Source organism: Symphalangus syndactylus, chromosome 14, assembly GCF_028878055.3.
Source record: "Symphalangus syndactylus isolate Jambi chromosome 14, NHGRI_mSymSyn1-v2.1_pri, whole genome shotgun sequence".
NCBI classification, from domain to species: Eukaryota; Metazoa; Chordata; class Mammalia; order Primates; family Hylobatidae; genus Symphalangus; species Symphalangus syndactylus.
This window is the reverse complement of record NC_072436.2, coordinates 42,102,168-42,166,988: the sequence shown is the minus strand read 5'-3', so window position 1 is coordinate 42,166,988 and position 64,821 is coordinate 42,102,168. Positions and strand designations below refer to the sequence as shown.

The following is a 64,821-nucleotide window of genomic DNA, read 5'->3' as shown; positions in this document are numbered from 1 at the left end:
AACTGAAAGACTAGATAAGTAGTTTCTTTTTCTAGAATAACTTCTTTCCTTAGAAGTACACGTCTTAAAAGGATTTATTAACCAGTTCACTTAAAGATATTTTTGAAATTTTCCTAGTAAAGATTATTTTTATTTTGCTAAGTAAATAGCATTATTTGGAGTTTCTTACATTAGTAATTCCAGGATTAAATACTTGGAATTTGCTGTAAATGAGTATTCCTTCAATGATGACCCAAGTCTTCATAAATCACTGAATATTGGAGGGTTGGAAGGTGACTCTACAGGAACTTGTTTCTCAAGATACAGAAGTCATGTGGTTCACATAACTACCTGCTTTTTCCCTGAAGAACACTATACTTTTTTTCTCAATCTTCTCTTTAAATGTCAGTTTCATCTCAGTAAGTAGCTTTCCTATTCTGTTAACTAATAGCCTATTTTTCCACATTGATGCATTGGTAAGGAATATGTGACAAATGTTCTACCCTTGCACAGTGCCTGGCATGTTGAAGGTACTCAGTAAGGGTCTTTTAATGGAAAACATTAAATATTTTATAATGTTACATAATATGGATAATTCAATAACATGCATTCATGCTATGTGAATAAAGTTATTTTTTATATAACATGGGTCTTAAATGCCAGCCTACTAGTTCATCTGCAGCTCAGCCAAAAGAACAGCAAGTTATTCCAATCCTGAAGATAAAATCAGCTTTATTAGAACTGTACTTCGTGAGCGATTTAAGAGATTTTCAAGAGTAAATTTGATTATAAGAAAGTTTTGCTGGGCGTGGTGGCTCACGCATGTAATCCCAGCACTTTGGGAGGCCGAGGCGGGAGCATTGCCTGAGGTCAGGAGTTCAAGACCAGCCTGGCCAACATGGTGAAACCCCGTCTCTACAAAAAATACACAAATTAGCTGAGCATGGTGGTGCATGCCTGTAATCCCAGCTACTTGGGAGGCTAAGGCAGGACAATCACTTGAACCCGGGAGGCAGAGGTTGCAGTGAGCTGAGATTGTGCCACTGCACTCCAGCCTGGGCATCACAGTGACTCTGTCTCAAAAAAAAAAAAAAAAAAAAAAAAAAAGTTTCCTTACAAGATGCCTCAAGTCCAAGACCTGTAGGAGAAATTATTCTAACTGGCCTTAAATAGTCTAAGTACTGTCAGGTGTACAAATGACTACTTATTCTGTGAAATCCCAAAGAGCAAATGAATAGGGAAATGAAGTTTAGTTTAGCATAGAGAACTTTCTAATAATCATTTTAAACATACCATAGACTGCCTGGTGAGACAGAACATTCAGCCTTTGGAAATAATGTGTCAGAGATTGCATGAGCACCTGGAAATTTAAAACAGATCATTTTAAAGCACACTTGTGAGCAGTTCTGTCTCAAGAAACACTGCTCTAAACCATATTCATTCTGACCAAAGCTTTGGCCAAAAGCAGCCTGACTTAGGATAAAGTTAACCAGTCCTTTGCCAGTGGTATAAAGTAGAATTATGTAAGTTGTTGGTTTGTTGTTGTTGTTTTCTTTTTGAGATGGAGTCTTGCTCTGTGGCCAGGCTGGAGTGCAGTGGCGTGATCTTGGCTCACCGCAACCTCTGCCTCCCCAATTTAAGTGATTCCCCTGCCTCAGCCTCCCAAGTAGCTGGGACTACAGTCATGCGCCACTACGCCCAGATAATTTTTTGAATTTTAATAGAGAGGGGGGTTTCACCATGTTGGCCAGGATGGTCTCGATCTCCCGACCTCGTGATCCGCCCGCCTCGGCTTCCTAAAAGTGCTGGGATTACATGTGTGAGCCACTTTTTTTTTTAACCCAACTTTATGCTATTCTGATCAAAGAACCTGGGAGCCCTCCATTAGAATAGTCTGGGTCTCTAAGAAACTTTTTTGTTTTGTTTTATTTTATTTTATTTTATTTTGCACACAAAACAATAAACATTTTCTAAAAATACATACAAACAAAAAGATGCGTATCAAACAAATTAGGAAGGTTGCACATGGGAAGTCGGGGAATAGAAATGGGGGGTGGGAACCAAAATAAATGAGAGAGGGACTTTATATGGATCAGTGATAACAGCTCAATCCTCCATTTGACAAAGAAGAAGGAGAAGGAAGAGGAAGAAAAAGAAAGTGGGATAAAGGATCAGAAAGGGAGGAAAATAGAAAAAATTAGAGTATGACTCCAGGGTAGACCTGTTGTGTTGTCACTGGGTTGGTTGGTTGGTTTGTCTGTTGTATTTTTCATATGTTTCGCCATGTTGGTCAGACTGGTCTCGAACTCCCAGCCTGAAGTGATCAACCCGCCTCGGCCCGCCAGAGTGCCGGGACCACAGGCGTGAGTCACCACGTCCAGCCCCCACATTGCTTCTGGCCTCTGTGGTAGACCTCCCAGACAGGGCGGTCGGGCAGAGGCACTCCCCACATCCCAGACGGGGCGGCCAGGCAGAGGCGCTCCTCACTTCCCAGACGGGGCGGCCAGGCAGAGACGCTCCCCACTTCTTCCTAGATGGGGCGGCTGGGCAGAGGTGCTCCTCACTTCTTCCCAGATGGGGCGGCCGGGCAGAGGTGCTCCTCATTTCTTCCCAGACGGGGCGGACGGGCAGAGGCGCTCCTCACTTCCCAGACGGGGCAACCAGATAGACTCGTTGCTCATTTCTTCCCAGACGGGGCGGCCGGGCAGAGACGCTCCTCACTTCTTCCCAGACGGGGCGGCCGGGCAGAGGCACTCCTAACCTCTTCCCAGACGGGGCGGCCGGGCAGAGGCACTCCTAACCTCTTCCCAGACGGGGCGGCCGGGCAGAGGCACTCCTAACCTCTTCCCAGACGGGGCGGCCGGGCAGAGGCGCTCCTCACTTCCCAGACGATGGGTGGCCGGGCAGAGGCGCTCCTCACTTCCCAGACGATGGGTGGCCGGGCAGAGGCGCTCCTCACTTCCCAGACGGGGCGGCCGGGCAGAGGCGCTCCTCACTTCTTCCCGGACGGGGCGGCCGGGCAGAGGCGCTCCTCACTTCTTCCCGGACGGGGCGGCTGGGCGAAACTTTGAATATAATAGTTTAGAAATATAATTGAGCATTCTTGAGATTTGTCCAGAAATTTCTGATATTGACGTTGGATCTTTGAATTTGCATTTAAGAGACAATTATGGACGGGTGCGGTGGCCCACACCTGTAATCCCAGCACTTTGGGAGGCCAAGGCAGGCGAATCATGAGGTTAGGAGTTCGAGACCAGCCTGGCCAACATGATGAACCCCATCTCTGCTAAAAATACAACATATTAGCTAGGCATAGTGGTGGGCACATGTAATCCCGGCTGCTTGGGAGACTGAGGCAGGATAATCGCTTGAACCCAGGAGGCGGAGGTTGCAGTGAGCTGAGATCGCGCCACTGTACTCCAGCCCGGTCGACAGAGTGAGACTCCGTCTCAAATAAATAAATAAATAAATAAATAAATAAATAAAGAGGGAATTATTTGGTTGTGGTCAGTTCAGTACTATTGAGCAAAGAATCATCTTTGGCTTAGCCAGGTTTAGAATCACCTAGGTGCTGACGTGGCAGCAAGACTAAGGTTAAGACTTAAGAACGGCTAAGACTTTGAGGAAGCTTACTATATATCCCCGATGAGGTTTCAAGTACTTTGTAAAAAGCAAGCTGTTTAACTCTCATAATACCCTTTCCCTGATTCTAGTACCTCACTTCTATTGATGGAGAACTGAACCACAAAAACCCAAGTAGCTCCTACTTGCCCAAGGTCACAAAGCTAGTTCTTAGCAGTTCAGCTTTGCGCTTAGGCAGATTGGCTCTAAGATCTGTGGCAAGCACTAGTGGTACAGGAAATACCACTTCTTTGGGAACATAAGAGACAGTCAACTGGCCTGAAGTTTATGGGGCTAGCACCTAATGAAGTACAAATGATACAGGAAATTCATACTATTGCAGAAGAGAGCAAACTAAGAACCAAAAACAAGCATTAGTGATTGAGACAGATAATGACTTTAACACTCTGTTGTTACTGCACAGCAGTAGGGTTAGAACTGGATTTTTAGGGGTTTGCATTTTCCAGTGTCACCTAGGATCAAATTAATTTGGGTCAGGAAAGAATATTTCTTTAGCTCAGAATGGTGGAGCTGCTAAAATATTTGAGGTGTAGTTATATTTCTTTGTTTAGGCTCACCTCCCCTCTGTCCAGTCCCCCTTCACTTGTCTGAGCACTTAAGCATTAACGGAAGGGCTTAGCCCACTTCCACGTAATCATGAGATTAAAGGCCAGCGTAGAAGAAAACCAGCAACACGGCATCTGGTTTTCATACTATACATTTATAAATTTGCAACCCAGTAAAAGAATTTTGATAGTTCATTTTGAGGCCGGGCACAGTGGCTCATGCCTGTAATCCTGGCACTTTGGGAGGCTGAGGCAGGTGGATCACCTGAGGTCAGCAGTTCAAGACCAGCTGGCCAACATGGTGAAACCCTGTCTCTACTAAAACCACAAAAATTAGCCGAGTGTGGTGGTGCATGCCTGTAATCCCAGCTACTCAGGAGGCTGAGGCAGGGAATCACTTGAACCCGGGAGGCAGAGCTTGCAGTGAGCCAAGATTGTGCCATTGCACTCCAGCCTGGGCAACAGAGTGAAACTCTGTCTCAAAAAAGAAAACAACAACAACAAAAACAACAAAAAGATAGTTCATTTTGGCATAGGCAAGAGTGTTATGTTTGTTCTATCAGAATCTATTACAAAGGGTGCTATTTTCCCTGCCTGCAAATCCCTAGTGGCCTCTTCCTTGAGCCCATACCCACCCCCAGCCACTTGTCAGTGTCCTCCTCTGTGCCCCTGCATGTGCCTCTCTGGTTCACCACCAGTTTTCTTGCCCACTGTCCAACTGCTCTCCAGAGTGGATGTCTCAGCCACACAACTGTCCTGAGCAGGCTTGTACCCGGGGGCTGTTTATGGGTTAACAGAATGAACGGCTCTTCTTGCCAGCTGGCCTCCTGCGGTCCGGACTCTGCCCCACAATTCTTGGATCTCTAAGAGGGTGACCTATCTGGAGCTTCCCCTAACTAAAAGCCGGAGTGACTCTGATGGATAGCTTTTGGCAGGCGACTCCAGTTTCTGTGTGGTCAGATGGAATTTGCCTGAAAGCTATCCCACTCTGATTATTCTTCTTAATGTCTGACCTTGAAATGGCGGTGGCTCACGCTTGTAATCCCAGCACTTTGGGAGGCCGAGGCGGGCGGATCACGAGGTCAGGAGATCGAGACCACGGTGAAACCCCGTCTCTACTAAAAATACAAAAAAAAATTAGCCGGGCGTGGTGGCGGGCGCCTGTAGTCCCAGCTACTCGGAGAGGCTGAGGCAGGAGAATGGCGTGAACCCGGGAGGCGGAGCTTGCAGTGAGCCGAGATCGCGCCACTGCACTCCAGCCTGGGTGACAGAGCGAGACTCCGTCTCCAAAAAAAAAAAAAAAAAAGAAATGGCTCATGGCTTAAGGTGTGCACCCAGGTGGGTGCTGTGAGAGAATTCTGTCCAGGAAAGAGAATGCTTTGGTCCATAATCAACCTCTAGAAAACCATGATGCCTTTATCAAGAAGGTGGATACCACCATGGAAGCCAAAATCAGTCTCCTAAAAGAACTCCAAAAACAAGGTTGGTAGGTTTGGGGTGGGGAGAGGAAAGGAGAAGGGAGAGGACCCAGGAGAGCCCAGGATGGGGTCTGGACAGCCAAGAGGTGCTCAAGAGAGTCTTTGGCAAAACACAGGGGTCTTCCTCTATGTCATCTTTGTGCCATTTAATTTTACAACAACGTGATAGGTGCCTTCTTGCACTGCACAGCTTGGGAAGGAGCTGGGTCTGCTGTTGACTCAGAGCTTTGCAAGCTCACTTCTTTAAAAGCAGCCAAGGGAGCAAGGAGGGTGGCCTGAGGCTAAGACAAAAATAAACACCAAAGTTCAGCCCATCTTACAAAATTGTTTTGAGATAACCTTCACTCAGGTGGTGCTCCAGGGAGCGGTAGCAGGAGGCAAGCACAACGGAGCGGGTAGAGGCCATCTGGCAGAACGCTTTGAAAGCTAGCCTGAGAAATGCTTCAGAAAGAGGCTCTGGGAAGCTTTTTGAGCAGGAAGGTAACATGATGCATATTATATTTTAAGAAATTAATCTGGAAGAATCAACCGCTTTTACTATTCTGACCATTATTCTGAACCATGACACATGCTTTCAACTGAACTTGCCCATCTCACAAACATGATTTCACTCCTAGACTGTTCTTCAGGTTTCCATCTACAGCCATCTGTGAGTTGTCTGGTGAATCTTGCTTGAGGCCTGCTCCTCTTTTTCTTCCTTTGTAGGGAGGTAATGAATAGTCTAGGTATCTGAGATTGTGATCTGATCATACCAAGTGCTGCTAAAGATGTGGTGCAAAGAGAACTCTCATACGCAGAAAGGGTGTAATTAGTGCCACCCTGGAGAGTAATGTGGAAAAACTACTTGGAAACACAGTTGAAGACACATACACCCTTTTAACTCAACTATTTCACTTCTCATCACATATGCTGCACCAATGGTGGCCTTGGAACCAGCAGCATCCTCTTCTTAGAAATGCAGAATCTAGCTGGGCACGGTGGCTCACGCCTGTAATCCCAGCACTTTCGAAGCCAAGACGGGCAGATCACCTGAGGTCAGGAGTTCAAGACCAGCCTGGCCAACATGGCAAAACCCCGTCTCTACTAAAAATACAAAAATTAGCCTGGAGTGGTGGTGGGTGCCTGTAATCCCAGCTACTTGGGAGGCTGAGGCTGGAGAATTGCTTGAACCCAGGAGGTGGAGCTTTTAGTGAGTGGAGATGGGACCACTGCACTCCAACCCTGGTGACACATCTCAACAAAAAAAAAAAAAAAAAAAAAAAAAGAAAAGAAAGAAAAGAAAAAGAAATGCAGAATCTCAGGCCCCTCCCAGTCCTGCTAAATTGGAATCTGCATTTTAGCCCCTGGGAGCTCCCAGCACTGGCCTGGAGATCTCAAACATATGTGCATAGGTATTTGTTGCAGCACTGTTTGTAATAACAGCAGAAAAGGGAACAACCCGAATAGCCAACATATGGAGAACAGATAAATTGTGATGCTGTCATACAATGACATGTATAAAGCAGTTAGAAATAAATGAAGTAGGCCAGGTGCAATGGCTCACGCCTGTAATCCCAGCACTTTGGGAGGCCAAGGCAGGCGGATCACAAGGTCAGGAGATCGAGACCACCCTGGCTAAGATGGTGAAACCCCGTCTCTACTAAAAAAAAAAAAAAAAAAAAAAAGTAGCTGGGCATGGTGGCAGGTGCCTGTAGTCCCAGCTACTCGGAAGGCTGAGGAAGGAGAATCGCTTGAACTCGGGAGGTGGAGGTTGCAGTGAGCCGAGATCACGCCACTGCACTCCAGCCTTGGTGACAGAGCAAGACTCCGTCTCAAATAAAATAAAATAAAATAAAAATAAAAATAAATGAAGTAGAGCCATATATGCCAGTATGGGTTGCATCCAAAATCAACATGAAGGGAAAGAAAAGCAAATTGCAGACTGAAGTGTAGAGTAGGATACACTGTATACAAAATGTAAAAACAAAACAATATTCTGTTTCATTTGGGGATACAAGCATGCTTAGTCAGAGTATTGACCATAAAGACCAAATTAAAGACATGGTTACCTCCGGGAGAAGGGGAGTGAAGCGGAGAAACTGAACTAGATCTGTGGTGTTCCCTTTCTTTAAGAAAAAAATTAGAATGAAACATAGCAAGATGTTTAAATATGATAAAGCTAGGGTATATATTTGTTTACCACATTTTTCCGTGTTAGAAATATGGTATAAGGGGAAAAAAGAATTAAAATGACAGGCGGACCTTGGTCTCCCTTGCTATAACCTTCCTGTTCTTCCTTATTTTGTTGTTTCTTGAACTCATTGACAATAACATCTAGATGATAACATCCAAATGCCCCTGAGAAGGGCCAGGCGCAGTGGTTCACACCTGTAATCCCTGCACTTTGAGAGGCCGAGGTGGGTGGATCATTTGAGGTCTGGAGTTTGAGACCAGCCTGACCAATATGGTGAAACCCATCTCTACTAAAAATACAAAAAATTAGCCATGTGCCTGTAGTCCCAGCTACTTGGGAGGATGAGGCAGGAGAATCACTTAAACCCAGGAGGTGGAGGTTACAGTGAGCTGAGATTGTGCCACTGCACTGCAGCCTGGGCAAAAGAGTGAGACTCCATCTCAAAACAAAAACCAAAACAAACAAACAAACAAATGCCCCTGAGAAGGCTGTCTTTCCATTCTTAACACACCAGACAGAACTGAACTGAAGAAAGGTGGACATCAGCAACATCAGCCAGTCGGCAGGGAGGTGAGTTAATGGGGGAGGTAAGGCTGCTGTGCAGACTGGCCACTCGACTCTATTCCAGCCCTTGCCCAGGGCCCCCTTCCAGAAGCTGGTACGTTTCTTAGGCTCTAAAGGATGCTGCTCAGACCTGCACTTCTGAGGATTTTCAGTAGACTGGCTTCTGCCAAGCTGACTTGCAGATGAGGAAGGTAAAAGTAAAGTGCAGGCTGTTTTTCTGCCATTGTCACCCTGCTGGCAAGCTGGCAATAGGGCCTTTCCTGGGCAGGGGAGCCCTTGTTGGGTCTTTAGCTTTGTGGGTGTCCAGAACGGTGTGCAGGTGTCCAGTCTGCTGGAGTGGGCTGTGGCTGGTTGGTGTGTGCTCAGACTCATGGTGGAGGCAGTAGTCAAGGAGTAGTTGTGACTTAAAAACACACAAACGAACAGGGCTGGGTGTAGTGGCACACACCTGTAATCCAAGCTACTTGGGAGGCTGAGCCCAGGATTCCAGGAGTTCCAAGCTGTAGTGTGCAGTGTTCACACATCTGTGAATACCCACTGCACTCCAGCCTGGGCAATATAGCAAGACTTCAGATTACAAAAACAAAAACCAAACAATTATTTGTGTATTTATTTATTTTGAGATGGGGTCTTGCTCTGTCACCCAGGGTAGAGTGCAGTGGCGCTATCTCAGCTCACTGCAACCTCTGCCTCCCGGGTTCAAGTGATTCTCCTGCCTCAGCCTCCCAAGTAGCTGGGATTACAGGCATGTGCCACCACACCTGGCTGATTTTTGTATTTTTAGTAGAGTGGGGTTTCACCATGTTGGCCAGGATGGTTTTGAACCTCTGACCTCAGGTAATCCACTCACCTTGGCCTCCCGAAGTGCTAGGATTACAGGCGTGATCCACCATGCCCTGCAAAAACCAATTTTTAATGGAAGAATATAAAAGGCCTGAGGAGAGCACATACATTCTGTATATATAATGATGATTTTTCATAAACTAAACACATCTGTGTAACCAGCACCCAGAACAAGACAGGAAACATCAGCTCCCCAGAAGCCCCTCTTGTATCCCTGCAAGGCATGATCTTCTTCACAAGGGTGACACCATCCTGACTTCTAACACCTTAGGTGATCTTCCACACTTTCTGTATATCTACACAAATGGAATTATGAAGTACATATTTTATGTCTGACTTTACTCAGCAATGTTTGTAAGATTTATCCATATTGTTGCTTATAGTTGTAAATAGACAGTCTATTCTCATTGCTATATAGTTGTATGACTATAATACAATTTATCCCTTCAACAGTTGATAATCAATTGAGGAGGGCTATCATTTGGGGGTGTCACTGTGAACATTCCAATGAAAGATTTGTGGTGAACATATGTACAATTTGTGCATTGCTGGGCTTGAGAGGGTGCGTATGTGTATCTTTGATGTACATGGGGCAGTCACTTCTTGATTCTCTGTCTTCTGGATGGTAACAGTGGTGGCTGCTCCTGTGGCCCATCTCATGGACATCTTCTGGGACGATCCTGAGAGCTGGGCCTGCAGCCACCCTCCATCATGCAGAGATGCTCCAGGCTACTAAACCACTGCAGAAAATCACATTTAAAAAGATAAATTCCAGCTGGGTGCGGTGGCCCACGCCTGTAATGCCAGCACTTTGGGAGGCTAAAGTGGCTGGATCACTTGATGTCAGGAGTTCCAAACCAGCCTGACCAACATAGCAAAACCTCATCTCTACTAAAAATACAAAAATTAACTGGGTGTGGTGGCTTGCACCTGTAATCCTAGCTACTCTGGAGGCTGAGGCATGAGAATCGCTTGAACCCAGGTGGCGGAGGTTGTAGTGAGCAGAGATCGCGCCACTGCACCCCAGCTTGGATGACAAAGTGAGACTCTGTGTCAAAAAATAGTAATAAATAAATAAACAGATAGATAGATTCCCACTATTCCCAGTATGGCCACATTTCGTTTATACTAATTTAAGCCTCCATCGTTTATATCCTCATTTATATTCTAATACTTTCCCAGGTGGATACATTTTTTCTGCTAACCTCCTCCTCTTTTTCTCAAAGCTCTCTGCTTGCATATATATATATATTCCAACCTATCCACATTGTGCTTTAAGGCACTTCGCCAATAAGATGACATGGTACTTTTTCAAAGCACATCCCAGGTAGCATGTTTATCTACTTTTATACAGTAGATTTTTTTTAACCTTACCAAAAAATACTTAAGTGAGTGAGAGTTATTTTTCTCTTCCCTTTTGAGGGAGTTCGTGTTCTTGGCAGGCAGGTTGGCAATCATTTAAAATGTCTAACTAGGCTGGGTGCAGTGGCTCACGCCTGTAATCCCAGCATTTTGGGAGGCTGAAGTGGGTGGATCACCTGAGGTCAGGAGTTTGAGACCAGCTGACCAACCTGGTGAAACCTCGTCTCTACTAAAATTACAAAATTTGCTGGGTCTAGTGATGGATGCCTGTAATCCCAGCTACTCGGTAAGCTGAGACAGGAGAATCACTTGAACCCGAGAGACGGAGGTTGTAGTGAGCTGAGATCCTGCCACTGCACTCCAGCCTGGGTGACAGAGCAAGACTCCGTCTCAAAAATAAATAAATAAATAAATAAATAAATAGATAAATAAATAGATTAATAAATAAATAAAATGTTTAACATTTAAATACCGAAGAGCTGCCAGCAAGTACAAATGTCACTTGGCCTAAAGATATATATATATCTTTTTTTTTTTTCATTTTCCTGGGCCTCATTTTCACAAGCTTGAAAAATTGTAAATCTTCACCTTAATATAACAATTAACTTATAAGTATTTACTAAGTTGAGAATTGATTTTTAAATCTCACCACCATGCTGTACAAATTTGAATAGTAATTATGAAAATGTGTGTATGAGGCCAGGTGCAGTGGCTCACACCCGTAAACCTAGCACTTTGGGAGGCCGAGGCAGGTGGATCACTAGGTCAGGAGTTTGAGACCAGCCGGGCTAATATGGTGAAACCCCATCTCTACTAAAAATGCAAAAATTAGCCAGGCATGGTGGCGCATGCCTGTAGTCCCAGCTACTCGGGAGGCTGAGGAAGAAGAATCGCTTGAACCCAGGAGGCAGAGGTTGCAGTCAGCTGTGATCACACCACTGCACTCCAGCCTGGGCAATAGAGCAAGACTCTGTTTTAAAAAAAAAAAAAAAGAAAAGAAAATATGTGTATGTGTATGGTTTGGTAAATACCATATACGTTATGTACCCTGCTAATATTTATTCATTAAAAAGCAATTCTAGAGCTCATACTGGGAGCAGCAGTGCCTCCCCCATGGAGAACACAGTGAGCTAGATGTCCCAAGCTCTGCCCTGAAGGGACTCACAGTCAGAAGTAAAACACAACACGCCCACACATAACTACAGTGCAAGAAAGAATGAAAAGAAAATCCATGTGGGCTAGACAGACAAAGTGACACTAAGGTTTAGGAGGCAGGAGAAATTCCATCTGGAGGATTGCATATATTATGTGTGTACATGTGTGTATAATTATAATCCTATAGCTGGAATACATATATGTGCGCATATATATATATATATATTTATGCATATTATGATGTTTTGACATCTTTAAAAAAAAAAACCCTCCCTGGGGCAGCCAATTCTTGGAGATAAGAAATAACAGGCTCAGGTTAGAGCATGCCTTTGACAGGCAAACAAACCAACCAGAGCCAGCACTCCTCTATCTGGCCTGCAAACCTTAGCAGACGGCTCCTCTACCTCAATCATCCCAAGGCCAGGTAGTACCCCGGGCAACCAGGGACCATCCCTAGAGTCTAGAGCCCACCAGAATTATCTGCTCTAGCCAATCCTATACTGTCCACTCTGCCCTGCCTTGCCGTTCCTGTGGAAACCACCATAAAGGCCATGGCCTGACCCTTCCCTGACTCCTGTCTTCCGCCTCCTGACCACCCTGGTGTCTGCTGTGTGGCCTGTGTAGCGCGGCATGCCTCCTTTCTCTAGGACCAATGAGCATACTGCACTTTGCTCTCCCCAGTCTCTCCTTTGTTGCCCCTCGTAGCCACACCTGACTGATGATTTCCTAAAAGAGTACAAAACAAGGATCAGGAAAGACTTTGTGGAGGTAATGTTGAGGGATGTATAGTATGAGTATAGAAAGTTTTCAAGATTGAGGCTGGGCGTGGTGGCTCATGCCTGTAATACCATTAGTTTGGTAGGCCAAGACAGGTGGATCACCTGAGGTCAGGAGTTGGAGACCAGCCTGGCCAACATGGTGAAAACCCATCTCTACTAAAAATGCAAAAATTAACTGGGCATGGTGGCAGGCACCTGTAATCCCAGCTACTCGGGAGGCTGAAGCAGGAGAACCACTTGAACCCAGGAGGCGGAGGTTGCAGTGAGCCGAGGCCACAGCACTGCACTCCAGCCTGAGCGAGACTCTGTCTCAAAAACCAAAAACAATAAACAAACAAACAAACAGAAAACAAAAAACAGAAAGTATCCAAGATTTATAACTTGAAAAGGAAAAAGAGCTAGCTGTTGATGATTAAACACACATGATATCATTGTTATGTGACCTGGAAGCTGACTGTGGCAGTCACGGGATTGCAGATGTCATCTCATTCAGCTCCGAGATAAGGGATAAGTCACCTTGTGGCAGAGCCAGGACTTGGACCTACAACTGCGGATGCTTGGCCCTACACTCCTGCCTCCATGTAGACTATTTCCTATGAATTGGACAAATTATACTTTCTTGTCATATGGAATATTTTGAAAAGAAGTCTTATTTGTAATCCCAAGTCTTTTTGGAAAGTGAGTTAAGTATATAGATATCAATTAATAGGTTGAATGATGACATCTATCATAATTTGTCAAATTCTGGCCAGGCGCAGTGGCTTCCACCTGTAATCCTAGCATTTTGGGAGGCCAAGGCGGGCAGATCACCTGAGGTCAGGAGTTCGAGACCAACCTGGCCAACATGGTGAAACCCTGTCTCTACTAAAAATACAAAAATTAGTAGGGCGTGATGGCGGGCACCTGTAATCCCAGCTACTCAGGAGGCTGAGGCAGGAGAATCACTTGAACCTGGGAGGCAGAGTTTGCAGTGAACCGAGATTGTGCCATTGCACTCCAGCCTGGGTAACAAGAGCGAAACTCAGTCTAAAAAGAAAGAAAGAAAGAAAGACATCTCATTATCTCTGTTGTATAACAAAGAATTTGTCTAGCCTTTGTCCTGAATTCCTGATATGGAGACTCTAAAAACCCTTGGGGTTTTCTGAGTGGTAGGGCTTTTTTATGCTACTAAGGTAATGGTGGACCCCTAGACAGCCTCAAGATGGGGGCTGGTTACCAAAAGAGACCAGCCCAGCCTGGTGATTAGAGGGTTGGGGAATTTGAGTCACCTGACCTTGAAGAGAGGAGGGTGTCTGGAGGTTGAGATTAATCACAGGTTTGGTGGTTTAATCACTTGTGCCTACAAAATAAAACCCCAGTAAAAGCTCTGGAACCGGAGGCTTCCAGGGCCTCCTGGTTGGTGAACATGTTGATGTGCCAGGACGTGATGTGCCCTGATTCCACGAGGAAAGGCCACTGAAGCTCTGCATTTGGGACCCTCCCATATTTGTATGCTTTACAGTGAAACTAATCATAAGCATTGCGCTTTCCTGAGTCTGCCAGTTGTACTAGCAAATGATCAAACCTAAGAGGGTCATGGGAACTCCCAAATTTGGAGTCAGAGTACAATTGCCCTGAGGACCCTCTGAGACTTGTGGCTGGTGTCTGAAGAGGACTAGGGGTCTGTGGTGAACTTTGCCCTCAATCTGTGGCATCTGCACCAGCTCCAGGAAGTTAGTGTCAGAATTGAATTGCTGTACACCCAGCTGGTCAGGTCAGTTTGGGTGGAAACAGAATGTCATATTATCCATTTAAAACTTGATGTCCAGCTGGGTGCAGTGGCTCACGCCTATAATCCCAGGACTTTGGGAGGCCAAGGCAGGCAGATCACAAGGTCAGCAGTTCGAGGCCAGCCTGGCCAATATGGTGAAACCCCGTTTCTACTAAAAATCCCAAAATTATCTGGGTGCGGTGGCGGGCGCCTGTAGTCCGAATACTCAGGAGGCTGCGGCAGGAGAATTGCTTGAACCCGGGAGGTGGAGGTTGCAGTGAGCCGAGATCATACCACTTCACTCCAGCCTGGGCAACAGAGCGAGACTCTGTCTCAAAAACCAACCAAACAAACAAAAAAACTTGATGTCCAAGATAAAACACACAAGAATCATTTTAGATTTCTTTCCCTTCAAATTCTTTCCGTTCCCAACTCTCGCCAGTTACCACAAATGTGATACCTTCTTTGTATTGTACTCGTGCTCTGTGGAGAACAGCATGGCTTGGAGAAGGGGAACTACATTAGGCAGGGTTTTGGCGGGAAATAGAAGGCACACCCACTGGAATTTTTTTTTTTAAGTTTTGAATGACGACATGATTTTAAAAAGAACAGACAGGGACGGTTGTGGTGGCTCACACCTGTAATCCCAGAACTTTGGGTGGCCACGGCGGGTGGAATCACCTGAGGTCAGGAGTTCAAGACCAGCCTGCCAACATGGCAAAACCTTGTCTCTACTAAAAATACACAGATTAGCCGACGTGGTGGCGCTCACCTGTAGTCCCAGCTACTCAGGAGGCTGAGGCAGGAGAATCACTTGAACCCAGGAGGCAGAAGTTGCAGTGAGCTGAGATCCTGCTACTGCCCTCCAGCTTGGGTGACAGAATGAGACTCCGTCTCAAAAAACAAAACAAAACAAAACAAAAAACAAAACATGACAAAAAAACAGAATGAAGGGAACAGGCAGGAAATGATGCTGAGGTGCCCAGGGAAGAAGCTACCACCCTCAAGCCTGAGGTATCATCAGTGCCTGGGTGGCAGAGGACCTCAAGAAGGGGCCATCCAGCAGGACCTGCCATTGCAGAAGGACACAGCCCTGCAGAGCCACCGCCAAGTGGGAAGGGACGACCCCAACCTCTCTCTTCTCTCCTCTCCCAAAATAAAGCCAAGATAAAACAGAAACCCAGATGACTCACCTCCCAGGTAGAGGATGAAGCTGGGGGAAATGAATGATTTAGCGTTGAAATGAGCATAGGTCATTGTAAGAGACTGCTAGATTCCAGGACTGTCACAGATGGGTTGGTGTTCAAAAAGTCAGCCTGGCACAGTGGCTCACGTCTGTAATCCCAGCACTTTAGGAGGCCAAGGCAGGTGGATCACAACGTTAGGAGTTCGAGACCAGCCTGGCCTATATGGTGAAACCCCATCTCTACTAAACATACAAAAATTAACTGGGTGTGGTGGCGGGCACCTGTAGTCCCAGCTACTCAGGAGGCTGAGGCAGGAGAATCACTTGAACCGAGGAAGCAGAGGTTGCAGTGAGCCGAGATCGCGCCACTGCGCTCTAGCCTGGGCGACAGAGTGAGACTCTGTCTCAAAAAAAAAAAAAAAAAAAAAAAAAAGATACTATAGCTTTGATTGAATGTATTCAAAGATATAATAGCCAGGAATCTTTCCCAGTTGATGAAAAACACCAATCACTGATCAGGAAGTCCAACAAATTGCCAGCAGAATAAATAAACAGAAACCAATAGAAACCCACACCTACACACATCACAATAAAATATTAGAATGCCATTTACAAAGAGAAGACATTTTAAAAAGCCATAAAGAAAAAGATTATCTCCAAAAAAGGGTGATCGGGCTGAATTAGTATCTGAATCACATCACTGAGGTCCAGGAGGCTGCGGAATGAGAGCTTCAGAGCACGCACAGAAGTAGCTCTCAGCTGTTGCAGAAGGTGGAGCTTCCAGGACTTTCTAGACGGAGGGCAAAATAAAGATATCTTTCAAACAGATAAAAATGGAGAGAGTTTGCCTCCAATACAGTTACTCATTAAAGAACTATACTGGGGCTGAACTAAAGTAATCCCAGGTGGAAATCCTGAGATTCAAATGGTGATGTGCGTATTGGTGCATATATGTGGAAAAATCAAAAGAATATTGACTGCATAATACAATAATAACAACAACTCATGATGTTAAAAAGTAAGAGAGAACTAACATGGGAAGGAGGCTTAGTTTAGCATAAAGATTATAACCAATATTTACTATAACACTAATTATTTGCACATAATACAAAGTCACAACCACGAATGCACATTCATGAAGAAATAAAAGGATGAGTAAACAATTATGATTGTCCCTTTATGATTAAATATTCCTTTGCTGGCATGTTTACTTATTTTGTCATCTACCAGCAATCATTCACAAATAGGCTGTGGCAAAAGCCTAAGTGATAACATGCATTCATGGAGAAACTTGAAACTAATAATGCTCTAACATTTTCTGTAAATTGCAAAAATAATGTTTTGTCACTGACCTAGGTGTTTAATCTGCTGTATAAAACTCCAGTGTTAAAACAAAAAAAAAGAAACTCCAGTGTTCAGCAGAAGTGAAAGAGCTCCTTGGCATGTATTATTTTGTCTTTTTGTATTTATTTATTTATTTATTTTGAGATTGGAGTCTCACTGTGTTGCCCGGGCTGGAGTGCAGTGGTGCCATCTTGGCTCACTGCAACCTCTGCCTCCCAGGTTCAAGTAATTCTCCTGCCTCAGCCTCCTGAGTAGCTGGGATTACAGGTGCATGCCACCACGCCCGACTAATTATTGTATTTTTAGTAGAGATGGGGTTTCACAATATTGGCCAGGCTGGCCTCAAACTCCTGACCTCAGGTAATCTGCCCGCCTAGGCCTCCCAAAGTGCTGGGATTACAGGTGTCAGCCACTGCGCCCAGCTAGCATATTGTATTTTAAGCAGGCATTTGTTCAATAATCCAACACCCATCAAGCACTGGAGTGAATGGCAGATCCTCGCTGTGAGAGCGTTTTCCTAGTTCATGAGGAGAGCCAGATGCTACATCCAAAAAGGGAGCTGAGCCCTAACTGGGTTGTCTGACCCTACTTCGTCTCAGGTGGTTGGTGGGGGATACAGAGCAGAAGTCAGAAAGCTGGATTGTGCAGATTAAGTGAGAGTACTCTCTCCCTCAAAAAGAATTCACTCGAAAAATATTATTGGATACCAATTACATGCCATGCACATTGCTGGCTCCTAAGTTGTAAATATGAATAAGATATGCTGTCTAACTTTTCCCACTACTGGAAAGTGGTAAGTAAACACAGAATTGTATTATGGTTATTAAGTGCTATGGCATGAATGTTGGTGTACCCCCAGAATTCCTATGTTGAAATCTTCACCCCAAAGTGATGGTGTTAGGAGGTGGGGGCTTTGGGAGGTGATCAGGTCACAGTGGAGCCCTCATGACTAGAATTAGTGCCCCTACAGAAGAGGCCCCGAGAGCTACCTCTCCCATTCCTCCACGTGAGGACACAGAGAGAAGGCACCATCTGTGAACCAGGAAGTGAGCCCTTACCAGACACTGAACCTGCTGGCACCTTGATCTTGGACTTCCAGCCTCCAAAACTGTGAGAAATAAGTGTCTGTTGTCTATAAGCCACCAAGTTTGTGACAATTTGTTCTAGCAGCCCAAATAGACTAGGACATTAAGAATCTGATGATGGTTTAGAACTCTCATGGTTTTTTTCACTGAGAAGAGCATACCAAGATATATTTTTTCTATTAAAAATAATATGCGTTCTGATAGAATACACATTACTTCTATGAAAAGAAGAACACATTACTTCTATGAAACCTTTGCCAAAAGTGCATAACCCAAAGGAGACAATGAGGAACACTTGACAAACCCAGATGGAGGGACTTTTCTAATCCTGGCATGTGGTCTTCAACATGCCAATATTGTAAAGGACAGAGAGACTGTGGAGCTCTTCCAGATTAAAGGAGACCCAAGAAATACGACAGCAGAATGCAACATGTAACTCAGACTTCTGTTATGAAGGACATTATTAAGATAATGGCAAAATCTGAATAAGATCTGAAGATTAAAATAGTGTTGGCCGAGCACGGTGGCTCACACCTGTAATCCCAGCACTTTGGGAGGCTGAGGCGGGCAGATCACCAGAGGTCAGAAGTTCAAGACCAGCCTGGCCAACATGACAAAACCCCGTCTCTACCAAAAATATAAAAATTAGCCGGGCATGTTGATGGGCACCTATAATCCCAGCTACTCAAGAGGCTGAGGCAGGAGAATCGCTTGAACCCAGGAGGCGGAGGTTGCAGTGAGCTGAGATTGCACCACTGCACTCTAGTCTGGGTGACAGAGCAGGACTCCATCTCAAAAACCAACAAAAACAAAGAAAAAATAGTGTTGCGAAGATGCTAGTTTCCTTATTCTGATCATTGTTATGTGATTGTGTAAGAGGATGTCCTTGCTGCTAGGAAATGCATGCCAGTTATCTGGGCTAATGAGCATCATGACTGTACATGACTGTACTTTCAAAATACAAGCAGGAGATAGAGGAGGATAAAGTAAACTTGGCAAAATGTTAACGTTTGGAAGCAAGATGAAAGATAACACGGGAGGTCTTTGTGCTCTTATTACAACTTATATTTAAACAGGTAAAAGAGTTAAGAGTTAGGCTTTTCGAGGATTCCTAGCACTCACTAGAAGCAAAATGAGGTTCATTTAAAGAAAGGGGTAAACACTTTGTTTGCTCTCTGAAAATAGTTTCAAATGAGGCATAACTCCTCCCTGAAACTTTCATTTTCATGTTCCATCAAAGCAAGCTCAAGTTCCAAATTCCCCACCAGGTGTGCATGTTATGTGTTTGGACTGGTGTGGGGTTGCTTTGTTTTTCCTAAAGTTGAGCTCCAAAGTGGAGCTGAGCCATCTACAAAAAGATAGCAGTGATCTAATTGCTGGTCTCCTGCATGACCTCTTCCCATTGACTAGCTTAAAAATCAGTTAGATTTAGCTTTCAAGCATGTGTCAATAAAATAAATTCCAGATTTTCCAGGTAATATATTTCCAAAGAGTAGGTTTGCACAGTAGTACAAAAACAAAAATTGTTTTTGAATGGAGTCTCAGTAATAGGGAGCCTGTTTTTCAATTCTCTTTTAGATTCTTTTAACGGTTCATTCACGGGGGCTTGATCTCAGCTGCAAAGACTGAAAAAAAGAAACAACCCCACAGTTCTAAATGCCTAGGAAATTGCATTGCTGAAGTGATTCTCTTGTAACACTCTCTGGTTCTTTTGCCAACCCCCTGAGATGATGCTTCTTGGCATAAATAGAGACTGGAGACTTTTTTCCTACCTCCAGTAGAGGTCTGGCCTTGCTCCAAAACAAAGCCTGCACCCAGCAGATGTTGCTGCTAAGAGACGTCGCCTGGACTTTCTACCCAATATTCTTTGACAGAAGCGGCTAGTTGACTAATGCTTAGAATGATTTTTGTCATTGTATATTCCTTTCACATGTCAAGGTAGTTTGATCTCTAGCACCTACTCATTTGCAGATACTCATATTTTTCCTTCTGAATTAAGAAATTGATAGTAATCAGTGATGGATTTAGCATTAGGCCAAATCTACACTAAGCAAATAAGCAGGTGTTTCTCTACTTTGGTAGATATTGTGGAAAACAGAATTCCTCTAAAATCTTCTGCAGGCTTTAATAAGTGTTTATTGGACCCCAGAAATCATATAAGAAATATTGGCTCAGCTGGGCGTGGTGGCTCACGCCTGTTATCCCAGCATTTTGGGAGGCCAAGGCGGGCAGATCAAGAGATCTAGACCATCCTGGCCAACATGGTGAAACCCCATCTCTACTAAAAATACAAAAATCAGCTAGGTGTGGTGACACACGCCTGTAATCCCAGATACTCGGGAGGCTGAGGCAGGAGAATCGCTTGAACCCAGGAGGCGTTGGTTGCAGTGAGCCGAGATTGTGCCACTGTACTCCAGCCTGGCAACAGAGTGAGACTCCATTTCAAAAAAAAAAAAAAAAAAAATTGGCTGTAATCTCAAGGCTTTTTATAAAAGGCTGTTAACAGGTCATTTATGTTTTCTAAGAATACTAGATTTTTTTTTTTTTTTTTGAGACAGAGTCTCATTCTGTCACCCAGGCTGGAGTGCAGTGGTGATCTCGGCTCACGGCAACCTCCACCTCTTGGGTTCAAAAGAGTCTCCTGCCTCAGCATCCTGAGTAGCTGGGATTACAGGCGCATGCCACCACGCCTGGTTAATTTTTGTAATTTTAGTAGAGATGGGGTTTCACCATATTGGTCAGGCTGGTCTCAAACTCCTGACCTCAGGTGATCCACCCACCTTGGCCTCCCAAAGTGCTGCAATTACAGGCATGAGCCACCGTGCCCGGTCACAATACTAGATTAAGGCCAGAAAAGAACCCAAGTAACTTCCTTCTCTGCAAAGCTGTGAATATCTCTTTCCTTCTGCCTTCTATTTTTTGTTTTTTTCTGAAAGCATGCACTAAGTAGAATGGAGGAGTCCCACAAATGCTTAGAAATGATATGATTCCAGACCAGCATAGTGGCTCACGCCTGTAATCCCAGCACTGTGGGAGGCCAAGGCGGGCAGATCACCTGAGGTCAAGAGTTTGAGACCAGTCAGGCCAACATGGCAAAACCCCGTCTCTACTAAAAATACAAAAAGTAGCCAGGCATGCTGGTGCATGCCTGTAATCCCAGCTACTTAGGAGGCTGAGACAGGAGAATCACTTGAACCTGGGAGGCAGAGGTCGCAGTGAGCCAAGATCACGCCACTGCACTCCAGCCTGGGCAACAGAGTGATACTCCATCTTAAATAAATAAATAAAACCATTCCTTTTGTTTTCAAAACCCAAATCTCCTTTAATAGTTAATCTTTCCTCACAATCACTTTTACCAGTAAGCATGTGTTTCAGGATCCCTTTTCTGAACAGACTTAAGCCTGGCGGAGAAGCTTATTCTCCGAGGGCCTCGCAGGACTGCAGCACGGCAGCAGGGTCCACTGTTCTCAGCTCCGGACAGTGCCTTCCAACTGCTGTTAGGAGTCCCAGACACACTCAATCATAAAGTAGAAGGCTCAGATTCTTGGGATCTGTCTTTCTCCTGTCTGACCGCTGTTTACTGAACAGTCATACCAAGTCCCTAAGCCTGGAGACTGAGCATCTGCTGTTCTCAATCAGGCCCAGGTGTAGCAGGAAGGACTGAATCCTATGACTGAGTGCCTGTCCACAACCCCAGCCCTTCCTTCCAAATCGACTCTTAAAACCTCCTGACACTTGGAGGCTGTGGCTTTTAGGTGGGGCTTACAAAAGGATAGAAATGGAGGGTAGATCTTCGAGAATTAAAGTGGGGAAAAAGAGAGATATTTGGGATGTCTAAAAAGTACATAACTACAAATAATGGCCTCCAAACATAGACTGGGCTGAGTATATACCAAAATAATTGAAAGCAGAGACTTGGGTTTTGAAAACAAAAGGAATGATTTTATTTATTTATTTATTTATTTGTTTGTTTGTCCAGGCAGGTGTACAGTGGCGCGATCTTGGCTCACTGCAACCTCTGCCTCCCGGGTTCAAACGATTCTCCTGTCTCAGCCTCTTAAGTAGCTGGGATTACAGGCATGCACCAGCATGCCCTTTCATAGCAGCATTATTCACAGTAACTAAAAGATGGAAACAACCCAAATGGATGGATGAATGGATAAGCAAAATGTGGTCCATACACACAACGGAATGCTATTCAGCCTAAAAAAGAAGGAAATCTTGTCACATGCCACAACACGGGTGACCCTTGAAGACGTGATGCTGAGTGAATAAGTCAGTCACAAAAAGGCAAGCACTGCTTGATTACACTTACATGAGGAGCCTAGAGTAGTCAAATTCATAGAGACAGAAAGTACAATGATGGTTGCCAGGGGCTGGGAGGAAGGGGCAAAAAGGAGTTATTTTTAATGAGTGAAGAGTTTCAGTTTGGAAGAATGGAAAAGTTCTCCAGATGCATGAATCCAAATTAGGTTCATACACTGCATCTGGCTGATGTATCTCTTAAATCACTTTTAATTTATAGTTCTTCCTCCACCCATCACCATCTTTTTTTAATACCTTGCATTGCACTATGACAGTTGCACAATGTGAATGTATTTTATTTTATTTTATTTTGAGATGAAGTTTCACTCTTGTTGCCCAGGCTGGAGTACAATGGCTCAATCTCCATTCACTGCAACCTATGCCTGCCGGGTTCAAGCCATTCTCCTGCCTCAGCCTCCCCAGTAATTGGGATTACAGGTGCCCGCCACCACGCCTGGCTAATTTTTGGGTTTTTGTAGAGATGGGGTTTCACCATGTTGGCCAGGCTGGTCTCGAACTCCTGACCTCAGGTGATCCACCCTCCTCGGCCTCCCAGAGTGCTGGGATTACAGGCGTGAGCCACTGTGCCTGGCCATGAATGTATTTTATGTCACTGAACTGTGCACTTAAAAATGGTTAAAGAGGGCTGGGTGTGGTGGGTCATGCCTGTAATCCCAGCACTTTGGGAGGCTGAGGCGGGTGGATCACCTGAGGTCAGGAGTTCTAGACCAGCCTGACATAGATGGTGAAACCCCATCTCTACTAAAATACAAAAAAATTAGCCAAGTGTGCTAGCACGTGCCTAGTAATCCCAGCTACTCAGGAGGCTGAGGCAGGAGAATCACTTGAATCTGGGAAGCAGAGGTTGCAGTGAGCCAAAATCATGCCAATACACTCCAGCTTGGTGGAGTAAAACTCCGTCTCAAAAAACAAAAAAAAAAAAAAAAGAAGAGCTGGGCATGGTGGCTGACGACTGTAATCTCAACACTTTGGAAGGCAGAGGCAGGCAGATTATAAGGTCAAGAGATCTAGACCATCCTGGCCAACATGGTGAAACCCCGTCTCTACTAAAAATACAAAAATTAGCTGGGTGTGGTGGCCCATGCCTGTAATCCCAGGTACTCGGGAGGCTGAGGCAGGAGAATCACTTGAACCAGGGAGTTGGAGGTTGCAGTGAGCTGAGATCGCGTCAGCCTGGCGACAGAGCGAGACTCCATCTCGAAAAAAAAGAATGAAAAGAAAAAAATGGTTAAAATGGGTAAATGTTATGCTAAATATACTTTATCACATTTGGAAAAATCCATGTGAGTTGGAGAATAAAGGGACAGTATTCTAGCCAATCATGTAAATGGCAGAGATAGGCTTCTCGTTTCTCAAATAATCGTCCCCTTTTCCCCTTTGGCTATTCGAAATGCATTACAGGAATTAGGATTAATTAAACTAAAATTAAAAAAAAGAAAACTAAGTAATAGCTGCTGAGTGGAGCAGTTCAGGTATTTCAGCAGATGCCTTAGGGTCATAAGGCAGAATCTTCCCTTCTTTTTTTTTTTTTTTTTTTGTTGTTGTTGTTGAGACGGAGTCTGGCTCTGTCGTGAGGCTGGAGTGCAGTGGCTCAATCTCGGCTTCTGCCTCCCAGGTTCAAGTGATTCCCCTGCCTCAGCCTTCCCAATAGCTGGGACTACAGGTGTGCACCACCACACCCAGCTAATTGTTTGTGTTTGTTTGTTTTTTTGAGATGGAGTCTTGCTGTGTTGCCCCGCCCAGGCTGGCGTGTAGTGGCATGATCTTGGCTCACTGCAACCTCCACCTCCTGGTTTTAAGAGATTCCCCTGCCTCAGCCTCCAGAGTAGCTGGGACTACAGGCATGCACCACCACACCTGGCTACGTTTTTTTTTTCTTTTTCTTTTTTTTGAGACAGAGTCTCGCTCTGTCGCCCAGGCTGGAGTGCAGTGGTGTGATCTCAGCTCACTGCAACCTCCACCTCCTGGGTTCAAGGGATTCTCCTGCCTCAGCCTCCCGAATAGCTGGGATTACAAGCGCCTGTGACCAAGTCTGGCTAATTTTTGTATTTTTAGTAGAGATGGGGTTTCACCATGTTAACCAGGCTGGTCTTGAACTCCTGACCTCGTGATCTGCCTGCCTCGGCCTCCCAAAGTGCTGGGATTGCAGGCGTGAGCCTATTTTTTTTGTATTTTAATAGTGACAGGGTTTCACCATGTTGGCCAGGCTGGTCTCGAACTCCTGACCGTGTGATCCACCTGCCTTGGCCTCCCAAAGTGCTGGGATTATAAGTGTGAGCCACTGCACCTGGCTGCTTTCAGCTTTATTTTTCCTAACTTTACTTTCAGGTATCATCATCTTTTTCCTCCCAAGCTTTCAAAGTTCTACTACTAGCATTTAACTGATTATTGCCACTTAACTAAACCAGATTCATTTACCACTTACTATGGACTGTAGTGATATGTGTGCCAAAAAGTGCCAAACAAAGTTCTTGGTCTCAATAATTTATAACTTGGTCTCAGTAATTTATAACCTCCTAGGCGGAGGTTGCAGTGAGCCAAGATCGTGCCACTACACGCCAGCCTGGGCAGGGCAACAGAGCAAGACTCCATCTCAAAAGTCATGTGCACATAGAAAGGTACCTAACAAGGCTGGGAGCGGTGACTCACGCCTGTAATCCCAGCACTTGTGGGAGGCTGAGGCGGGTGGATCATGAGGTCAGGAGATCGAGACCATCCTGGCTAACATGGTGAAACCCCGTCTCTACTAAAAATACAAAAAATTAGCCAGGCGTGGTGGCAGGCACCTGTAGGCGACAGAGCGAGACTCCATCTCAAATTAAAAAAAAAAAAGGTAACTAACAATATCAGTGCTGAAGGTGAGATATACACACTTGTGTGTTATTGATGATCACAGAAGGGAAAATTTTTTAAGATTGGAAGCATTAGAAGAGATGAGACTTAGGCTAAATCATGTGATGACTGAACACTTGGTTTCAGCATAGGACAGTGTGATGTATGCACTCAAAGTCTGGAATCTGTATCTCATATTGGAAGATAAAGAATAGTCTTGGCCGGGTGTGGTGGCTCACGCCTGTAATCCCAACATTCCAGAAGGCTGAGGCAGGTGAATTGCTTGAGCTCAGGAGTTTGAGATCAGCCTGGGCAACACAGTGAGACCCTGTCTCTACTAAAATTTTTTTTTAAAAATTAGCTGGGCGTGATGGCTCACATCTATAGTCTCAGCTACTCAGAAGACTGATGTGGGAGGATTGCTTGAGCTCAGGAATTTGAGGCTGCAGTGAGCCGTGACCGTGCCACCGCATTCTAGCATTCCATCCTGGGTGATAGAGCGAAACTCTTTTTCAAAAGAAAAAAAAAAAAAGATCATCTCCCAACTTGGCTAGAAAAGCATGTACTAGTACATAAATGTTCCATAAACATAACATAAACTCCAGTTCAAATTGTCAGAGGCGTTTGAACCACAGCAACTCCATCTTGAATAGGGGTTGAGTAAAATGAGGCTGAAACCTACTGGGCTGTATTCCCAGACAGTTAAGCATTATAAGTCACAGGATGACTTAGGAGGTCGGCACAAGATACAGGTCTTAAAGACCTTGCTGATAAAGCAGGTTGCAGTAAAGAAGCCCGCCAAAGGCTGGGCACGGTGGCTCATGCCTGTAATCCCAGCACTTTGGGAGGCCAAGCCTGGCAGATCACCTGAGATCAGGAGTTTCAGACCAGCCTGGCCAACGTGGTGAAACCCCATCTCTTCTAAAAATACAAAAAAAAGTTAGCCAGGTGTGGTGGCACGTGCATTTGGTCCCAGCTACTCCGGAGGCTGAGGCAGGAGAATCACTTGAACCCAGGAGGTGGAGGTTGCAGTGAGCTGAGATCACACCTCTGCACTCCAGCCTGGGACACAGAGCGAGACTCCCTCTCAAAAATAACAAACAAACAAAAACTCTGCTTCCTGAATGCTTGGGGAGGCTGATTTGAGTAATAATAGAACTCTGGGCTGGGCTCAGCGGTTCACACCTATAATCCCAGCCCTTTGGGAGGCCTAGGCAGGCAGATCACGAGGTCAAGAGATCAAGACCAGCCTGACCAACATAGTGAAACCCTGTTTCTACTAAAAATACAAAAATTAGCCGGGCGTGGTGGCAGGCGCCTATAATCCCAGCTACTCGAGAGGCCAAGGCAGGAGAATCGCTTGAACCCAAGAGGCGGAGGTTGCAGTGAGCTGAGATCGAACCACTGCACTCCAGCCTGGGCAACAGAGCGAGACCCTGTCTCAAAAAAAAAAAAAAAATACTAAAAACTTAGCCAGGCATGGTAGCGCACACCTGTAGTCCCAGCTACTCTGGAGGCTGAGGCAGGAGAATCTCTTGAACCCGGGAGGTGGAGGTTGCAGTGAGCTGAGATCACGCCACTGCACTCTAGCATGGGCAACAGAGTGAGACTCCGTCTCAAAAAAAAAAAAAAAAAAAAAATAGAACTCCAGTCTCCTGCACAGCTGACTCTGCATGAATTTCTCTCGCTATTGCAATTTCCCTGTGTTGATGAATCTACTCTATCTAGGCAGCTGGCGAGGTGAACGCCTTGGGCGGTTCCAATGGTATTGAAAACCATGGCCTCTTATCAGATCACTAAGGTAGAGAATATGGTTAAAGAAAAGTAGTTTGTGTTAGAGTTGGGGTTTTTCAGAATCTAAAGAAAAATTGCTTAAAAACCGTCTGCAAAATAGCTCCAAGGCAAAAAAAAAAAAAAAAAAAGAAAAGAAAAGAAAGTGGGCTTTTGTAGTAACCACATTCAGAACTGTGAACTGGCTCCTGTGTTCTCTTTAACCCCAAGGGCATGTGAAACACTGTTTTCCCGGGCAGTCACAGCAAGGCTGCCTGGATGAGGCCGCTGGGACTGGAATTTCAGTCTGTGGCCTGCCCTCCGCTTTTCTTAGCGGAGCTGTCATCTAAACCTTGTTTTCTGCCCTGCCTCCCCCCGGCTGCTTGTCAATATTTGCTTTCTAGATCACAAGATCCTAAGCCCCAAGGCCCGTCACTTTAAACAAACAGAAGAGGAAGTCAACAATAACTGCTCTGGTGAAGCTGTCTACTTTCGGGACCTTTCCCTAGTTGGTTTGCTCCTGCGAGTTTCCACTCCCAGGAAAAGCACTGCAGTGCTAAACTGAGCAGCTTTGTTTGCCTCCCGACTGTGTGGCCCCCAGCAACTATGCCAGGATTCACAAGCCAGCGGGATCCTAAATGTATGTGTGCATGGCAGCAAGGTTGCTCTTCAGCCTGTTGGCAAAATTCTCCCACAGCACTTTCATTTCTCAGGCACGCCTTCATGGGCCCCGGAACTTAATTCCTTGATGACTGTTGTGGAGCCTTAGTTGCCAGCGAGTGGCAACCAAGGTTTAAATGTAAATTAGCTTACAGAGTGAAGGGAGGTTGCAGATACCCCTGCATTTAGTACATAAATTCAGCAACCTTAGTCTAGAACAGGAAGGAGTCTTAGAATTGGTACAGAGTGGGCACCCAGCCCCTTCTGGCCAAATCCCTGATGAGAAATGTCTGAAATTCACCCTTTCAGCCTGAGATTTTGTTCTCTGTGTAAAGCCAATTGTTGCCGTCATTAGCAAGCGAAACTACGCCTTACAAAAGTAAATGCGGGTCCTCTTAAGTTTGCATCTGAAAGAAGGCTTTCCACGATGGGAAGGTGTGCTAAACTAAGCCTGGCTGTATCTGCAAACTCAGGCTGCCACATGGTCTGAAGCTTGGATTCCTGAGAGGTGCGACAGGCTCAGGTTCCCCTGCCTGGACTCAAGAGTCAGCCTGTCTAGATTGGAATTCCCGACCCATCACTTAAATATGTGGACAAACCTCTTTCTGCCTCAATTTCCTCATCAGTCAACAATACTTATTACTAGTGCCTACCTCCTAGAGCTGCTTGGAGGTTAGAATTTGTGAACATAGATGAAGCTCCTAGACCTGTGTCTATACCCAGTAAGTCCAGCATGAGTGTTCATTGTAATTATTCGATTATGGCTGTCACCCACATACTGGCTCTCAGGGGTGCGCCATTTCCATTTCAAACTCTATGCTCAGAGTGTGGACAAAACTCTCAACATAGCCATAAAAGGCTGAAATGCTCATGAAAACTTCACAGACACCAGGGAGAACTCAAGGGAGCTAAAATCAAAGGAAATGTGAAGCCTGACAGCAGCTGAGCTCTACCAGCTGGGGCTGGAACGCTGTCCCCAACCTTCCCTCCTCCGGCATTTGGTCCTTCTGAGGCAACCTACCATGCTCTCGCACTAGGCTATGTTCTGTTAGTTGATTTTATTTCTGGTCTTCTCCCAGGTGACTGGCCCTTATCTGTAAGGCGAGAGCTGACCTACTTCACCCAGAAAGTGGTTCTGGCTTCAGACCATAACCAGGGTCAGGTGTGTGAGACGCTCACCTCGGGTGCAAAATGTACGGGGGCAAGAGGCAAAAAGTCATCCAGATAAATGATATTTTGGTGCAATATTTTTAAAAATTAAATGAATTTTTAAAATCACAAATAAAATATTACTATATTAAATGCAGACAGGCTCTGACCGCATCATGCCCAACCACACTGGAGCCTGAGGCAAAAGGAGTAATGAATGCTCTCCCCTGTACATGTTTGCATGTATTTGTAAACGGCTAATAATTTTTTTTTTTTTTTGAGACAGAGTCTTGCTCTGTCGCCGAGACTGGAGTTCAATGGCACAATCTCGGCTCACTGCAACCTCCGCCTTCTGGGTTCAAGTGATTCTCCTGCGTCAGCCTCCTGAATAGCTGGGATTACAGGTGCCTGCCACCATGACTGGCTGATTTTTTTTTTTTTTTTTTGTAGAGATAGGGTTTCACCATGTTGGCCAGGCTGGTCTTGAACTCCCGACATCAAGTGATCCACCCACCTTGGCCTCCCAAAGTGCTGGGATTACACTGCTCCTGGCCATAAATGGCTAATAATTTTAAGAAAATATTGTGGTGAAGGGTTTGCTTCCATCGAAGCCAGGAAAGTAAAATGGTAATTGTATTTTGGGTGTAAGCAAAATGTTTACATTGAAAACAATACTAGGAGTTTTAATAAACTTGCTTTTCAAATTTTCAGTATTTTTTCACTACCTCAACGTTCTGTGGAAGTTTTTAAAATCGTGGAAGAAATACATAAAACATCTGTAGATGAGATGCAGTTTTTCCCTTTGCCTGATCCACAGGGCAGGGTGCTGGGCTCTGCTTCCCAGCCCAGACCTTCCTGCGCGTGATCCTTTTGGGAAGTGTCAGCCACTCAATGGCTTTCCTCACTTTTTTTTTTTTTTTTTCTTTGAGACGGAATGTCGCTCTGTCGTCAGGCTGGAATGCAGTGGCATGATCTCGGCTCACTGCAACCTCCACCTCCTGGGTTCAAGTGATTCTCCCGCCTCCGCCTCCTAAATATCTGGGACTACAGGCGCGCGCCACCATGCACAGATAATTTTTGTATTTTTAGTAGAGACGGGGTTTCACCACGTTGGCCAGGATGGTCTCGATATCTTAACCTCGTGATCCGCGCACCTCAGCCTCCCAAAGTGCTGGGATTACAGGCGTGAGCCACCACACCTGGCCCTCTCCTCACTTTTTTTATTTTTTTATTTTTTTGAGATGGAGTCTTGCTCTGTCACCCAGGCTGGAGTGCAATGGCGCGATCTCGGCTCATTGCAATCTCCATCTCCCGGGTTCAAGCGATTCTCCTGCCCCAGCCTCCCTAGTAGCTGGGATTACAGGTGCCTGCCACCATGCCCAGCTAATTTTTTGTATATTTGGTAGAGATGGGGTTCACTATGTTGGCCAGGTTGATCTCGAACTTCTGACCTCAGGCGATCCACCCGCCTCAGCCTCCCAAAGTACTGGGATTACAGGCATGAGCCACCATGCGCGGCTCGGCTCTCCTCACTTAAACACCCTTCCTTCATCCCAGCATGGCCCTGGAGGTCCCATCTGCAGATGTAACCCTACTGAGGACATCTGACTGAACCTCTAACCTGGATGTTCCAAGCAGAGTAGATCTCACCTGAGAATTGGGAACTGGGACCAGAGAAGCCAGTCCATACTGGAGACATGTTGGCTTGGAAGCAAGGGCATGGCTGTAACCACTTGTATGAACAGTCTTAAGGACAACAGGGGTAGATATGCAGAGGAGAATGGAGATGAGGCCATGGGATCGGGAGCGGAACCTGGAAACAACTTCCTATGTCCTGTTTGTTTTCTCCCTAGGTGGCTACACAGCTGGCATGAGTAGATTTCTTACACTGGCTATTACTTAGAGTAAAAAATCCTGAGGCAAATTTGGTGAGTCAAATAGGATAGTCATGGCCTAATAACAGGGCTACAACTTGCAGGCCTGTCATTGACAATGACCAGATTCTACATGAATCTAGACAATGTATGCAAAAGGTCAGAGAAGGAAGATGCTAATAGACTGATTCGCAGGTGTAAAGTAATGCCGGGCTGTATTGGGGTGGCCATTCCAAGCAACTGCAAAAAGCCTGATGGACTAACACTCAGGTTGCAATTTAAATACTACTTCTTCAGGGGATCCTTCCTTGATCCCCAGACAGAAGTGAGTTCCCACAAAATTAGTTAATTAAATATCTATAAGGCCGGGAGGGATGGCTCCTGCATGTAATCCACTTTGAGAGGCCAAAGGGAATGGATCATCTGAGGTCAGGAGTTCGAGACCAGCGTGGCCAACATGGTGAAACCCCATCTTTACCAAAAATACAAAAATTTAGCCAGGTGTGGTGGCATGCGCCTGTAATCCCAGGTTCTTGGGAGGCTGAGGCAGAAGAATCACTTGAACCCAGGAGGCAGAGGTTGCAGTGAGCCAAGATCGTGCCATTGCACTCCAGCCTGGGTGACAGAGTGAGACTCCGTTTTTTTTTTTGTTGTTGTTGTTTTTTGTTTTTAAGGTGTAAGAATGTTTTACTTTCTGTCTTCTCTGCTAGAATGGAAGCTCCCCGAGGGTGGGTGCCTGTGTCTGTTTGCTCATAATTTTACCATTCCCAAGACCTGGACAGTGGGGAGAGGGGGCATGTCAGGTGCTTAACAAATACTAGTTTACTAATATAAGTTAACAAATACTTTGGGTAAGACAGTATCTTACTGTAATATCGTGACCCCCAAAGCAATCCTATAAGTTACAAATCCATGTTACAAGAGAGTCCCATTTATTACAAATAAATATTTGTTGTTAGATTGAATAGAAACAGCTAGTGCTTAGGTAGTACTTTTTCTGTGCCAGTACTATTAAAAGCACTTACAAAGTTAACATTTTAATCCTTACAACAGCTCTACCGGAGAGCCGAGCAGGGCTGGGGTTTGGATCAGCTTCTCTGGCTTCAGAGACTACATCACCTCTCTTTTTTTTTTTTTTTTTTTGAGATGGAGTCGCACTCCGTTGCCCAGGTTGGAGTGCAGTGGCGCAATCTCGGCTCACTGCAAACTCTGCCTCCCAGGTTCAAGTGATTCTCCTGTCTCAGCCTCCTGAGTAGCTGGAACTACAGGTGCCCACCACCATGCCAGGCTAATTTTTGCATTTTTAGTAGAGATGGGGTTTCACCATGTTTGCCAGGCAGGTCTCGAACTCCTGACCTCAAATGATCCACCCACCTCAGCCTCCCAAAGTGCTGGGATTACAGGCATGAGCCACCATACCTGGCCTACATCACCTGTCTAACTGGATGAATTGAATGCATGAATGCTGAAACAGAAATCATTAAGGTCCAGTGTCAATCATCGTTCACACCTTATTGTGAATGGAGCGCCTGATAAATTCCAGTAGGGAGACCAGAAGAGGCTTCCCATGCCCTGTCCCGTGGAGCGGGTGTAGCCATGTAAATTGAAGCCACTTGCATAGAGAAAAGGACATTTGCTACTCCCCAGATCCACAACATTAGAGCCAGAGAAGCAAAACTAGGCTTGCTTGTATGTCCCTCCTTCTTGAAAGCCTTTGGCAATCTGGTCTGACCAAGAATTTGAGAACAAGCATCATTCCACAAATGCTCATTAGCTGCCTCACTCAGCGCCCACTGAGGCCTGGCCCTGGGGTGATGTGTCACACACCCTAACCCTTCTTTGAGCTGCTTAAGTATGTTGGAGGAGGCAGAAAATAAACAAGTGGGCCAATTAGCAGTAATCACACGTTAGGAGGGGTTACAGGATGGAAACAGAGAGGGTGCAAGAACCAAGTGGCCAAGGCTGGCTTCACTGAGAGCATGAGATGCACAGCCCCGCAGAAGGGACAGTGACCGCTTGGGTCTTGGGGCAGGAATGCTTGGCGTGGGCTGGGAGCTGAAGGGAGAAGAACGTGAACACTGAACCACTGAACCAACAGCAGAGGACTCAAAGGCAGGAAGGAGGCTTGGCTGGCTGCAGCCTGGCAGGGATCTGTGGACAACATTCTCTGTGCAGTGGGAGTCCCTGGAAGATTTTAAGCAGCAGAAAGACACCCTCTGATTTACACTTTTTTTTGAGACAGGGTTTCGCTCTTGTTGCCCAGGCTGGAATGCATGATGCAATCTCGGCTCACTGCAACCTCCGCCTCCCAGGTTCCAGCAGTTCTCCTGCCTCAGCCTCCCAAGTAGCTGGGATTACAGGCATATGTCATGATGCCCGGCTAATTTTGTATTTTTAGTAGAGATGGGGTTTCACTATGTTGGCCAGGCTGGTCTTGAATTCCTGACCTCAGGTGATCCACCTGCCTTGGCCTCCCAAAGTGCTGGGATTACAGGCGTGAACTACCATGCCCAGCTGATTTACATCTTTTTTTTTTTTTTTGTTCTGAGACGGAGTCTTGCTCTGTTGCCCAGGCTGGAGTGCAGTGGCGTGATCTTGGGTCACTTCAACCTCTGCCGCCTGGGTTCAAGCAATTCTCCTGCCTCAGCCTCCCAAGTAGCTGGGATTACAGGCACGTGCCACCACGCTGGACTCATTTTTGTATTTTTAGTAGAGATGGGGTTTCAGCATCTTGGCCAGACTGGTCTTGAACTCCAGGCCTTGTGATCCACCCATCTTGGCCTCCCAAAGTGCTGGGAGTGTGGAGTGCTGGGAGTGTCTGCTGTGTGGAGGATGGACTGGTTGCGAGTGAGAGGGCTGGATGTAAAGGTAGGACAACCAGGTAGGTGGCTGCAGTCATAACAGCGGCGACCTGGATCAGTTGACGGCCTGGTGCTCGGTAACTACTTTCACCCCAAAAAGACAAAACGGTAATAAATAATGCTCACTAACAGTTATAATTTTCAGTATTTATTGCGAACTAGGAAATAAACACTGACTACCAAACCATTTAAAGAATGAGAAAAAGCAAGATTCATCAAAGCTGGTAACAGCAAAACTGAAAAATTGATTGCAAAACTATAGTAGTTTGATTGGCTCCATGACTAAAGTCCTGGAGACTAAATGAATGAAGCTTAAGTTGAAGCTTTCTAATGTGAGGTATGTGTTCCTGAAAATGGTACTTTAAATCTATTGTAGGGATTTAATATTTAAAGGTATTATGAATTTCATTTTTTCTTTTTTGAAACAGAATCTCACTCTGTCACCCAGGCTGGAGTGCGGTGGCGTGATCTCCGGTCACTGCAACCTCCACCTCCCAAGTTCAAGCGATTCTCCTGCCTCAGCCTCCCAAGTAGCTGGAATTACAGGTGCACCACCACACCCAGCTAATTTTTGTATTTTTAGTAGAGATGGGGTTTCACCATGTTAGCCAGACTGGTCTCAAACTCCTGACCTCAGGTGATCCGCCTGTCTCGGCCTCCCAAAGTGCTGGGATTGCAGACATGTGCCACCATCCCCAGCCAGTATTTTGAATTTTGTACCTTCCTAAAGTGAAGATTTTTTGTAAAGCATGTGACTGCTTCCTTGATTATCTCTTGAGAAAGTTTCAAGGTTTTGCTATCTCATTTTCTTAAGACCTGATTTCTAGAACACAAATTTTCTTTAAGAAAAATTCCCTCTGATGTGTTTAAAGAAAAACATTGGCTACTTCTGCAAAAATGAATCTCGGAAAGCCATTGCAACAATAAGCCCATTGGAGGCCACGGCCCCACCCTTACTGGCACGTTTTACTAGACATAATGAAATGATAATTCTAGGCTGCAACCACTTGTTGCAAAACAATTGTGACCTTATCTGAGGGCAAGGCTGCAATGATTCTAAAGTTTCTCAGAACAGTCTCAGTTTTGGATATTCCTCATGGGACAGTAATATGGGTGACTTTTTTTCTCAATTGACTCACAGATATTTGTGTTCCTTTGTATTTTGTGGGAAACAAAAGTCGCTGAGATGATGGAAATTCATAAGGCTCATCATCATACATTCTGGTGAGGCTACAGCACACACAGCATGAATCGGGTTTGCAGAATGGAGCCTATGCCACACAGATAGGAATTTAATCTGGGGAATTATCAGCAGTTGACAGAGCAAACAATGGAAGGTAAGGCATCCCAGAGGTTAGTCATTGCAGGAAGCCACTAGTCTCCCAAGGCAGAAAGACAAAAAGCAGAGGTGAAGCCAGGTGTCCAAAAGCCAGGACCACCTATGTGAGCCAGGACTATGGGGGAGGGCCTGCCCGGGCAGAGCTGAAGCACTGAGGAGAGACAGCTGGAGATGCTATCTGAGTGGGGAGACCCGGCAGGGGTCCCACTTCCCTCCTTGCCAATGTTTCACCAGTGCCTCCCACAGGACCACTGATGTGGTGCGGCTGTGTCCCCACCCAAATCTCATCTTGAACTGTAGCTCCCATAATCCCTGTGTGTTGTGGGAGGGACCTAGTGGGAGATCACTGAATCATGGGCGGAGCTTCCCCCGTACTGTTCTCATGGTAGTGAACAAGTCTCATGAAATCTGATGATTTTATAAGGGGTTTCCTCTTTCTCTTGGCTCTTATTCTCTCTCTTCTGCCACCAAGTTAAACGTGCCTTTTGCTTTCTGCTATGATTGTGAGGCCTCCCCAGCCACGTGGACCTGTGAGTCCATTAAACCTCTTTTTCCTTATAAATTACCCAGTCTTGGGTATGTCTTTATCAGCAGCATGAAAACGGACTAATACGACAACCTAGCAGGAAGCTGGCGGGGGAGTCTGGGAAATGCAGTCTTGAGGGACAGTCCCCAGTGGTGCAGGGCAGAGAGTGGAGGTAAATGGCTGGCACAAGCATGCCCTTGCTGCCCAGTTTCCATTCTTGTGGTTCTACCCATATTTAACTCCTGCCAGGACCAACTTCTCCTTCACACACCAACTTCTCCTTCATACATCCTCTCCCCACAAAGGGAGAGGCAAAGTCCCAGCAACCCCTGTACCCATCTCAAAATGAGAGAGGGTTCACTACCATTTCCACCCCTTGATTCCTGGGCCTGCGAATGTCTTCTGTGGAAGAAACAGTACCACATATTACTCCCTGGCTCATGGCATCCTGTAGGGCTTGGCTCCCAGATGGTTCCATAACTGAATATACATAAGACTGGGCTCAAGCAAGTTCAGAAGGTACAAGTATTGAGCAGGTGGCCCAGTATTCCATGACACCTACTCCTGCTGCATTGCTCTCCCAAACAAATGGAAGCTCTTTATGACCATACAAGAGGAGAATGAAAGCTTGGGTCTGGTTTACAATTAGGTCTACACAATATATTGGCACCAACAAGAAATAGACTGCTGTTGCACCAAGCACCTCTCAAGGGTGGCCCTGAAGGACAGTGGTGAAGAAAAATATTCCCAATGGACAAAACTTTGAGCCCTTTCCCTAAAAGGAGCAGTCACCAGAGGTGAGGATCTGTGCTGACTCATACGCCTTGGCTAATGATTTGAGCAGTTGGCTGGGGACTTAGAACAAAATTGGAAGATTTATGACAAGGAGGCCTGGGAAGAAGTCAGGCCTTTCAGAATGGGTAGAGTATGATGATATTTGTGTCCTGCATGACTGTTTCCCAACGGCATCCACCGCAGAGGCTTTCAGAAGTCAGGTGAACAAGATGATGGTGATGATGATTCCTACCACTCCCTGCCCCAGCTTGCTTCATGGTCCGTGTACAAAATGGCCCTAGCAATAAGATGAAGGTTGCACATGTGCTCAGCAGTGCAGCCCCACTCTCACCAGGGCTGACCCAGCTATTACCCCTGCTGACAGCCCAACCTGCAGTGACAGGGGCCAATGCTTCCTCCCCAGCACAGTACCATTCCTGAGAGCAGGTGGTGTGTGGCAGCTGCACGGTAGTGTGTTGCTTACATGAGACCCTTCCATCATTGGCAGCATTTGTCCTTATTACATTAGACAACATGCTATCTGTGGGTTTGCTTCTCTTGCCTGCTGTGCTTCTGCTAGTGCCGCTATCCATGGACTTAAAAAAGGTTTTTTGTTGTTTGTTTGTTTTTTGAGATGGAGTCTCACTCTGTCACGCAGGCTGGAGTGCAGTGGCACGATCTCGGCTCACTGCAAGCTCCGCCTCCCAGGTTCATGCCATTCTTCTGCCTCAGCCTCCCGAGTAGCTGGGACTACAGGCTCCTGCCACCACGCCCAGCTAATTTTTTGTATTTTTTTTAGTAGAGACGGGGTTTCACCGTGTTAGCCAGGACGGTCTTGATCTCCTGACCTTGTGATCCGCCCGCCTCGGCCTCCCAAAGTGCTGGGATTACAGGTTAAAAAAGGTTTTGTGTCTCATCACCGTATCCTGAGAAACCTCATGCTGACCAAGGGACCCCTACACAACAAAAGAAGGAAGGCACGTTTCACACGATGATGGATTCCTCCTGGACGTGCACAGCCATGTGGCTGGCTGGGTCAGATAGCACCCAGTTCATGGAGGTAACTTGAGTTACCTACCAATCCGGTGTCCCATGGCCAAGCCTTCAGTCTCTACCAGAGGCCAGGAGGAAGCCAGAGAGGTTTCTCAAAAGCATAAATTATAGTTCCCTGTAGAAGCTATGGATTTGCTCTGACTGGTAGAACACAGAGATGTTTCGTGTTCTAGAGATTAGCATCAAAATATATTTAGTGTTCAATAAGTCCCCAATGTCTTAGTGTTTCCCTTTCCCAGATGCACCGTCAACCTGGTAAGGCTCCTGGGCTCCTCTTCAATAAGACATCAGTACCCCTGTGAGCTAGCAAAGGCCTGGGAATTGAAAGAGAAATAATTGCCTTTTGTGTTTACTAAGGCAGCTTCTGCTGATCAGCCTAGAATTTCTCTGCTTCTATAAATGAAGTAATGCTTTAGGAAGGTGCCAATTTGTTCTATTTCAAAGGTGACTGTGGCTGGGTGTTGTGGCTCACACTTGTAATCCCAGGACTTTGGGAGGCTGAGGCGGGTGGATCATGAGGTCAGGAGTTCGAGACCAGCCTGGCCAACACAGTGAAACCCCATCTCTACTAAAAATACAAAAATTAGCTGGCCGTGGTGGTGGGCACCTGTAATCCCAACTACTTGGGAGGCTGAGGCAGGAGAATCACTTGAACCTGGGAGGCGGAGTTTGGAGTGAGCCGAGATCACGGCACCCTACTCCAGCCTGGGTGACAGAACTAGATTTCGTCTCAAAAAAAAAAAAAAAGTGACTGTGATCTCTGTCATTCACCCCTGTCATGCATGACAGGCACTGCAGCCCCTTGTCTGCTGGCAGTGCTGCTGGCTGCTAGCTGCTGCTGTAGCTTCTCATCCTTCCCACTGGATCAGAAAGCCCATTTTATAGGAATCTCCCACTGTCAGTCTTGCAGGGCTGGCCGAGGCTGCTGGCCCTCCCCTCACCAAAGCATTTCTCAAAGCCTTTGTAAAGGGTGTCTCTGAGTCCTCCTGGGTGTGACATAGGTGGTGGGTAAGCAGGTCACACAAAATAATTTCCTTTCAATTTTCTCATATTCCTGAATCTTTGAATTCCTTCCTTGACAATATGCCAGGGAAGTCCTGGCCTCCCTATTTTGTTTAATGCAGTCCACTGTTGGGCCTAGGTTTCAATCAATCAAACAAACGAACCGCTAGGGCCTTTTCTAGCTCTTCAGGTAGTGCTCATCTCCAGAATCTTATTGGTAAATGTACTCCAGTCCAATAGCAAAGTCTTGCAGTTGCTTTGGCAGTAAGCTGTATTCTCCAGGAACAGACCCGGGAGGCATGGATCTGACTCTATGGGTCTGAAAGTAATGAGCAGAGGTGATGAATAAGTCTTTAGGAAAACAGGAATTTCCTTGCAAGGCAATTACTCCGGGTGAGGTCCCTGAGCAACAAATGGTGTCCTCAGACAGTGTGGGAGGGGTTATTTCTGCTGGTTAGGAAGCCTGGGTGGATTTGGAGTTCAAGGTTCTCAGATTCATATAACTCCATCCAAATGTCCCCATCTCAATCTCCAGGTCCCACTATCCCCACTAACAAGGTTCTACTCCCCTTACCTAACCTTAAATGAGAGACCTAACAAGGCTGAAGGCTGAACTCATCTTGTAATTTGGAAGTCTACAAAACTAGGTTTGGGGTCTAGTCCTCTGCTTGTGATATAGAAATAAAAAACGTTGTTAGGGTCATCACAGAAATTCTCAATTTCTTTGGTCATGCCTTCACTTGACCTAAGAGTTTAAGGCCCTGAGCTTAGCATTTTTTTCCCATTTCATTATGAGCTCTCTAGTACCTGAAGAAACCACCCCTTCTTCATTACTACCATATCCATCATTACTACCATACACCTCATTACTACCACACCCATCTAGTGCAGCAGCTGCTTATGTCCCAAAGCCTTGCTTTTCACTAGCCCTTCACTGAAAGCAAAGATGACAATTTAAGTCATTGTGATATCATAGAATTGATAGAGCTCATCACTGCTTTCAAGCTCAAATACATAAGCAATCCCAGAATTCCTTGGACTGCTTCTGGGATCATGACTTATGCCAGTTATTAACCAATCAGGGCAGGGAATACACCTGAGGCTGAACAGACACATCTGGCATAGTAATGGGGCACACAGTTTGCACTTGACGGCTTACCAGCTGGGTAATCCTTGGAATGTGGCGTGACCTCTCAGAGTGCTCTAATTTGTGAAGGGAGGTGATCTTATTTCTTTTCTTTTCTTTTTTTTTTGAGATGGAGTCTTGCTCAGTCACCCAGGCTAGAGCGCAGTGGTGTGATCTCGGCTCACTGCAACCTCTGCTTCCTGGTTTCAAGCGATTCTCCTGCCTCAGCCTCCCGAGTAGCTGGGATTACAGGCGCCCACCACCATGCCCGGCTAATTTTTGTATTTTTAGTAGAGACGGGGTTTCACCATCTTGGCCAGGCTGATATCGAATTCCTGACCTCTTGATCCACCTGCCTCAGCCTCCCAAAGTGCTGGGATTACAGGCATGAGTCACTGCACCCGGCTGGTGATCTTATTTCTCTGTCTTATCAGATATGTCCTGCCAGGTGGCCATGCACTATGTGTCTCCGTTCCCACTGCTTTCAACCACAGTTCTTTGGAACTGGGAGGATGTCAGAACACAGTGGATAGGTGACTGGCCTTGAAGGGCTCTGTCCAGATAGAAAAACTGGTCCAATCAAGTCTCTCACTCAAGAATTAAAATGGGCAAGACCTGGAAGCTCCTTGGGTTTGGGAAAGTTTTGGAGCCATGGATGAGCTGATGAAGAAACAGAGGTGACTCATGCACAGGAAAAGGATGGGAGGGGAGCAAACTTGGAGGGGCAGAGACTGGGGAGACTGCGGAGACAGTGAGGCCTCCATCGAGGGTCAGCACCCACCCAGTGTGCATTCAGTTCTGCCCTGTTCTTTCACTTGGGTCCCTGAGAGGACCCTGCATCTTTATTTTAAAGCAGAAACAAACAAACAAAAGCAGAAACAATAACAACAAACTTCCACTTGAACTGTTTGTGTGGTCTGTCTTCCTTAAAGCCAAAAGATTCTGGCCTGGGAACAAAAAGAACATGTCTCCTACATCATTGTATTAAATGAGGAAGCTTGTGGGAAAGCCCAAGCGTACTGAAACAAAATAAGCAACTTGTTTTCAGAGTCAGACATCTTAGGGTTCAAATTCTTGGTCTACCACTTATTATCAACCTGGCCTTGGGCAGCTTCACCTCCCTTTGCCTCAGTTTCCTCAATGGTAAAATGAAGATAATTCTATTTGGAAGCCCTTCTAGACCTGTCAGTTTTGATTTGTAAACTGCTAACCATTCTTCTAAGTCTAGTTCAAGTGACATCTCCACAAATCCTAAGTCCCTAGGGGAGTCCCCTCTCTTCCCTGCCTCAGCAGGATGATCCTCTTCTGCCCACAGAACACTAATTTACACATCTGCAGTATCTTTGCTACTGCACCATGAGCCACAGCAGGGGCCATGCCAATCCCCCTTATCCCAATCAGGCATGGCAGAGAGCCTCTCTGAGATGAGGTGCTGGATAAATGTTTCTTGAATGAGTTAAGTGTATACCATCCATTGGAACCACATTCTGTCTTTCCTTTTAATTTGCAACTCCTTAAAATTCTGTTTTTTATTGTTTTTTTGTTTGTTTTTTTGAGACAAGGTCTTGCTTGGTCACCCAGGCTGGAGTGAAGTGGCACTATCTTGGCTTACTGCAGCCTCTGCCTCCCAGGTTCAAGCAATTCTTCTGCTTCAGCCTCTAGAGTAGCTGGGATCACAGGCATGTGCCACCATGTCCAGCTAATTTTTCTGTAGTTTTAGTAGAGACAGGGTTTCGCCATGTTGGCCAGGCTGGTCTCGAACTTCCAACCTCAGGTGATCCACCCTCCTCAGCCTCCCAAAGTGCTGGGATTATAGGCATGAGCCACCGCACCTGGCCTTTTTCTTAAAAATTCTAAAGGAAGCGCAGACTGATTTGCTCAGGTGCTTATCATATACGATTATTTCTGAAATGTATCTCATATGATAGCAATTATAAAATTAATTTGCCCTTTGACGTTAATGAATGTCATGTGAGTATTCTGAGTTTTCTTCAACTAAAACATTAGTGAATGCAGAATAAGGTCTTGAGAATGGAAAGAGATAAATGGAGAATAGATGAAGCACAGTTTACTGTGATTCTGCTAAGATGATGAAAGTAATTTAGAAAAAGTAGGGCAGTTCATAGAAGAAATCAACAGCCCCCAATGGAGAAGGGAAAAATGCAGATGGTAAAAATTAACTATAGAATGGGGACAATACTCTGGCCCATTATTTCAACAATTGGGCCAAGAAAACCCATGATATGATTGGAAATATGAAGTCATTTCAGTCAATTAGAAACAACCTCTGGATTCCCTAATTTCATGAATGGCCCAACCCTAGGTATCACCTGAGTGCCCAACAGTTAGTGACTCTGCTCTGTTGGGGACAGGCCAAGATCCTTGCATTTCAACATGCCAGACACACTTTGGGAGGCTAAGGCAGGCAGACTGCTTGAGCTCAGGAGTTTGAGACCATCCCAGGCAACATGGAGAAACCTGGTTTCTACAAAAAAATACAAAAAACTAGCCAGGTGTGGTGATGCGTGCCTGTGGTCCCAGGTACCCAGGAGGCTGAGGTGGGAGGATCACCTGAGCCCAGGAGGTTGAGGCTGCAGTGAACCGTGATTGTGCCACTAAACTCCAGCCTGGGCAACGGAGTGAGACTCTGTCTCAAAAAAACAAACAAAAGCAAAAACATGGCAGACAGCTGTTTGTGAAGCAGAATTAGGATGCTCCCAAACATGTTTTCTATATTCTCATAGACAGAAAATTATAAAAGTGTAATATTTAAGTTGGAGTGAAGTTTAAATTGGCTATAAATTCCTCAGTTGCATTTAACTAGGAATAAGATTGATATCTTTTAAGGGGGAGGAGGCAATACATTCCCAGAGGAAACTGAATTGATGGAAAGCTCCAAAAGCATGAATTAGCTGAGTTTTTTTATTTTTTTGAGATGGAGTCTCACTTTGTTGCCCAGGCTGGAGTGTGATGGCACAATCTTGGCTCACTGCAACCTCCTCCTCCTGGACTCAAGTGATTCTCGTGCCTCAGCCTTCTCACTAGCTGGTATTACAGGCACGCACCACCAGGCCTGGTTAATTTTTGTTTATTTTTAGTGGAGAAGGGGTTTAAAGATATTCGCCAGGCTGGTCTCGAACTTCTGACTTCAAGTGATCTGCCTCCTCAGCATCACAAAGTGCTGGGATTACAGGTGTGAGCCACCGTGCCTGAGTGTGTTATTATAATAGTTATTTGATGTTGAGGTCTCACCCCAAGTTCATAACTTTGAAATTAGCCTACATCAGAGTTCACGTATAGAAGCTGATTCTCACTTTTTCCCTCAATATAATGATTTCATTCTTAATAGGTATAAATCAGCCAGGGCGGTGGCTCACGCCTGTAATCCCAGCACTTTGGGAGGCCAAGGTGGGTGGATCACGAGGTCAGGAGTTCGAGAGCAGCCTGGCCAACATGGTGAAACCCTGTCTCTACTAAAAATACAAAAAATTAGCCGGGCATGGTGGCAGGCGCCTGTAATCCCAGCTACTCGAGAGGCTGAGGCAGAGAATTGCTTGAACTCGGGAGGCAGAGGTTGTAGTGAGCCGAGATCATGCCACGGCACTCCAGCCTTGGCGATGAGCAAGACTCCATCTCAAAAAAAAAAAAAAAAAAGATATAAATCAGAACCACAGTATTCTCTTTTTACTTAAACAGACAGCACGATATCTAGAGATAAGATCCTTTCAGAACAAGGTTGACCCGTGGGAAAGGATCTTATTAAAACCATTCAGAAATTGGCAAATGACATCAGTGATATTCCAAGAAGGAAATTAGTTAAGAAAATCAAATAAACTCTGGCCAGGTGCAGTAGCTCATGCCCGTAATCCCAGCACTTTGAGAGACTGAGGGGGGCCAGATCACGAGGTCAGGAGTTTGAGAACAGAACAGCCTGGCCAACATTGGGAAACCCCGTCTCTACTAAAGAAACAAAAAATTGGCCGGGCACAGTGGCTCACACCTGTAATCCCAGCACTTTGGGAGGCCGAGATGAGTGGATCACGAGGTCAGGAGTTCGAGACTAGCCTGGCCAACATGGTGAAACCCTGTCGCTGCTAAAAACACAAAAACTAGCTGGGCGTGGTGGTGAGTACCTGTAATCCCAGCTGCTTGGGAGTCTGAGGCATGAGAATGGCTTGAACTCGGGAGGCGGAGGTTGCAGTAAGCCAAGATCGCGCCATTGCACTCCAGCCTGGGTGACAGGGCGAGACTCCGTCACCCAAAAAAAATAAATAAATGAAATAAGCTCACAGCCAAGCGTGGTGGCTTACGCCTGTAAGCCCAGCACTTTGGGAGGTCAAGTTGGTTGAATTACATGAGGTCAGGAGTTTGAGACCAGCATGGCCAACACAGTGAAACCCCATCTCTACTAAAAGTACAAAAACTAGCTGGGCGTGGTGGTGCGTGCCTGTAGTCCCAGCTACTCGGGGGGCTGAGGCAGGAGAATTGCTTGAACCTGGGAGGCAGAGGTTGCAGTGAGCCAAGATCACGCCATTGCACTCCAGCCTGGGTGACAGAGAGATTTCATCCCAAAAAAAACCCCCCCCAAAAAACAAAAAAAAAAACAAAACTCAAATAATAGCACCCCCGTGGCCCCAGGCTCCTTTCCATCTCAATTGGAGCCCTGTCTTCCTGTGGGGGATGTACTGTGATTTATCCAGGGCTGCAGTGCAGGTGGTCAGCGGTTCACATGGACGGTGAGAGCAGCTGTGGGTGGGACAGATGGTGGGCTAGGCTGGGGGCTGGACAGCCCCTGCAGCAGCTGCTGAGCAGAAGGAAGGCTTTGTCTGGAAGGAAAATCTGAAAGCCCAGGGCCAGAGCAAAAACAATTCCTAGGTTAGAAAAGAAAACAAATCAGCAGGGGGCTCCAGATGAGGTATGGACTCTGAGGGGGCCGTGGGGCCAGAAGCCCTGAATGAGAGTGCTGTCTCTAGGCCCCCAGCCTACGATGCCTAGAACGGGAAGAGCAGCAAAGCAAATCTCCAATCTGGGAGGGCTGATGGTCCAGGCAGCCAGGCCCCGGCCAGGTATGAGAGTTGGGCACCAGCTATGGCTCAGTCTCAGGCACAAGCAAATGCCCAGATAGCAAAGTTGGGGCACAAGATAGGGGCCCACGCTGAGCAGCAGGTGCTGAGCTGTTGTCTCAGGCTGGGATCGGTCCCAGTGAGGCAGGAGAATAGGGCCTGGAGGCAGAGAACTAAGGCCAATTTGTGCTGATTTCCTAGAAATGAATCAAAAGGAAAACCCCACTTCCCCACACCCAAGTAGGGAAAGGATCAGAAGCTACTCCCTTTGTACTGTGTCACAGATGAAAAATGGAACGTTCCTCTGACTGTTCCCTTCCTGCAACCAATCAGACTAGTTGGGCCAAGTCTTCATGTGTAACTTTGTACTTCACTTCAGCCTCTGATTGGTCACCTCCTGCAACCAATCAGGCTGATTGCAGTCCAAGTCTTCATTTACATAGGGTGTAACCAAGTAACCAATGGGACATGTCTAGAGGGTGTTTAAACCCCAGAAAACTCTGTAACCAGCTCTCTTGAGCCACTTGCTGCATCCTGATCCCACTCTGTGGAGTGTACTTTCCTTTCAATAAATCTCTGCTTTTATTGCTTCATTCTTTCATTGCATTGTGTGTTTTGTCCAATTTGCTCAAAACACCAAGAATCTGGATGACTCATAGTCAAGACCCTCCACCAGTAACACCAGAAAAACAAAGGGAGGAAAAGCTGAGCCTACAGGGAGGCGTCAAGTAGTCCCCATGCCAGGAGGCAGATGGGGGACTGCTGGATGAGTAGCCAGTTGGCCTGGTATGGCCCAGGGAGGGGCTGATGGCTGCCAGGAGCGTGAGCAGCAGAGTGCTAGTTCTGCCACCACATGACCTTAGCCAAATCTCTTGGAACCTCATTTTCCTTTTCTGAAAAACAGTGATAATAACTTCAACTCCTCCTAACAGTCTGGGTTAAGGTGTCGGTTTCCTTCCCCAGCTCCTGGTGATCCATCTGGCCCTTGGGTGTAGAGAAGGTGCTAGCTGAGTGTCCGTCTTAAGCACTCTTCTCTCATTTTGTGCTTTCTCCTGAATTATCTCTACTCCTATAGTCACAGCTCTAGCTTGACCCCCGTTTCAGAACTCAATGTACTAATTAGGCATCCTTAGGTTAGTTAGGGTTGGCTTATCTGCTAAAACAGATATATGATAAAATAGATAATGGCCTGAACACAAAGGCAATGTATTTCCTGCTCAGCTAAAAAGCCAAAGGCTATGGGCAGAGGGACTCTCTTCCATGCAGTCACTCAGGGACCCAGGTTTATGGAAGCTCTGCCACCCTCAACATGAAGCTTCCTGTTTGCCCTGTCAATGCAGACTAATGGAAGGTGAGGGGCATGAGGGAGCATTAGTAGAAGGGCTTTTTTTTTTTTTTTCTGAGACGGAGTTTCACCCAGTTGCTCAGGCTGGAGTGCAATGGCACAATCTCAGCTCACTGCAACCTCCGCCTCCTGGGTTCAAGCGATTCTCCTGCCTCAGCTTCCCGAGTAGCTGGGATTACAGGCGCTTGCCACCATGCCTGGCTAATTTTTTGCATCTTTAGTAGAGACAGGGTTTCACCATGTTGGCCAGGCTGCTCTCGAACTCCTGACCTCATGATCTGCTTGCCTTGGCCTCCCAAAGTGCTGGGATTATAGGCATGAGCCACCGTGCCTGGCCAAGTAGGTTTTACGGGCCAGGAATGGGAGTGTCACACACTTTTGCTTATATTCCACTGTGGAGATCAGTCATATGGCCACACCTACCTGCAAGGAATACTGGAAAAGGTAGACAGGGGTGAACCTAGAAAGTGCAAGACATGGGGCACAGTGAGTAGCTGGAAGTCTGCTGCATTTATCCTTGACTTTCAGCTGTCTTCAGGATATATCCCTTGGATGCCCTACAGGTACCTCAAACTAAACCTGTTCAAAGTCTAACTCATTAATGTCCCCAGTAAAGCCTGCTCCTCCTACTCTATTTCTTCCTCTGGTAATAGTATTATCACCCACCCAGAGGCCCAGCTACAAACCTTTGAGTAAGATTGACTTCTCCCTCTTCCCTAGATCCACCTTCCAGTAAGTTTTTGGCGGTGGCCATAAAGATGCACATTTCATGCCGCCTGCTGCAGGGATCATAACTGGTTGAAGGCCCCAGCTACTGCCCTTCAGGGTCCGTCTCTGTATCTGCTTGCAGACCACCCTTTCTGGATCATGACTGAGCACAAACACCCATTTCTGCCACGTGCAGGACTCTTTCCGAGGGAGACTTTCTCTCAAGGACTCCCCATCGCCTGGGAGAACTTTCTTAGGTCTGTATTGAGTCTGAGCCTTTCCTTTGTCCTCCCTCCTTTTCTCTCCTTCACCAAGGTCAGACCTGCATTGCAGTCTGAAAGATCTTCCCACCTTCTCTGGTTCACCCTGTATATTTCTTTCTTTCTTTTTTTTTTTTTTTAAACAGAGTTTCATTCTTGTCACCCAGGCTGGAGTGCAATGGCGTGATCTTGGCTCACTACAACCTCTGCCTCCCAGGTTCAAGGGATTCTCCTGCCTCAGCCTCCCAAGTAGCTGGGACTACAGGCATCCTCCACCATGCCTGGCTAATTTTTGTATTTTTAGGAATTTTTGTATTTTATAATTTTGTATATTTACTAGTAAATTTTGTATTTTGTATTTTTAGACACCATGCCTGGCTAAATTTTGTATTTTTGTATTTTTAGCCACCATGCCTGGCTAATTTTTGTATTTTTAGGGTTTCGTCATGTTGGCTATGCTGGTCTTGAACTCCTGACCTCAGGTGATCCACCTACCTCAGTCGCCCAAAGTGCTGGGATTATAGGCGTGAGCCACCATGCCCGGCCTCACCCTCTATATTTCATAGGTGTTTCCCTCAGTGAATCTCTTGCAAATAAACCTAACTCCTCATTGGTATCTGCTTCTCAGAGGATGTGAACTAAAGCAGTTTTCAAAGTTGTCCTCTTTTCTATTCCCACTGCGTTCTCCCTTGTGCGATTGCCATGGCTCCCTAATGATCCCCTGGCCTCCAATCTGGCTCTTCTCAAGCAGAGCATCTGTACTGCCACAGTGCTCCACTTCCAAAGTAGATATTAACACTCAGCTGATCAAAAGACTTCCATTGCTCCCACCTGCCATCTATGGGCCCCCACCTAAGTTGCTTGAAACATCATTCAATTTAACCTTCACAATCTCTCCTTGGCCTTGACTCCACCTAGCGTCCTTCCCTCTCCCACACTTGGACAACTAGCTTTCCCCGAAGGTATTTTGTGCTACTCCCTCTACCTGAAATGCTGCCATTGATTTCTCATTCTATCAAAATCCTATTCATATTCATTCATTAGAGCTCAGCTTAAAACCTCCTTAATCCTCAAAGACCTTTTTCCTTCCTCTTGTGGGCTCTCACAGCACTTTGCACATACTCTGTACCTTGTATATCTCTATTTAAGAGCACGTCTATCTCCTCCATTAGCTGGGGATATTTGAAGGCAAGGAAGGTGTTTCATTCATTCATGCATTCATTTCAGCAATCCACTGTGGAGCACCTACTGTGCCCTGGTGGGCACCAGCTTCTTGTCCTGGGTGCTGGAAGTAGATCAATAAAACAGATAAAAATTCCTACTCCTATTGGCTTCTTTCTAGTGTATACCCAATGTTGAGTCGTGCTCTTGCATAGAGCAAGTGTCTCACAGTTTGCTAAGTAACTGAAAAGGAGATCATCATCTTAAATCCCCCTACGGATCATATACAGAGCTCATGGCAATGCTGAAACTCACAACTATATTAGGAAGATAAAATGGAATTATAGCTGGAATGTCTGCAGAAATTGCAGAAGAACCATATAAACAGAAGTGAATTTAGTCTAAATTAAGGCCAGGAACACTTGAGGCAAAAGGTGGGAAGGTTGATAGAACACCTAAATTAAAGAGAACAGCCTCCGTGTTTGAGGCTAACAAGAATCCACACGTCAGCAAAGAGAACAGACGTGTCTAGGAATCATTTCCCGAAATAACCCCTCCTCCAGTTGGCTTTGAGTGAAAAGCTCTAATGAGACCAGTGCCTCCCAAATGTTGCTGGACAGTAGCCAACTGCAGCACAGTCATGGCTTCAGACACGTGGACTCAGGGCTTGAGGCACAGGGTGAAATCTCTGCAGAGACAGCCCTTCATCCCCTTCTGCCGGGATACTTCCAAAGCCAGCGGATCACTCCCTTGTAAAGCAGACTGCTCTGTCCTGTTGCTCAGCAGCCCTAATTACATTTACTCCTCTTCTACTACCTCTTGGTTTTCACCCATCCTTCCCATTGAAAAAGGTCTTTTTACTTTGCAGCAAAATGCCGTCACTCAACTTCCGTAGAAAAGATGCATACATTATAGAAATTCAAACAACAATATGAATTTAAACTCACCTTAAATGTTACCATCCAGAAATAACCTTTATGAATATTTAGCAAAGATTCTTACAAAAATCTCTCGGCCAGGCACGGTGACTCACACCTGTAATCCCAGCATTTTGGGAAGCCGAGGTGGGTGGATCATGAGGTCAGGAGTTCGAGACCAGCCTGGCCAACATAGTGAAACCCCCATCTCTACTAAAAATAAAATTAGTCTGGCATGGTGGCGGGTGCCTGTAATCCCAGCTACTCAGGAGGCTGAGGTGGGAGAATCGCTTGAACCTGGGAGGAGGAGGTTGCAGGGAACACAGACCACACCATTGCACTCCACCCTGGGTGACAGAATTTTAATTATTATTAAAATAAATAAATAAACAAAAATAAAAATCTCTCAGTGTGGGCCAGGCACAGTGGCTCACACCTGTAATCCCAGCACTTTGGAAGGCCAAGGCAGGCGGATCACCTTAGGTCAGGAATTCAAGACCAGCCTGGCTAACATGGTGAAACCCTACCTCTACTAAAAACACAAAAATTAGCTGAGTGTGGTGGCAGACACCTATAATCTCAACTACTTGGGAGGCTGAGGCAGGAGAACTGCTTGAACCTGGGAGGTAGAGGTTTTAGTAAGGCAAGATCACGCTATTCCACTCCAGACTGGGCAACAAGAGCAAAATTCCGTCTAAAAAAAAAACCAAAACCAAAATCAAAAGCAAAATAACAACAACAAAAAAACTCAATGCATACCTACACATAGAAAAAAATAATTATACCAAAATGAGATATCACAATTCTACTTTTAAATTTTAATTTTAACCTTATTATCAAAAAACCTTTATGGAAGTACAGCATACATACATACTACCAGCTTGGGAACAAATTGAAATTACAAATGCAATAATTATCAGAAAATGTCTTTCTTTGCTCGTGTGCGATGTGGTGGCAGCAGGTGCGGCTTTGAGATGCAGAATGACGCTGGTGAGTTCGTGGACCTGTACGGGCCATGGCAATGGTCCGATAGCAACTGCATCATTGATGCCAAGGACCACGAATCCATCCAGAAGAATGGGACCAAAGTTGACAAGGTCACAAGCAGGTTTTTTGTTTTGTTTTTTTTTTTTTTTTTGAAACAGTTTCGCTCTGGTTGCCCAGGCTGGAGGGCAATGGTGGGATCTTGGCTCACCTCAACCTCCGCCTCTGGGTTCAAGTGATTCTCCTGCCTCAACCTCCCAAGTAGCTGGGATTACAGGCACACGCCACCACGCCCAGCTAATTTTGTATTTTTAGTAGAGACAGGGTTTCTCCATGTTGGTCAGGCTTGTCTCGAACTCCTGACCTCAGGTGATCTGGCTGCCTCAGCCTTCCAAAGTGCTGGGATAGCAGGCGTGAGCCGCTGCGCCTGGCCTGATTGCAGGCAGGTTTAACAGCCAGTTTAAAATGTATGCTACCTGCAGGGCCATTCACAGGATGGGTGAGTCACATGACTCCATTTTCCAGTTGGCCAATGCCAACAGATTGTATTAACTTTTGACTGGAGAGAATCATGGATGTCAAATATTTGTCATAAATAAATAGTAAAAACCTAAGAAAGGCCGGGTGCGGTGGCTCATGCCTGCTATCCCAGCAATTTGGAAGGCCGAGGAAGGCAGATCACCTGAAGTCAAGAGTTCGAGACCAGCCTGGCCAACATGGAGAAACACTGTCTCTACTAAAAATACAAAATTAGCTGAGTGTGGTGGTGGGTGCCTATAATCCCAGCTACTCAGGAGGCTGAGGCAGGAGAATCGCTTGAACCTGGGAAGCGGAGGTTGCAGTGAGCCAAGATCATGCCATTGCACTTGGGCCTGGCAAAAGAGACAGATTCTGTCACAAAACAAAACAAAACACTAAAAAAAAAAATTACTGCAAAATAAATACATCTATTTCTGCTAGAAACAGAAGTCTCACGGGCATTGCTCTTTCTATAAAACAGTTAATGAAATTTTAGAGCACCTTACATGAATTTGTATTAAAACATACTTAGGATGTGGTGCCCATTGTCCAGCTTGTGGTGCCACTTTTTTTGTGAGAAGGAGATTTCTCTGAATTCTTTAATTCTGAAGCAATATGTGTTCCTAAACAGATAATATGGAATATTATTGTGAATGATGTCCTTAATGATAAATTAAGGGCATAGGAGAAATATTATCTGTATAGTTGACGTTGGTAAAAAGACTAGGGCACAACTTTCAACTTACTAACAATGTTTCTGAGGCAGTTAAGAATTTTGATTATCTTAATTCATGAAACATAAAACTTAAATTAACCTGAAAATTCAACGTACAGTGTTTGCACTTGTCTGTTGTTCAAATCTCACTTTTTAAAGCCAGACTCCCATCAGAAACAGAATAAAGTTAAAGCTCTTAATTAGAACCAGAGATGATGACATGTTGGCTGCTAATTGGAGGAAAAACTATGTCCTTAAATCCAGAGAGGTTGACAGTCAAGATTAAAAGCTAGATTATTATACTCATTAGGCTGAAAAAAATACTCGCCTCAGTGGCCCAAAGACAAGGTCTGAATTTAACATGAGAGGAAACTGGATCTATGCATCTGCTGTGTTGAGACCTCATAGTTTTATACCATAGAAATGGGCACGGTTGGTTTTCTGGAAGAGTTGCAAGTATAAGCTACTTGTATTTGTTCCTCTGTCTGCCTAGAATTGTGGGTGTCCACTGAGGCAGTCCATATTTGATGGATGACTGAGTCCTGTTTTCTGAGAATCAGCTGACTCTAGTGTTATTGATCTTATGGAAAAGTCAATCCAGTGAGAAGGTTTTGTGGGTTTCAAATACACATAGATCATAATCTAAATATGTCCCAGTTTTTGTTTTATTTTACTTTTCAGTCAATCCTGAGGCATAAGGAACATTTTAATTCAATGCACATTCCAAAAGCCTTGCCATTTAAGTACAAGCCCAAGACCCAAGCAAAGGCAGGCAAGGTGCTGAAGGACAGGCAGAGACCAACCATCATACACAAGCCTCATGAAAGGAAGGTCCTGTGGCCAATTGACTGCCATTTAGATAGGAAAATAACACTCTTGGCAGCATACTTTGCGTTTCTACTGTAACGCAGTTTTGATCAGGAGGGAATGAGGCCAGAGTTATTCACGGCACTGGAACTATAGGTTAGAGGCAGGGCTGGAGTCTATTTCCAGTCCTTTGCTTGGCCCTGTTCTGCCCTGTGCATTTTAATGTGGAGTCACAGGCATGGCTGGGGAACCCTTCATCCTGGTTAGTGGCACACAGAGCCCATAGAGTGATGAACAGAGGTGGTTTTGTGGTAAAGGTAAATGTGCTCACACCTGTATCTCCATGCCAACAATGATTTCCTACCTGGGGATGCATTTTCAAGGCGTTAACATTCATTTGGATCCTGGGTTGCCTCTATCTTGGATTCCATTAGCTGATGTGCCTGGATGGGAGTGTGCGGCGTCTGTGAGAGTATTCTGATGCTCACCAGGTTTTGTCCCTGTCAGATCCTTGCACTGCTGGATGCTCTGAGTACAGTGCGCAGTCAGAGGGTGAAGAAGGCCAAGAAGCAGCAGCACCTGCAAAATAAAGAGCACTTTAAAGCACCCCTCAAGCAGAAGGAGGAGAAGCTGAAGCAGCAAGAGGACCTCAGAAGAAGCTCTTCTGAATTCAGGGTCAGAGGGAAAGAAGAAGCCAGAAATCCAGTCTGAAGAGGGCTGAGGAGCAATTGCAGTGAGCCTTTGGAATGGGAGGGCTGGCCATAGATCTGCAGAAATGGATGATTTCAAACACCACGGTGCTTGTGAACAACAAGTCAGGGGGCGAGAGCCCAAGAGATGTTCCTGTTGAACACATCATACAGACTGTGCCTTTGAGAGGAGAAATGAAGCCTGCAGTTGCAGGACCCAGGTTCATTTTTAGCATCTGGAGCTGTCAAGATTTAAAGTGATGTAAACTCTGGTTATGTGGACTCTCTTACTTTTTTCTGCCTGCCTCAGTTTAATTATTTTGTACTATAAAAATACAATTAAAATATTTTCCTGTTAGTTTTGGCTTAGTGGGTTTCATTAGGGGTCAATGCCTGACAGTGGATTGTGGATAATTGTTTATCCTAGAAAAATGCAATAAAATCATCACCTCGAAGCATATATACTTGGGAAATTGAAAACTACAAAGTATTCTCAAGTCAATACATCACAGAAGGCATGATACCTATATAAAGAAACAACAATGAAAATCCCACAGGCAACACTTACGCAACGCTGCTGAGGGACTACCAGAGAAAGTGGGACTCTAGGCTGTGCCTTCAGTGTGCACATATGAGAAATGAAGATGGAATGGATGTGTCACGTTCTAATGAAATCTAAGAAGAGAAGAAAGCAACCATGTACATACAGAAAGCAAAATGAAGGAAATGATCCAATTTAAAGATAATTTGATGACTATAGGCCAGTTTTGCCTGTCAACATTACAAGCAATATTGAAAATAAATGTCAAAGCAAATGAAACCAAATAGATATTAGACACTGGGAGATACAAAATGAGAGCAGGCTCACAAACAATTGGAACCCTCCTAGCCCACTGCTAGGACTAGAAATCAGAAAGGGCCATTATAAACACTTCTTAGCCAATGTTCTTGCATTCATGAATGGGAAGGATAAAGCTGGAGTTATCATACTACCTGACTTCAAAATGTACTAGGAAGCTGCAGTAACCAAATCTGCATGGCCATGTCCTGAAAACAGACAAATAGATCAATGAAAGGGAATAGAAGACCCAGTATACATGCACAGATTTACAGCTAACTCATCTTTGACAAAGACACCAAGAAAATACATACAATGCGGAAATGTCATGCACAAGAATAAGACTAGACCCCATCTCTCGTCGTACATGAAAATAAAATCAAATGGATTAAACACTTATGCTGAAGACCAGAAACCATGAAACTACTAGAATAAAAACATTGTGGAAACACTCCAGGATGCTGGTCTAGGCAAAAGTTTTTGGTTTAAGACTTCAAAATCACAGATGACCAAAGCAAAAATAAACAAATGAAATTCTGTCATCCTAAAAAGCTTTCAGCATAGCAAAAGAAACAACAAAGAAAGGAGAATACACACAGAAGGGGAAATAATATTTTCAAACTCCCCACCCCTGAAGGGATTCATAACCAGAATATGTAATAAGCTCAAACAACTCAATACCAAAAAACCTCCAGAAAACCAAAAAGAATCTGATTTAAAAATGAACAGAAGATCTGAATAAACATTTTTTGAGAGAAGACACATGGAACTAATGGAACTCTCTCAGCCCCTGCTAGAACTAGAATTCAGAATGGCCACTATGAACACCTCTTAGGCAATGTTCCTACATTCATGAATGAGAAAATACATCTAAACCAGAGAAGGCCTTAAGATAACCTCCAAGGTTCTGACAACCCTCACTGCCTCTTGCTCTCTTACTGGCTCCCTGGCCAGCAGCCTAGGCCTGGACCCCTCCCTCAGGGCCACAGGAGGTGAAACTCTTGATAGTGCACCCAACCTGCTCCCCGCCATGGGCAGCACATCCACAGATAGCACCCCTAACCAGTCGCCCCACCCCCCGTGCCCTGGATAGCACCCCCAACCCACTCCATGCTGCAGGCATCAGGTGCCCCCAAGCCACCCCCCACCACAGGCACTGCAGCCTCTGATAGCGCACCTACCCCACCACCTTTCTACCACTCTGGCCATGCTGCAGTCTCTGTCGCAGCCAGCAACTGCAGTGAGGTGAGCCGCGATGCCGCAGGCTACAGCCTCTAGGGTGTGGCAGATGGTTCCTCCTCTTCCTCCTCTTCCTCCTCTAAGCCAGGCACAGAGTAGCTGGGCTACACCTGCAGAAGAGCCTGGAATGGTGGGACGCCCCCTTAGCATCCTTCACATTCTGAAAATATGCAAATGAGGTTCCTGGACTACATGTTCTGATTGGGTGAGACAAAAACCTCTAGGCCTATGCCCCGTGGTGGGGGACAGGTTAGGGATGCTACTGGGGGCTATACTGCCTGTGGCAGGGTGGGGGTGGGGGTGGGGGTGGGGGTTGGTTGAGGGTGCTATTGGGGGCCAGACTGCCCCTGGCGGGGGGCTGGTTGAGGATACTATCTGGGGTTGCACTACCCACGGCAGCTCATCAGGGAGTGGATTGGGTGCAATAACTTGGGCATAACTGCCCGAGGCAGATGTTGGGCTGGGGGTGCTATTGGGGGCTATGAGGATTAAGGGGGCTATCAGGGACTGCACCGCCAGTGGTGGGTGGCAGAGGCAGCAGTGACAGCAGTGGCCTCCAAGGCAGGGGCTGTTCTCCTCTCCCCAGACTCCAAACTCTAGAGGCTGACCTCCTCCTGCTGCTGCTGCTCGAAGCCAGTGGGGTGCATAGCATTTCCATGGGAATCCTGGGCATGGCAGGGCCCCCACACCTGCTGTGGGTCCAGGGTTTGTGCCCTCTTCCTCTGTGTTGCAGAGACAGCCTGGGATCTCTGGGCATGGAGTCAGGGGGATCACAAGGGGACAGGGCCCTGTGGATGGAGGCATCAGGAATGGCAACTGCACTTCAGTTTGAGGGTGGCTGGGTCTGAGTTTCTGCTGCTCCTGCTCCCCAAGGAGTGCAGCCCTGGTGGGCCCAGTGGTTCCTGTGGATTGGGGAGCTGGGCACTATGGTGTCTCCAATCCCCACCCCAGGCCCCAGTGCCTGGCCAGCTTGGGCCAAAAGGAGAGGCTGGACTTCGGAGGGTGGGTGTGAGTGCCTTCGCTGAAACTGGCCCCTGCCACCCAGTGGACAGCATGACAAGGTGATGCTCTAACGCTACCACTTCCTGCAACATGTTCTAGGTTTTTCTGGCTTTGCCCGCTCTGCTGCTTCCAACCAGGAGGAGGATCCATCTGCCGGATATTGGAGGCTGGAGGCTGGAGCCTGTGGTCCCACAGCTTGCCTCGCTGCAGGTTGGTGGTGGTGACAGAGAGTGCAGCGTGCCAGAGTGGTAGGAGGTGGCCAGCTGCAGCCAGGGCAGGGGCAGGGCTGTGGCAGTGGCCATGTGGTAGGCGCCTTGTAGGGAGTGCCGGTGCGTTGAGGGTGACAGCAGCAGTCGTTGTATTGGCATCAGTGCCAGTGGTGGCACCAGCAGCAAGTCTGGGGGCCGGGAAGGGGGAGTAGGAGCTTCAGGGTCCAGTTGGCCTGGCATAGGTAGGAAGCTGTGGTTGCTGTACCATGGGCCTCATTGGAGGCACAGCCAGGGCAAGGAGGAGTCCTCCCCCTTCTCCTAGAGAATCTGGAGGGTGCCCTCCTCCTGCTAGTGCCTGAACCAGGCATGAGTGGAGCATTATCTCACTCTTAGCAAAATTTAAGGGGTGACTATTTAGGGGGTGTATCTTTTTGATTGTTTTTTGTTGACGGTCTTGGACTTTTTCAAATTTTATGAATCAGGAAGGGGAAAAAAAGTATGTTTTAGGCCATCTGATTCCCTCACCTGTTTTTTCTACTTTCTTCCAGTCTGTTTTTTCTTCTTCTCATCACCATCATCTAGTTCCTCTTCATTTGCTTATGCTCCTGCTTCTATTTCTTGTTTCTATACTTTCTCCTCCTCCTCCTCCTGTTTTGTTTTCTTTTTCCCAAGCAATGACCTTAACAAATAACAAACCAAAACTGAGTTAAAAATAAACTACTTGCCAGTGTGTTGTATTTTTAAAATATTGGTCCATTACCATGTTTTAGAGATGAGGAAAAAAATTAGTTGCATAATTATTTAGTTCTTTGAATAGCTATGCTTTCCTAATCCTGTTAATGCATTGTAAGTTGTTATTCAAGGAATCAAAAAATGAAGCATCAAATAAAATATTGGTAGCAAACAGCCATTTCATCTCTCTCACATATTAGTCTGGAGATATGCAAGAGGCAGGGTGGGTAATAAGTTCCACTTTATGAGATCATTAAGTGAACCATATACCCTTCATTTTATTTCTCTGCCACCATTTTTAAGAGTATTGCCATCTGCATGAGCAAATCTGGTTCATCACCACATCTTTGCAACAAGAAGAGGAAGTGGAGGATTATGTATATAATTGTTTTAAGGCCAAGGTTAATAACCAAAAACAAGGCTTTAGTAACTTTTGTCTTTAAGAACCTGCAGTGTTGGGCCCTCTTTTATTCCTAGTGTTACGTATTATTACCTTCAGCATGAACTGATTTTTAAGCGATTACTCTAAAAGTTTATGCATTTTATTGACTACTTTAAAGAAACAAGTAATCTATATTGTATCATTTCTTTCAAGACCACAGAAATGTAGAAGGCCTGTAATTTTGACACTTTTAAATTATTTTAAGGTTATGACATGTAAATACTATTGATATATGTACAAATATGCATAAGTATTAATAGATAGCTTATTTTGAAGAGATAGTGTCTAAATTTTTCTCCAGAGTAGTTTGGTTGCAGTTTCTTAGGTGTGTTTCTCAATACATTGCCTCAATGTTTTAAAGCATATAGAAATTTGAATACTGCTAAACCTCATTTAGTCCTTTGTTTATAGGTTGTTTGATATTACTAAAGACATCACAGCCCCCCTTGAGATTCAGAAATAATAAAACGAGATATATAGAGTTAGAATCCAAAAAATTCAGAGGAAAATTGTTCAATTACTTAGCTGTAGAGCAGGAATGAAATCCAGGTTCTAAGCTCTAAGGCGGCCATGAGCTACCATACAGGTGCCTCAGTGACTAGGCATAGAGTCAGCAGAATTATGGGATGGTTAAGAGTGAGCTGTGGAGCCTAATGCTATGTGAACATGAATTTTTAAACTGCATGGTGCCTCAGTTTATCTGTCTTTACAATGGGGACCGTACTAAGTGTTTCTTTTTCTTCCCAGTTGACTGAATGATTTCCGTAGTGTGTCTTGTTGCCAATCTTTTTGCCCACATGAGAGGACCTAAGGTAATTTCTGACAGCCTGGGATGCTTTGGGAAAAACAGAAGGTGCCACAGACCCCATTTTGGGGGAAACCTCTGTTTTCCTTATGGAACCCCAAGAGCTGTAGACAGACAGGTCCCTCTCAAAATCTAAGGCTCTGCTCTGTTTTGCCTTGCTTTACCTGACCTTTTAGATTTGGACGGGCATCAGAAACTAGTAGGGGAGAGAGAGCTAAAGAAAGTTGTGGATGTGGGCTCGGTGCAGTGGCTCACGCCTGTAGTCCCAGCACTTTGGGAGGCTGAGGCAGGTGGATCACCTGAGGTCAGGAGTTCGAGACGAGCCTGGCCAACATGGCAATAACCCCGTCTCTACTAAAAATACAAAAATTAGCTGGGCATGGTGGTGGTTGGAAGAAGGAGAAAGAGAGAGGGAGGAGAGGTGGGGAGGGGAACAAACAGTTTTCTCAGATAGCTATACCCATTTACCCTGTTATCAACAATGCATGAGAGCTCCAGGGATCGCCATTGTCTATATTTAATATTGTCAGGTTTTTCCCCCTTCATTTTGGCTATTCTGAGTGTGATGCCATAGCTTCTAGTGGTTTTAATTTGCATTTTTCTGAAGACTAATGAGGTTGAGCACCTTTCCATGTATTTATTGGCCAGTTGAGATGCTATCTGTTTTGTGAAGTGCCTGTTCAAGTCTTTTACCCAATTTATTTCTACTGGGTAGGTTTACCTTTTTCTCATTGGTTTGTTAGTATTATGTTGCAAATACCTTTCACATCCTATTGGCCTCCCCCAAACTCCTTTAATGTTGTTTCTTGATGACAACTGTTTCTTGATGACAGCTTCTTATTTTATGCTTAGTGCCTACGTCCTATTTTAAACAATAAATGTTGAGGATAATTGTGCTTGAATTTAACAACCCCCCCCCCTAAAATGAAGTAAAATGGTAGAAACTGCTGAATTTCAGAGAAATATTTCCTCATCACAAAATATACTAGTGGTCCCAGGTACTTGGGAGGGTGAGGCATGAAGATCGCTTGAGCTCAGTAGTTCAGGACTGGCCCAGGCAACATGGCAAGACCTTGTGTCTAAAAAAAAATAAAAATAAAAATAATTAACCAAGCATGATGGCACATACCTGTAGTCCCAGCTACTTGGGAGGCTGAGGCGGGACTGCTTGAGCCCAGAAGGTTGTGAGGCTGCAGTGAGCTGTGATTGCACTGCTGCACTCCAGCCTTGGTGACAGAATGAGACCCCGTGTCAAAACAACAAAAACAAGAAAAAAGAAAAAAATACTAGTTTCTAAAAATAACCTGCTAAAATTAAGGAAAGAGTTTATGAAAAATATTAATAAGTAGTAATTATTTTATGTATTTTAATTACAGATGGTATCTACTAACCCCTTGTTATGAATAAGGAAATTGACATTCTTACATTGCCTCTTCTCTCCTCTCCTCGGCCCCCTGAGTTTGCTAGCTTTCTCCTGTCAAGATTTACATTTTATCCTGAAACCACAATTTCTTCCATAGTCTAGCTTTAACTATTTGCTTACATGGAGTCATCTCTCTTACCAGTCTTTTCCCCATGGCTTCTCCCTCACTTCATTTCTCATTTTGCTTCATCTCTTAGTTGGCCAGACTTCATTTTCAGCTACTTTTTTTCTTTTAGAGACAGGGTTTCTCTCTGTCACCGAGGCTAGAGTGCAATGGTGCAATCATTGCTCACTGCAGCTTTGAACTCCTGGACTCAAGGATCCTCCCACCTCAGCCTCCCAGTAAGCTCGACCACAGGCATGTGCCACCATGCCCAGCTAATTTTGTATTTTTACTTTTTGTAGAGACAGGATCTCACTATTTTCAACTACATTTTTAAAGGGCCCTGGGTGCTGTCTCCCTCTGCCTGATCTTGGAGAATGTTTGTCTGTCACAGTTACACTCAAAGGACAGCTTGGCAAAGTGCAAAGTTCTCAGACCAGGCTCACAGGCAAGGTCTTCCTGGTATACTAACAGCACCACTTTCTGAATCAAATCCTCAGAGGCAGAGGCCAAACCCTTAGCAGAGATGGAAACTGTGGCAACTGGCCAGGTGCGGTGGCTCATGCCTGTAATCCCACCACTTTGGGAGGCTGAGGCAAGTGGATTGTCTGAGGTCAGGAGTTGGAGACCAGCCTGGCCAACATAGTGAAACCCCATCTCTACTAAAAGTACAAAAATAGCTGGGTGTGGTAGCAGGCACCTGTAATCCCAGCTACTTGGGAGGCTGAGGCAGGAGAATCTCTTGAACCCAGGAGGCAGAGGTTGCAGTGAGCTAAGATCGCACCATTGCACTCCAGCCTGGGCAATAAGAGCAAAACTCCATCTCAAAAAAAAAAGAAAACAGAAAAAGAAAAAAAGAAACCGTGGCAACCTCAGTTGTAGCCCAGGCCTCCTTCCTTCCTTTGCCTTTCTCGCCCTGCCTCTCTGCTGAGGGTGGGTCTGTTTGACAACTGTGGAGCAGAACAACCTCAGGCGGCCCCCGCCCTAAAGCACACTCCCGTCCTCACCCCAGGGTGTGTCTGGGAGGACCCAGAGAGCTGTTGTGAGGCTCCACCTCAAAATGGACTGTTTGGTTCCTGTAAGAACAGAGGGAGCATGTGGATCAGTGAGATCACCATAGCCAGTGAGGAAGCCTGGATCTATGCACCCGCGCTGTCCACACTTTCATTCCTTCAACAGACACCGGCATGCAAGGTGGCTCCTCAGAACATCCATCAGTCTTGCTTTGTGTGTGAAGTGCTCATAAGAAGCCTTTCCCAACCAGCTGGTAGGACCAGAGCCAGAGGGCCCCCATGCCCTTCCCTCTTCCAGCCCCAAGCCCATGTGCTGAGAGAAGCCCTTGCTTTTTGCTGACTACCACGTCCACCCACATGCCCTGGAAGGTGTGGGTGAGCCTGGGAGCCGGGCTCTCCGTTAGCACCTCCATCACCCTTTAAAGGGCAGCCTTTCCCAGTGCCTGCCTCCACTGTCACAACGAAAGTACTCTCAGGCCCTCCAACTCAGTAAGTAATTTTGCAGAGTGCCCTGTAATTGTCCTGAACGCAGAAGCCAGACAAGTGCAGACCTGCAGTACCTGACAAGTGCAGACACATTCAACGCACCCATCCGCGGGGCGGGCTGCTCAGTGTTATTGAGCAAACTTTTTCCTAGTTCAGCACTGCCAGGCAGAAGGGCCGGCTTTGCCTGCACCCTGAGATGACACTGAGACAGAGCAGACACAGGGAAGCTGGCAGACCACCTCGGGGCAGCCATCACAGGCCGGGAAACTTGAAAGAGGGGTTGTGCACTGCCAGGGACAAGAAGTAGGTTTTTGTCTCCCTGAAATAAGGAGGCAAGCCAGATACTATCAACACAAGTGCTTTGCAAACTGACTCAGCAGGCCAGATAGCACAGTGTGAATTCTGAAAAGTTCAGTCCTTCTGTGAGCTCTGCCATGCCCAGCATCAGAGGCTGCTCTGAGAACACACTCTTAGACAATCTTCTTGCGAGAGGGTAATGGGTTTCTCTTTCGTATCTGTTTATCCATCCAGCCGTCATCTATTTCTGGATACGGCACCACTTTTGAAGTAGACAAGGCCATCTGGTGTAAGATTTGAATTTGAGAAAAAAATGTATTTTTTTTCCCGAAGCTGGGATGTCATGTCTGAGGTTTTCCACCTTTGCCCCACACCTCACTAAATAACAACTTCTTCATGTTCAGAGGTTTGACAACCAACGGGCAGATGGGCCCTTGCTCCCTTTGCTTGGCTGGAACCCTCTCATCAGCACCTCCTCCTGTCTCCTCCTGCAGGAGTTTGCTTGGCATCACCTCCTCTGGGCACCTTTCCCTGCCTCCCAGGTAGAACTGGAAGCTCCTCCCCTCACTTTTGTCACCAGACAGCCAGGAGTCAGTGGGGGCTCCCCACCCTTCAGATCTGGATAGGACCCATTCAGATCCCACTACTCAGCTTCTCAGACTGGAATCAGTGCCCTGCCAGATGTTTCTCTGAATTTTGGGGGCAGGGGGTTTGTGTTCTCAGGTCACCTTTGTGCCAGTTTTCAGCCTTGGTCAAGCTGTTCTTTGTCTCTATCGGTGGCTTTTCCTTGACCTCTGCCCTGGCATGCACCCAACAGAGCCCCTTCTCTTTGATCACTGCTTCTGCGGTAACAGTGAACAGAATTCTGCTGGGAGCCACAGAATGTTTACTGAAGCTGTATGGGTCACCAGAGGTACTTTTAAAAGCAAAGCACTGAAAAATCCATATCACTCTTCAAAGTGGTCCTCCAGCCAGGCTTTCTCACAGCTGGGCCACCTGTGCACGTCCTGCCTTCTCTTCCCCTCTCTTTCAGGAACTCCAACCACCAATTCCTGTCTCTGACAACATCTATGCCCTCGTGAACCAAATTGTTCTGCTCCAGAAGTTTATCAAGATCTTTCCTAAATAAAGCCAGTGCCCTCCTGATGAAGAACTCTGAGGTCAACTGTTGAGATGACACAGTTTTTTGTTTGTTTCTGTATCTCGCTCTAAACCAGGCTGGACTCCCGCTGAAGGCAGAGACCTCAACTTTGGATTTCTGTATCCTCGGTTCCTGGTAAGGGGATTTGTAGGCGCTCAAGAAGTCCAGCCGTCGCAAGAGTGAATGGCTGTGACCAGAGGGGAGTGAAATGGGCATCAGGCAGTGTACCTGCGGTGGCTCCCGCAGCATGGGGGTCGCACCCCACCGCCTGTTGCTAGGAGATGATGGGCTTCGGAAGGATGTGCGGTGTTGCTTAGCAACACCTCCCCACTGTTCCATCACTCAGAATGGACAGCACCAAACAATTCTTCCAGCAAGAGTTTTTTGCCCTATTTCAGCTAAAAGCAGGAAAGATCTTTCTGTCTCGGCTCAGATTACATAATTTTTTAAAGGATCACAAGAGTAAAAAATTTGGAGGATCCCCAATATTCACACCCAAGAACTACTTTGTTGTTAGCGAGTTAACCTGTGCATCAGGGGACATTAGGAGGATTGCCAAGAGTTCACAGCCTGCCTTCTGGGGACGCTGGGAAGCCTTCCTGCAGGGACCCTTCACTTAGCTGTAGCCGGCTATCCACTGGGCCTGGGGTGCTTCCCACACCCCTCCTGCATGCTGGCTTGGCCCTACCAGGGATCACAAAGCCCAGCTGGTCACCAAGGACAGAGGTGCTCTCTCGATGTGGCTGACATTTCTCTAACCAGCTTAGCCCAGAAAGAACGTTTGGATTCACTGCCCATCTGTAACGCAGAAAACCTTCGTATAAACTTAAGTTCCTTGAGATATTTGCACTGAAAAAGGCACATATGAATTTAAGAGTCATAAATGGGCCCGATTTCCCTGAATTGTGCCTGAGAATGCAGTGTATGCTCCGTGACTGTTTTTCCTTCCCTTCTAGTTCCTACTAGCTTCCACAGGGGAGAGGCTTCACAGGGGTGGGGTATCCAGGCTGCACGAGTGGCTGAAGAAGAGCTCCCTGCTAGTCTCTGTGGGTACAGAGAAGGCCGTATGTGGCTGTAGAGCCTTTGGAAACTCAGCCTGCTGAGAGCAGCGCTCACCAGGTTCCACTGAAGTTGAACAGCACTGGAGCTATGAATGCAGGAAGGAGGCGCTGCCCACACCCTGAGCTCTCAGTCTGGCTGGGAAGCCGGCAGTAGCTGTGTCCTATAAAGGCATCTCGAACACTGGACAACACTGTAGCTCACGCTTGAATGAAGGTTCTCTAACAAGTGTGTTTCCTCTGGAAGGCACATCACAGCCTTCCTGCACTTAGGAACAATTAGACAACACTTCAGCACTATGCCTGGGGACCATGTTAAACAGCAAAATCACCACCCAAAAGCACAAAATGCAAAAATGTGGCACTAAATAGACCAAGAAAAGACCCTGTGTGTAGAGAACAAGAGGCAGAGCCTTGCCTTGTTTGACCATGGCAGGGAACTGCGTGTCAGGTAACTCACATTTTTCACGGCTTTGCACATGTCTGCAAATGACCACAGAGGCACCACGAGTACTCGGTTTTGGGGTTACAAATGCGTTTTAGAGAGTAGGTGAATTTGCAAATGTGGAATCCATGACTAATGTGGATCACTATATTGTGTATGTATGTGCGTACATATACGGCATTGCCTATGAAACTTGAACATGTACACACATACATTTCTGTGCATATGTGTGTATTTAAAAAGTAAAACTTAAATGCATTTACACCCACCGGCTCCAGGATAGATGAGGAGGCATGACCCTAAGGCTCTCCTCAGTGCTGCCTTTTCCAGCTGCCTGCAGCAATCTCTGGTTACTTGGCTTCAAGACTCCTTAGAGTAGAAATTTCCAAACCCCACATTGCCTCAATCAGACCATCCTTGCTTATATAGCAATTCCCAGGGGACCTTGTTACAAATGGGTCCTAACTCCATTGCTGACCTACTCAAACAGAATCCAAGGGAGGAAAGGCTGGAGCCTTGGAATGTGAATGTGTACTTAACACAGTTTACAAAGCTCACAATTCAAGTTTGAGAATCACCGAGAATAAGTTCCCAGCCAGCTGGAGAAATCAGTGGCTGACGCTGTTTGACCCTGAGACAAGAGGCAAATCGCCAGTGTGGACCACCCTGCCCCTCTTGTGAGCAGATGAAATCAGTCAAAAGTGTTGTATGCTTCATGAAAGATGGCAGGCAGTTTTGTTTAAAGCTGGGTAACCTAGAGAGAAAAAATAAAAATACAAATAAAATAAAAGAGGGCCCGGTGTGGTGGCTCATACCTGTAATCCCAGCACTTTGGGAGGCTGAGGCAGGCGGATCACGAGGTCAGGAGATTGAGACCATCCTGGCTAACACAGTGAAATCGTCTCTACTAAAAATACAAAAAAAAAAAAAAAAAAAAAAAAATTAGCTGGGCATGGTGGCGGACGCCTGTAGTCCCAGGTACTCGGGAGGCTGAGGCAGGAGAATGGTGTGAACCCGGGAGGCAGAGCTTGCAGTCAGCCGAGATCGCGCCACTGCACTCCAGCCTAGGTGACAGAGTGAGACTCTGTCTCAAAAAAAATTAAAAAAAACTAAAAAAATTTTAAAAAAGATAAAAAATAAAATAAAATAAAAGAATTGTGTGTGCTTAATGAGAGGAAAAAAATAATTAAGCTGGACACTCAGGAAAGGTTAGGTAACATCCCTGTGTCTCATGTGTAAAGTG

The 64,821-nt window shown here is 45.9% G+C and overlaps 1 long non-coding RNA gene across 1 annotated transcript; it reads right to left on the bottom strand.

The window, feature by feature from the left end:
- Positions 1 to 16,064: 16,064 nt before the first annotated feature.
- On the bottom strand, positions 16,065 to 62,309 carry LOC129462726 (uncharacterized). Its single transcript, XR_008650934.2, has 4 exons — positions 61,663 to 62,309; positions 56,159 to 56,312; positions 52,021 to 52,235; positions 16,065 to 16,246 (listed from the first exon to the last, which is right to left on the bottom strand). It is a non-coding gene; the product is annotated as an uncharacterized lncRNA (long non-coding RNA).
- Positions 62,310 to 64,821: the final 2,512 nt, after the last annotated feature.